This window comes from Strongylocentrotus purpuratus, unplaced genomic scaffold, assembly GCF_000002235.5.
Source record: "Strongylocentrotus purpuratus isolate Spur 01 unplaced genomic scaffold, Spur_5.0 spur5_contig_859, whole genome shotgun sequence".
Classification (NCBI taxonomy): Eukaryota; Metazoa; Echinodermata; class Echinoidea; order Camarodonta; family Strongylocentrotidae; genus Strongylocentrotus; species Strongylocentrotus purpuratus.
The window spans coordinates 130,458-202,546 of record NW_022145567.1 but is presented as its reverse complement, the minus strand read 5'-3'; the positions used below and the strand labels follow the sequence as shown (position 1 = coordinate 202,546).

Here is a 72,089-nt window from a genome sequence, read left to right as displayed (position 1 = left end):
TTAGTTTTCGTTTAAAAAAAGAAATACTAAATACAACTAGACTTTAATTCGTCACTTAGACGAATTAGGTGATACGTATGATAATGGTTTACATAACGAATAATGCATTACACGATATATTAATTTATAAAATGCTTCTCCCATTTATATGCTTCTCCCATTATGATCTATACATATGTCAAGATTAAATTGTGTCTCCTTGATCATCATGGATCTAGGGAAGATAGATTGAAACAATATATGACCTTTGAACCTGTGCAGTAACCAGTTACACATTTGACTCTAATTTACATCATGAAGAACACCTTTTGACGATTTTATCTTATTCAAAGAAATGAAAATGTAATTGATAAATGATTATCATCATTATGATAATGATGATCATGATGATCATGATCATGATCATGAGCGGGATCCTGACATCTTATTGAAAAAATGAGGGTTGATTTAGATAGCATATAGTCTCAGCTACAACATACTCAAAAATCAACAAAATCCAAGCAGAAATAACGGCGATATTGCTCGCAAAAGACAGGAATGTAGACTCCAGATTTGAGAAAAAGTCATCTCCCATAGGGATTACACGCAAAAAGTAATGGATTAAGTAAAAATAGGTAAAAGTAAAGTAAAAAGGGTTATTTATGACATTATTTGCGATTCTACGTGTTTAAATAATCAAAGGAGATGGTACAGTGAAAGTCAAAAGGAAAAAAAAGTGAAGCAAAAAATTGTTGGAGACACCCGGACTCGAACCAGGGATCTCGAGGTTGGAAGTCAAGTGCGTTACCGATATACCAAAACATCTCCCATAGCGATTACACGTAAACGGGGAATGGAATTCTCACATCCTACTTTGCAAGTGAAATATGAGCATGATCCCGGTATCTAATCGAAAAATAAAAAGCAAAAGTGTGATAGCTTATGGTCTCAGCTACAACATATTCGAAGCTCAGCGAAAACTAAGCTAAAACAACGGAGATTTCGCTCGCGAAAGACAGGAGTGTAGAATCCAGTTTTGAGAAAAAGTCATGTCCTATAGAGAATACACGCAAAATGTGAAAAATAGACATGCCTCCTTTAATCGCAAAAATACGCCATGATGCCTTTGTCAAAATGGAAAATCGTGATAACTATGTTTGTAGAAAATTGTCACAGCTAGAACATAGCCAAATTTGAAAGAAAATTAATAATATTACGAGAAATACACTAAATTTTCCATATATATGCTGACGTCAGGCGCGTACGCAGGGGGGGGGGGGTTTGGGGGGTTAAACCCCCCCCCCCTTTGGAAATTGTTGTGTGTAAACCCCCCTAAAAAAAACCTAAAACCATCCCCCTTTTGGATTTTTTTTTTTTTTTTTTTTTTTTTTTTTATTAAAAAAAAAAAAAAAAAAAAAAATTATTCCCATGGCCGACCTAAAAAAGGTGACCTTACCCCCCCCCCCCAACGGAGCAAAATGTCAAATTTCCAAATTTCGAGACCAAAAAAAAAAAAAAAAAGTGTCCTCTAACCCCCCCCCCCCCCCCCCCCCCCCCCCCGCTTTTTCAGCGGTCGGCTGAATCGTTGCGATTTTTTTGGGACCAAAAAAAAAAAAAAATGTGTCCTCTTACCCCCCCCCCCCCCCCCCCCCCCCCCCCCCCCCCCCCGCTTATTCAGCGGCTGGCTGAGTCGTTGCGAAATTTTCGGACCGATTTATAAATGTTAAAACCCCCCCCCTTGAAAAAATCCTGCGTACGCGCCTGGCTGACGTCATAATATGCAAATTAAAATTTTGAGTTTGGAGGCCATTATGATGACGTCATGAGTTAATTGAGGGTCAAATGAGACATAAAATCATATCTTAGACTCATAATCTATCTAAATATGAAAAAATATTGGGAGTTCCTGTCTATTCTGAAGAGTTACAAAGAATTTTGTATAGGCATGTTTTTGCTCATGTATTGTGGATAAAGATAACGCAGGTCCGCGCGCGCTGTCAACTTTGACGGACGCTCATTGCGCTATTAAAAGGTTAACAAGTCATCAAAATGCTTGGAAAAATGTGCCAAATATGATGATAGACAAAATTCGGCGATTTTATGTTGCAAAATGCTAGTACGCGCAAAAAACGCGCGCGCATGCGCGTGAGCATAATTTTTTGTCAAATGCTCCATATGGCCTAAAACGTATGCCAAAAAATTTGGGGATGATTTAGAGCATTTTAATTTTTTGCGCGCGCGTAAACGCGCGAACGAACGCGCACGCGCGCATTTGCGCACGTTTATTGACCTGAAATTGACCGGACGGATATTGATCTTAATCGTGATAATTATGAATGAGAAATACTTTTCCGTTATGAAGATATGATCATAAGTTGATTTCACAAAATGGCGCCTGGATGACGTCACGATGACTTTGAGTTTTTGAAAAGTCACGCAGTTCTAAGTTAGGCTAAGATCTATCATCATGGCAAGTTTCATGATAATGGCTTTAGCCATTCTTGAGATATCCTGCGAACAAAATTGAGGAAGAATAATAATAATTTCTTCTATACAGACACAAAATAAATACTAGACTTTAATTCGTCACTTAGACGAATTAGGTGATACGTATGATAATGGTCTACATAACGAATAATGCATTACACGATATATTATTTTGTAAAATGCTTCTCCAATTCATATGCTTCTCCCATTATGATCTAGTCATATGTCAAGATTAAATTGTGTCTCCTTGATCATCATGGATCTAGGGAAGATAGACTGAAACAATATATGACCTTTGACCCTGTGCAGTAACCAGTTACACATTTGACTCTAATTTACATCATGAAGAACACCTTTTGACGATTTTTATCTTATTCTAAGAAATGAAAATGTAACTGATAAATGATTATCATCATTATGATAATGATGATCATGATGATCATGATCATGATCATGAGCGCGATCATGACATCTTATTGAAAAAATGAGGGTTGATTTAGATAGCATATAGTCTCAGCTACAACATACTCAAAAATCAACAAAATCCAAGCCGAAATAACGGCGATATTGCTCGCAAAAGACAGGAATGTAGACTCCAGATTTTAGAAAAAGTCATCTCCCATAGGGATTACACGCAAAAAGTAATGGATTAAGTAAAAATAGGGTAATAATAAAGTAAAAAGCGTTATTTATGACATTATTTGCGAATCTACGTGTTTAAATAATCAAAGGAGATGGTACAGTGAAGGTCAAAAGGAAAAAAAAGTGAGAAAAAAAAAGTGTTGGAGACACCCGGACTCGAACCAGGGATCTCGAGGTTGGAAGTCAAGTGCGTTACCGATATACCAAAACATCTCCCATAGCGATTAAACGTAAACGGGAAATGGAATTCAGAAATCCTACTTTGCAAGTGAAATATGAGCATAATTCTGGCATCTAATCGAAAAATAAAGGAAAAACTTTTGATATCTCATTGTCTCAGCTACAACATATCCAAAGCTCAGCGAAAACAAAGCTAAAACAACGGAGATTTTGCTCGCGAAAGACAGGAGTGTAGAATCCAGTTTTGAGAAAAAGTCATGTCCCATAGAGAATACACGCAAAATGCGAAAAATTGACATGCCTCATTTAATCGCAAAAATACACCATGATACTTTTGTCAAAAATAAAAATTGTGAATACTACATTTGTAGAAAATTGTCTCAGCTAGAACATATCATAATTAAAAAGAAAATTGATCCATATTTACAGAGATACAATCAATTTTCCAAAAATATGCTGACGTCATAATATGCAAATTAAAATTTTGAGTTTGGAGGCCATTATGATGACGTCATGAGTTAATTGAGGATAAAATGAGACATGAAATCATATCTCCGACTCATAATCTATATAAATATGAAAAAATAATAGGAGTTTCTATCTATTCTAAAGAGTTACAATGAATTTTATATAGGCATGTTTTTGCCCATGTATTGTGGATAAAGATAACGCAAATCCGCGCGTGCTGTCAACTTTGACGGACGCTCATTGCGTTAATAAAAGGTGAACAAATTATCAAAATGCTTGGAAAAATGTACCGAATATGATGACAGAAAAAAATCGGCGATTCTATGTTGCAAAATGCCAGTACGCGCGAAAACGCGCGCGCATGCGCGTGTGCGTAATTTTTTTATCAAATGCTCCATATGGCCTGAAACGTATGCAAAAAAAAATTGGGATGATTTGGAGCATTTTAAATTTTTGCGCGCGCGTAAACGCGCGGACGAACGCGCACGCGCGCATTTGCGCACTTTTATTGACCTCAACTTGACCGGACGGATATTTATCTTAATCGTGATAATTATGAATGAGAAATACTTTTCCGTTATGAAGATATGATCATTAGTTGATTTTCACAAAATGGCGCCTGGATGACGTCACGATCATTTTGACTCTCCAAAAAGTCACGCAGTTCTAAGTTCGACTAAGATCTATCATCATGGCAAGTTTCATGATAATGGCTTTATTCAGTCTTGAGATATCTTGCGAACAAATTCGAGGAAGAATAATAAAAATAAATAATAATAATAAAGAAAAATCTTGACGAAATCAAAAGGTGATACGTAGACTTCGTTACGTATCACCTAACTAGACTTTAATTCGTCACTTAGACGAATTAGGTGATACGTATGATAATGGTCTACATAACGAATAATGCATTACACGATATATTATTTTGTAAACTGCTTCTCCCATTCATATGCTTCTCCCATTATGATCTATTCATATGTCAAGATTAAATTGTGTCTCCTTGATCATCATGGATCTAGGGAAGATAGATTGAAACAATGTATGACCTTCGACCCTGTGCAGTAACCAGTTACACATTTGACTCTAATTTACATCATGAAGAACACCTTTTGACGATTTTTATCTTATTCAAAGAAATGAAAATGTAATTGATAAATGATTATCATCATTATGATAATGATGATCATGATGATCATGATCATGATCATGAGCGCGATCATGACATCTTATTGAAAAAATGAGGGTTGATTTAGATAGCATATAGTCTCAGCTACAACATACTAAAAAATCAACAAAATCCAAGCCGAAATAACGGCGATATTGCTCGCAAAAGACGGGAATGTAGACTCCAGATTTTAGAAAAAGTCATCTCCCATAGGGATTACACGCAAAAAGTAATGGATTAAGTGAAAATAGGGTAATAATAAAGTAAAAAGGGTTATTTATGACATTATTTGCGAATCTACGTGTTTAAATAATCAAAGGAGATGGTACAGTGAAGGTCAAAAGGAAAAAAAAGTGAGAAAAAAAAAGTGTTGGAGACACCCGGACTCGAACCAGGGATCTCGAGGTTGGAAGTCAAGTGCGTTAACGATATACCAAAACATCTCCCATAGCGATTACACGTAAACGGGAAATGGAATTCAGAAATCCTACTTTGCAAGTGAAATATGAGCATGATATCGGCATCTAATCGAAAAATAAAAGACACACTTTGATAGCTCATTGTCTCAGCTACAACATATCCAAAGCTCAGCAAAAACAAAGCTAAAACAACGGAGATTTTGCTCGCGAAAGACAGGAGTGTAGAATCCAGTTTTGAGAAAAAGTCATGTCCTATAGAGAATACACGCAAAATGCGTAAAATTGACATGCCTCCTTTAATCGCAAAAATACACCATGATACTTTTGTCAAAAATAAAAATTGTGAATACTACATTTGTAGAAAATTGTCTCAGCTAGAACATATCAAAATTAAAAAGAAAATTGATCAATATTTACAGAGATACAATCCATTTTCCAAAAATATGCTGACGTCATAATATGCAAATTGAAATTTTGAGTTTGGAGGCCATTATGATGACGTCATGAGTTAATTGAGGATAAAATGAGACATGAAATCAAATTTCCGACTCATAATCTATCCAAATATGAAAAAAATATTAGGAGTTTCTATCTATTCTAAAGAGTTACAATGAATTTTATATAGGCATGTTTTTGCCCATGTATTGTGGATAAAGATAACGCAAATCCGCGCGTGCTGTCAACTTTGACGGACGCTCATTGCGTTAATAAAAGGTGAACAACTTATCAAAATGCTTGGAAAAATGTACCGAATATGATGACAGAAAAAAATCGGCGATTCTAAGTTGCAAAATGCCAGTACGCGCGAAAACGCGCGCGCATGCGCGTGTGCGTAATTTTTTTTATCAAATGCTCCATATGGCCTGAAACGTATGCAAAAAAAATTTGGGATGATTTAGAGCATTTTAATTTTTTTCGCGCGCGTAAACGCGCGGACATAAGCGTACGCGCATTTTTGCGCGCATTTATTGACTTGAAATTGACCGGACGGATATTGAGTTTAATCATGATAAATATGAATGAAAAATGGCTTTCCTTTATGAAGATATGATCATAAGTTGATTTTCACAAAATGGCGCCTGGATGACGTCACGATGACCTTGACTGTCTGAAAAGTCACACAGTTCTAAGTTAGACTAAGATCTATCATCATTGAAAGTTTCATGATAATGGCTTTATTCAGTCTTGAGATATCTTGCGAACAAATTCGAGGAAGAATAATAAAAATAACTAGACTTTAATTCGTCACTTTGACGAATTAGGTGATACGTATGCTAATGGTTTACATAATAAAGAATGCATTATACGATATCATATTATTTTATGAAATGCTTCATCCATTAAGATCTATCCATATGTCAAGTTTAAATTGTGTCCCCTTGATCATTATAGATGTAGGGAAGATAGATTGAAAAAATATGACCATTGACCCTGCGCAGTAACCAGTTACACCTTTGATTCTAATTTATATCACGAAGAACACATTTTGACGATTTTATCTTATTCAAAGAAATGAAAATGTAATTGATAAATGATTATCATCATTATGATATTGATGATCATGATAATCATGATGAAGATCATGATCATGAGCGGGATCCTGACATCTTATTGAAAAAATGAGGGGTGATTTAGATAGCACATAGCACAAAATCCAAGCAGAAATAACAGCGATATTGCTCGCAAAAGACAGGAATGTAGAATCCAGATTTGAGAAAAAATTATCTCCCACAGGGATTACACGCAAAAAGTAATGGATTAAGTGAAAAAAGGGAAACACTAAAGTAAATAGGGTTGTTTATTACATTATTTGCGATTCTACGTGTTTAAATAATCAAAGGAGATGGTACAGTGAAAGGTCAAAAGGAAAAAAAAAGGTGGAGAAAAAATTGTTGGAGACACCCGGACTCGAACCCGGGATCTCAAGGTCGGAAGTCAAGTGCGTTACCCATATACCAAAACATTTCTCATAGCGATTACACGTAAACGAAAATGGAATTCTAAAATCCCACTTTGCAAGTAAAATATGAGCATGATCCCGGCATATGATCGAAAAATGAAGTCACATTGGAGATAGCTCATTGTCTCAGCTACAACATATCCGAAGCTCACGGAAAACAAAGTTAAAAAAACGGAGATGTTGCTCGCGAAAGACGGAAATGTAGAATGCAGTTTTGAGAAATAGTCATGTCCCATAGACAATACACGCAAAATTTGAAAAATTGACATGCCTCCTTTAATTGCAAAAATACGCCATGATACCTTTGTCAAACTGGACAATTATGTACACTGCATTTGTAGAAAATTGTCTCAGCTAGAACATATCAAAATTTGAAAGAAAAAAAAGCAATATTTACAGAGATACAATCAATTTTCCAAAAATATGCATCCGTCATAATATGCAAATTTAAATTTCGAGTTCGGAGGCCATTATGATGACATTATGAGTTAATTGAGAGTCAAATGAGACATGAAATCATATTTCCATTTCATAATCTATCCACATATGAAAGAATATTGGGAGTTTCTATCTATTCTGAAGAGTTACAATGAATTTTGTATAGGCATTTTTTTGCCCATGTATTGTGGATAAAGATCACGCAAATCCGCGCGTGCTGTCAACTTTGACGGACGCTCATTGCGTTATTAAAAGGTGAACAAATTATCAAAATGCTTGGAAAAATGTACAAAATACGATGACGGAGAAAATATTGGGATTTTATGTTGCAAAATGCTAGTACGCGCAAAAAACGCGCGCGCATGCGCGTGAGCGAGATTTTTTGTCAAATGCTCTATATGGCCTTAAACGTATGCAAAAAAAATTTGGGATGATTTAGAGCATTTTAAATTTTTAAGCGCGCGTAAACGCGCGCACCTACGCGTACGCGCATTTTTACGCGCATATATTGTCCTCAAATTGACCGGGCGGATATTGACTTTGATCATGACAAATATGAATGAGAAATGGCTTTCCGTTATGAAGATATGATCATAAGTTGATTTTAACAAAATGGCGTCTAGATGACGTCACGATAATTTTGAGTCTTTGAAAAGTCACGCAGTTCTAAGTTAGACTAAGATCTATCATCATTGAAAGTTTCATGGCAATGGCTTTATTCAGTCTTGAGATATCCTGCGAACAAAATCGAGGAAGAATAATAATAAATAATAACTAGACTTTAATTCGTCACTTAGACGAATTAGGTGATACGTATGATAATGGTCTACATAACGAAAAATGCATTACATGATATATTATTTTGTAAAATGCTTCTCCCATTCATATGCTTCTCCCATTATGATCTATTCATATGTCAAGATTAAATTGTGTCTCCTTGATCATCATGGATCTAGGGAAGATAGATTGAAACAATATATGACCTTTGACCCTGTGCAGTACACATTTGACTCTAATTTACATCATGAAGAACACCTTTTGACGATTTGTATCTTATTCAAAGAAATGAAAATGTAATTGATAAATGATTATCATCATTATGATAATGATGATCATGATGATCATGATCATGATCATGAGCGCGATCATGACATCTTATTGAAAAAATGAGGGTTGATTTAGATAGCATTTAGTCTCAGCTACAACATACTCAAAAATCAACAAAATCCGAGCCGAAATAACGGCGATATTGCTCGCAAAAGACAGGAATGTAGACTCCAGATTTTAGAAAAAGTCATCTCCCATAGGGATTACACGCAAAAAGTAATGGATTAAGTGAAAATAGGGTAATAATAAAGTAAAAAGGGTTATTTATGACATTATTTGCGAATCTACGTGTTTAAATAATCAAAGGAGATGGTACAGTGAAGGTCAAAAGGAAAAAAAAGTGAAAAAAAAGTGTTGGAGACACCCGGACTCGAACCAGGGATCTCGAGGTTGGAAGTCAAGTGCGTTACCGATATACCAAAACATCTCCCATAGCGATTACACGTAAACGGGAAATGGAATTCAGAAATCCTACTTTGCAAGTGAAAAATGAGCATAATCCCGGCATCTAATCGAAAAATAAAAGGCACACTTTTGATAGCTCATTGTCTCAGCTACAACATATCCAAAGCTCAGCGAAAACAAAGCTAAAACAACGGAGATTTTGCTCGCGAAAGACAGGAGTGTAGAATCCAGTTTTGAGAAAAAGTCATGTCCCATAGAGAATACACGCAAAATGCGAAAAATTGACATGACTCCTTTAATCGCAAAAATACACCATGATACTTTTGTCAAAAATAAAAATTGTAATCACTACATTTGTAGAAAATTGTCTCAGCTAGAACATATCAAAATTAAAAAGAAAATTGATCCATATTTACAGAGATACAATCAATTTTCCAAAAATATGCTGACGTCATAATATGCAAATTGAAATTTTGAGTTGGGAGGCCATTATGATGACGTCATGAGTTAATTGAGGATAAAATGAGACATGAAATCATATCTCCGACTCATAATCTATCCAAATATGAAAAAATATTATGAGTTTCTATCTATTCTAAAGAGTTACAATGAATTTTATATAGGCATGTTTTTGCCCATGTATTGTGGATAAAGCTAACGCAAATCTGCGCGTGCTGTCAACTTTGACGGACGCTCATTGCGTTAATAAAAAGTGAACAAATTATCAAAATGCTTGGAAAAATGTACCGAATATGATGACAGAAAAAAATCGGCGATTCTAAGTTGCAAAATGCAATTACGCGCGAAAACGCGCGCGCATGCGCGTGTGCTTAATTTTTTTATCAAATGCTTCATATGGCCTGAAACGTATGCAAAAAAAATTTGGGATGATTTGGAGCCTTTTAAATTTTTGCGCGCGCGTAAACGCGCGGACGAACGCGCACGCGCGCATTTTCGCACTTTTATTGACCTCAACTTGACTGGACGGATATTAATCTTAATTGTGATAATTATGAATGAGAAATTCTTTTCCGTTATGAAGATATGATCATTAGTTGATTTTCACAAAATGGCGCCTGGATGACGTCACGATAATTTTGACTCTCTAAAAAGTCACGCAGTTCTAAGTTAGACTAAGATCTATCATCATGGCAAGTTTCATGATAATGGCTTTATTCAGTCTTGAGATATCCTGCGAACAAATTCGAGGAAGAATAATAATAAATAACTAGACTTTAATTCGTCACTTAGACGAATTAGGTGATACGTATGATAATGGTTTACATAACGAATAAGGCATTACACGATATATTATTTTGTAAAATGCTTCTCCCATTTATATGCTTCTCCCATTATGATCTATTCATATGTCAAGATTAAATTGTGTCTCCTTGATCATCATGGATCTAGGGAAGATAGATTGAAACAATATATGACCTTTGACCCTGTGCAGTAACCAGTTACACATTTGACTCTAATTTACATCATGAAGAACACCTTTTGACGATTTTATCTTATTCAAAGAAATGAAAATGTAATTGATAAATAATAATGAAGATGATCATGATCATGAGCGTGATCCTGATATCTTATTGAAAAAATGAGGGGTGATTTAGATAGCATATAGTCTCAGCTACAACATCCTCAAATATCAACAAAATCCAAGCAGGAATAACGGCGATATTGCTCGCAAAAGACAGAAATGTAGAATCCAGATTTGAGGAAAAGTCATCTCCCATAGGGATTAGACACAAAAAGTAATCGTTTAAGTGAAAATAGGGTAATAATAAAGCAAATAGTTTATTCGCAGATGTACATGCTTAATAATCAAAGGAGATGGTACAGTGAAAGGTCAAAAAGAAAAAAAAAAGTAAAGGAAAAAAAGTGGTTGGAGACGCCCAGACTCGAACCAGGGACCTCGAGGATAGAATTCAAGTGCGTTAACGATATACCAAAACAATTCACATAGCGATTACACGTAAACGGAAAATGGGATTCTCAAATCCCACTTTGCAAGTGCAATATGAGCATGATCCCGGCATCTGATCAAAAAATAAAAGACACATTTGAGATAGCTTATTGTCTCCGCCACAACATACTCGAAGCTCAGCGTAAACAAAGATAAAACAACAGAGGTATTGCTCGCGAAAGAGGGAAATGTAGAATCCAGTTTTGAGAAATAGTCATGTCCCATAGACAATACACGCAAAATGTGAAAAACTGACATGCCTCCTTTAATCGCAAAAATACGCCATGATACCTTTGTCAAACTGGAAAGGTGTGGTCACTGCATTTGTAGAAAATTATCTCAGCTAGAAAATATCGAAATTAAAGAGAAAAACAATCTATATTTACAGAAATACAATCAATTTCCCAAAAATATGCAAACGTCATAATATGCAAATTTAAATTTTGAGTTTGGAGGCCATTATGATGACATTATGACTTAATTGAGGGTCAAATGAGACATGAAATCATATCTCCATTTCATAATCTATCCAAATATGAAACAATATTAGGAGTTTCTATCTATTCTAAAGAGTTAAAATGAAATTTATATAGGCATGTTTTTGCCCATGTATTGTGGATAAAGATAACGCAAATCCGCGTGTGCTGTCAACTTTGAAGGACGCTCATTGCGTTAATAAAAGGTGAACAAATTATCAATATGCTTGGAAAAATGTGCCACATATGATGACAGAGAAAATTCGGCGATTCTACGATGCAAAATGCCAGTACGCGCGGAAACGCGCACGCATGCGCGTGTGCGCGATTTTTTTTGCGAAATGCTTTAAATGGCCTGAAACGTATGCAAACAAAATTTGGGATGATTCGGAGCATTTTAAATTTTTGCGCGCGCGTAAACGCGCGGACGAACGCGCACGCGCGCATTTGCGCACTTTTATTGACCTCAACTTGACCGGACGGATATTGATCTTAATCATGATAATTATGAATAGGAAATAACTTTCCGTTACGAAGATATGATCATAAGTTGATTTTCGCAAAATGGCGCATTGATGACGTCACGATCAATTTGACTCTCTAAAAAGTCATGCAGTTCTAAGTTAGACTAAGATCTATCATCATGGCAAGTTTCATGATAATGGCTTTATTCAGTCTTGAGATATCCTGCGAACAAATTCGAGGAAGAATAATAATAAATAAATAAATAATAATAAAAATCTTGACGAAATCAAAAGGTGATACGTCTACGTACGTATCACCTAATAATAAATAAATAAATAATAAAAATCTTGACGAAATCAAAAGGTGATACGTCTACGTACGTATCACCTAATAAATAAATAAATAATAAAAATCTTGACGAAATCAAAAGGTGATACGTAGACTTCGTTACGTATCACCTAAATAATAATAATAACTAGACTTTAATTCGTCACTTAGACGAATTAGGTGATACGTATGATAGTGGTTTACATAGCGAATAATGCATTACACGATATATTATTTTGTAAAATGCTTCTCCCATTTATATGCTTCTCCCATTATGATCTATTCATATGTCAAGATTAAATTGTGTCTCCTTGATCATCATGGATCTAGGGAAGATAGATTGAAACAATATATGACCTTTGACCCTGTGCAGTAACCAGTTACACATTTGACTCTAATTTACATCATGAAGAACACCTTTTGACGATTTTTATCTTATTCAAAGAAATGAAAATGTAATTGATAAATGATTATCATCATTATGATAATGATAATCATGATGATCATGATCATGATCATAAGCGCGATCATGACATCTTATTGAAAAAAAGAGGGTTGATTTAGATAGCATATAGTCTCAGCTACAACATACTCAAAAATCAACAAAATCCAAGCCGAAATAACGGCGATATTGCTCGCAAAAGACAGGAATGTAGAATCCAGATTTGAAAAAAAAAGTCATCTCCCATAGGGATTACACGCAAAAAGTAATGGATTAAGTGAAAATAGGGTAATAATAAAGTAAAAAGGGTTATTTATGACATTATTTGCGAATCTACGTGTTTAAATAATCAAAGGAGATGGTACAGTGAAGGTCAAAAGGAAAAAAAAAGTGAGAAAAAAAAGTGTTGGAGACACCCGGAATCTCGAGGTTGGAAGTCAAGTGCGTTACCGATATACCAAAACATCTGCCATAGCGATTAATTACACGTAAACGGGAAATGGAATTCAGAAATCCTACTTTGCAAGTGAAATATGAGCATAATCCCGGCATCTGATCGAAATATAAAAGGCACACGTGTGATAGCTTATTGTCTCAGCTACAACATATTCGAAGCTCAGCGAAAACAAAGCTAAAATATGGGAGATTTCGCTCGCAAAAGACAGGAGTGTAGAATCCAGTTTTGAGAAAAAGTCATGTCCCATAGAGAATACACGCAAAATGTGAAAAATTGACATGCCTCCTTTAATCGCAAAAGTACGCCTTGATGCCTTAGTCAAAATAAAAAATTGTGGCAACTATACTTGTAGCAAATTGTCTCAGCTAGAACATATCAAAATTTAAAAGAAAATTGATCAATATTTACAGAGATACAATTAATTTTCCAAAAATATGCTGACGTCATAATATGCAAATTGAAATTTTGAGTTTGGAGGCCATTATGATGACATCATGAGTTAATTGAGGGTCAAATGAGACATGAAATCATATCTCCAACTCATAATCTATCTAAATATGAAAACATATTGGGAGTTCCCATCCATTCTGAACAGTTACAATGAATTTTGTATAGGCATGTTTTTGTCAATGTATGGTGGATAAAGATAACGCAGATCTGCGCGTGCTGTCAACTTTGACGGACGCTCATTGCGTTATTAAAAGGTGAACAAGTTATCAAAATGCTTGGAAAAATGTATCAAATATAATGACAGAAAAAATTCGGCGATTCTATATTGCAAAATGCCAGTACGCGCGAAAATGTGCGCGCATGCGCGTGTGCGTAATTTTTTTATCAAATGCTCCATATGGCCTGAAACGGATGTAAAAAAAAATTGGGATGATTTGGAGCATTTTAATTTTTTTCGCGCGCGTAAACGCGCGGACATAAGCGTACGCGCATTTTTGCGCGGATTTATTGACTTGAAATTGACCGGACGGATATTGAGTTTAATCATGATAAATATGAATGAAAAATGGCTTTCCTTTATGAAGATATGATCATAAGTTGATTTTCACAAAATGGCGCCTGGATGACGTCACGATGACCTTGACTGTCTGAAAAGTCACACAGTTCTAAGTTAGACTAAGATCTATCATCATTGAAAGTTTCATGATAATGGCTTTATTCAGTCTTGAGATATCCTGCGAACAAATTCGAGGAAGAATAATAAAAATAAACTAGACTTTAATTCGTCACTTAGACGAATTAGGTGATACGTATGATAATGGTTTACATAACGAATAATGCATTACACGATATATTATTTTGTAAAATGCTTCTCCCATTCATATGCTTCTCCCATTATGATCTATTCATATGTCAAGATTAAATTGTGTCTCCTTGATCATCATGGATCTAGGGAAGATAGATTGAAACAATATATGACCTTTGACCCTGTGCAGTAACCAGTTACGCATTTGACTCTAATTTACATCATGAAGAACACCTTTTGACGATTTTTATCTTATTCAAAGAAATGAAAATGTAATTGATAAATGATTATCATCAATATGATAATGATGATCATGATGATGATGATCATGATCATAAGCGCGATCATGACATCTTATTGAAAAAATGAGGGTTGATTTAGATAGCATATAGTCTCAGCTACAACATACTCAAAAATCAACAAAATCCAAGCCGAAATAACGGCGATATTGCTCGCAAAAGACAGGAATGTAGACTCCAGATTTTAGAAAAAGTCATCTCCCATAGGAATTACACGCAAAAAGTAATGGATTAAGTGAAAATAGGGTAATAATAAAGTAAAAAGGGTTATTTATGACATTATTTGCGAATCTACGTGTTTAAATAATCAAAGGAGATGGTACAGTGAAGGTCAAAAGGAAAAAAAAAGTGAACAAAAAAGTGTTGGAGACACCCGGACTCGAACCAGGGATCTCGAGGTTGGAAGTCAAGTGCGTTACCGATATACCAAAACATCTCCCATAGCGATTACACGTAAACGGGAAATGGAATTCAGAAATTCTACTTTGCAAGTAAAATATGAGCATGATCCCGGCATCTAATCGAAAAATAAAAGACACACTTTTGATAGCTCATTGTCTCAGCTACAACATATCCAAAGCTCAGCGAAAACAAAGCTAAAACAACGGAGATTTTGCTCGCGAAAGACAGGAGTGTAGAATCCAGTTTTGAGAAAAAGTCATGTCCCATAGAGAATACACGCAAAATGCGAAAAATTGACATGCCTCCTTTAATCGCAAAAATACACCATGATACTTTTGTCAAAAATAAAAATTGTGAAAAATACATTTGTAGAAAATTATCTCAGCTAGAACATATCAAAATTAAAAAGAAAATTGATCAATATTTACAGAGATACAATCAATTTTCCAAAAATATGCTGACGTGATAATATGCAAATTGAAATTTTGAGTTTGGAGGCCATTATGATGACGTCATGAGTTAATTGAGGATAAAATGAGACATGAAATCATATTTCCGACTCATAATCTATCCAAATATGAAAAAATATTAGGAGTTTCTATCTATTCTAAAGAGTTACAATGAATTTTATATAGGCATGTTTTTGCCCATGTTTTGTGGATAAAGATCACGCAAATCCGCGCGTGCTGTCAACTTTCACGAACGCTCATTGCGTTAATAAAAGGTGAACAAATTATCAAAATGCTTGGAAAAATGTACCAAATATGATGACAGAAAAAAATCGGCGATTCTACGTTGCAAAATGCTAGTACGCGCAAAAAACGCGCGCGCATGCGCGTGAGCGCGGTTTTTTGTCAAATGCTCTATATGGCCTTAAACGTATGCAAAAAAAATTTGGGATGATTTGGAGCATTTTAATTTTTTGAGCGCGCATAAACGCGCGCACCTACGCGTACGCGCATTTTTACGCGCATATATTGACCTCAAATTGACCGGACGGATATTGACCTTGATCATGACAAATATGAATGAGAAATGGCTTTCCGTTATGAAGATATGATCATAAGTTGATTTTAACAAAATGGCGTCTAGATGACGTCACGATAATTTTGAGTCTTTGAAAAGTCACGCAGTTCTAAGTTAGACAAAGATCTATCATCATTGAAAGTTTCATGATAATGGCTTTATTCAGTCTTGAGATATCCTGCGAACAAAATCGAGGAAGAATAATAGGAATAATAATAAAAATCTTGACGAAATCAATAGGTGATACGTAGACTTCGTTACGTATCACCTAATAATAATAATAATAACTAGACTTTAATTCGTCACTTAGACGAATTAGGTGATACGTATGATAATGGTTTACATAACGAATAATGCATTACACGATATATTATTTTGTAAAATGCTTCTCCCATTCATATGCTTCTCCCATTATGATCTATTCATATGTCAAGATTAAATTGTGTCTCCTTGATCATCATGGATCTAGGGAAGATAGATTGAAACAATATATGACCTTTGACCCTGTGCAGTAACAAGTTACACATTTGACTCTAATTTACATCATGAAGAACACCTTTTGACGATTTTATCTTATTCAAAGAAATGAAAATGTAATTGATAAATGATTAGCATCATTATGATAATGATGATCGTGATGATCATGATTATGATCATGAGCGCGATCATGACATCTTATTGAAAAAATGAGGGTTGATTTAGATAGCATATAGTCTCAGCTACAACATACTCAAAAATCAACAAAATCCAAGCCGAAATAACGGCGATATTGCTCGCAAAAGACAGGAATGTAGACTCCAGATTTTAGAAAAAGTCATCTCCAATAGGGATTACACGCAAAAAGTAATGGATTAAGTGAAAATAGGGTAATAATAAAGTAAAAAGGGTTATTTATGACATTATTTGCAAATCTACGTGTTTAAATAATCAAAGGAGATGGTACAGTGAAGGTCAAAAGGAAAAAAAAGTGAAGAAAAAAAAGTGTTGGAGACACCCGGACTCGAACCAGGGATCTCGAGGTTGGAAGTCAAGTGCGTTACCGATATACCAAAACATCTCCCATAGCGATTACACGTAAACGGGAAATGGAATTCAGAAATCCTACTTTGCAAGTGAAATATGAGCATGATCCCGGCATCTAATCGAAAAATAAAAGGCACACTTTTGATAGCTCATTGTCTCAGCTAAAACATATCCAAAGCTCAGCGAAAACAAAGCTAAAACAACGGAGATTTTGCTCGCGAAAGACAGGAGTGTAGAATCCAGTTTTGAGAAAAAGTCATGTCCCTCAGAGAATACACGCAAAATGCGAAAAATTGACATGCCTCCTTTAATCGCAAAAATACACCATGATACTTTTGTCAAAAATAACAATTGTGAAAACTACATTTGTAGAAAATTTTCTCAGCTAGAACATATTAAAATTAAAAAGAAAATTCATCCATATTTACAGAGATACAATCAATTTTCCAAAAATATGCTGACGTCATAATATGCAAATTGAAATTTTGAGTTTGGAGGCCATTATGATGACGTCATGAGTTAATTGAGGATAAAATGAGACATGAAATCATATCTCCGACTCATAATCTATCCAAATATGAAAAAATATTAGAAGTTTCTATCTATTCTAAAGAGTTACAATGAATTTTATATAGGCATGTTTTTGCCCATGTATTGTGGATAAAGATAACGCAAATCCGCGCGTGCTGTCAACTTTGACGGACGCTCATTGCGTTAATAAAAGGTGAACAAATTATCAAAATGCTTGGAAAAATGTACCAAATATGATGACAGAACAAAATCGGCGATTCTATGTTGCAAAATGCCAGTACGCGCGAAAACGCGCGCGAATGCGCGTTTGCGTAATTTTTTTATCAAATGCTCCATATGGCCTGAAACGTATGCAAAAAAAATTTGGGATGATTTGGAGCATTTTAAATTTTTGCGCGCGCGTAAACGCGCCGACGAACGCGCACGCGCGCATTTGCGCACTTTTATTGACCTCAACTTGACCGGACGGACATTTATCTTAATCGTGATAATTATGAATGAGAAATACTTTTCCGTTATGAAGATATGATCATTAGTTGATTTTCACAAAATGGCGCCTGGATGACGTCACGATAATTTTGACTCTCTAAAAAGTCACGCAGTTCTAAGTTAGACTAAGATCTATCATCATGGCAAGTTTCATGATAATGGCTTTATTCAGTCTTGAGATATCCTGCGAACAAATTCGAGGAAGAATAATAATAAATAATAATAAATAAATAAATAATAAAAATCTTGACGAAATCAAAAGGTGATACGTCTACGTACGTATCACCTAATAATAAAGAAAAATCTTGACGAAATCAAAAGGTGATACGTTGACTTCGTTACGTATCACCTAATAAAGAAAAATCTTGACGAAATCAAAAGGTGATACGTTGACTTCGTTACGTATCACCTAACTAGACTTTAATTCGTCACTTAGACGAATTAGGTGATACGTATGATAATGGTCTACATAACGAATAATGCATTACACGAAACGTATGCAAAATTAATTTTAAACGAATCGGAGCATTATACAATTTTGATGGGCGCGTACGTGCGCGTCGAGGTGCGCGCGCGGAATTTGTTGACATTTGTAGTTGACCTTTGACCTGAAGTTGATGTATACTAAATATGGTTTATTTTTGATGACTCGTTATCGAGATATGATAATGACCTGATTTTTACAAAATGGCGCCTGGATGACGTCACGGTGATCTAATGACCTTGAAAAAGTTGATTTGACTTGAAATCATAGGGCTTGATATCTGACAGAAATTTGAAGGAAATTGACCATGTCGATTTCGAGTGAACGTGCGTACAAAAAAGTGTACGGAAGAAATAAAAATAAAGAATAAAGAAAATTCTAGCGAAATCAATAGGTGATCTGTCATCGACAGACCACCTAATAAAGAATAAAGAAAATTCTAGCGAAATCAATAGGTGATCTGTCATCGACAGACCACGTAATAAATAAATAAAGAAAGAAAGAAAATTCCAGCGAAATCAATAGGTGATCTGTCATCGACAGACCACCTAATAAAGAAATAAAGAAAGAATAAAGAATAAAGAAAGAAAATTCTAGCGAAATCAATAGGTGTTCTGTCATCGACAGACCACCTAATAAAGAATGCATTACACGATATCATATTATTTTATGAAATGCTTCATCCATTAAGATCTATCCATATGTCAAGTTTAAATTGTGTCCCCTTGATCATTATGGATCTAGGGAAGATAGATTGAAAAAATATGACCATTGACCCTGCGCAGTAACCAGTTACACCTTTGATTCTAATTTATATCATGAAGAACACATTTTGACGATCTTATCTTATTCAAAGAAATGAAAATGTAATTGATAAATGATTATCATCAGTATGATAATGATGATCATGATAATCATGATGAAGATCATGATCATGAGCGGGATCCTGACATCTTATTGAAAAAATGAGGGATGATTTAGATAGCACATAGTCTTAGCTATAGCATACTCAAAAATCAACAAAATCCAAGCAGAAATAACGGCGATATTGCTCGCAAAAGACAGGAATGTAGAATCCAGATTTGAGAAAAAATTATCTCCCACAGGGATTACACGCAAAAAGTAAAGGATCAAGTGAAAATAGGGTAATAATAAAGTAAAAAGGGTTGTTTATTACATTATTTGCAAATCTACGTGTTTTAATAATCAAAGGAGATGGTACAGTGAAAGGTCAAAAGGAAAAAAAAAGTGAAAAAAAATATTGTTGGAGACACCCGGACTCGAACCCGGGATCTCAAAGTTGGAAGTCAAGTGCGTTACCGATATACCAAAACATCTCCGGTAGCGATTACACGTAAACGGGAAATGGAATTCAGAAATCCTACTTTGCAAGTGAAATATGAGCATGATCCCGGCATCTAATCGAAAAATAAAAGGCACACTTTGATAGCTCATTGTCCCAGCTACAACATATCCAAAGCTCAGCGAAAACGAAGCTAAAACAACGGAGATTTTGCTCGCGAAAGACAGAAGTGTAGAATCCAGTTTTGAGAAAAAGTCATGTCCCATAGAGAATACACGCAAAATGCGAAAAATTGACATGCCTCCTTTAATCGCAAAAATACACCATGATACTTTTGTCAAAAATAAAAATTGTGAATACTACATTTGTAGAAAATTGTCTCAGCTAGAACATATCAAAATTAAAAAGAAAATTGATCCATATTAACAGAGATACAATCAATTTTCCAAAAATATGCTGACGTCATAATATGCAAATTGAAATTTTGAGTTTGGAGGCCATTATGATGACGTCATGAGTTAATCGAGGATAAAATGAGACATGAAATCATATCTCCGACTCATAATCTATCCAAATATGACAAAATATTAGGAGTTTCTATCTATTCTAAAGAGTTACAATGAATTTTATATAGGCATGTTTTTGCCCATGTATTGTGGATAAAGATAACGCAAATCCGCGCGTGCTGTCAACTTTGACGGACGCTCATTGCGTTAATAAAAGGTGAACAAATTATCAAAATGCTTGGAAAAATGTACCGAATATGATGACAGAAAAAAAATCGGCGATTCTATGTTGCAAAATGCCAGTACGCGCGAAAACGCGCGCGCATGCGCGTGTGCGTAATTTTTTTATCAAATGCTCCATATGGCCTGAAACGTATGCCAAACAAAATTTGGGATGATTTGGAGCATTTTAAATTTTTGCGCGCGCGCGCATTTGCGCTTTTTTATTGACCTCAACTTGACCGGACGGATATTTATCTTAATCGTGATAATTATGAATGAGAAATACTTTTCCGTTATGAAGATATGATCATTAGTTGATTTTCACAAAATGGCGCTTGGATGACGTCACGATAATTTTGACTCTCTAAAAAGTCACGCAGTTCTAACTTAGACTGAGATCTATCATCATGGCAAGTTTCATGATAATGGCTTTATTCGGTCTTGAGATATCCTGCGAACAAATTCGAGGAAGAATAATAATAAATAATAATAAATAAATAACTAGACTTTAATTCGTCACTTTGACGAATTAGGTGATACGTGCTATTTTGTTATCATGAAAGTGTGCCGATGATGATCTAATGATAATGATCATAAATACGATAAAGACCATCATTAAGAGTGGTATAGCGCCCCCTTCAGGTATTCGATAGAGATTTGTAGAATCAGGATTTCAGAAAAAGTCGCCTAACACGCTAACTAAGAAAATTCTGACATGTCGCCTTTAATCGAAATTTTCACTATGATGATGTCATCGAAATGATGAATGATGTACGTCTCTATTGTAGATAATTTATTAGCTACACCGTATCAGAATTTGGGAGAACATAGAGTACAAATAAGCTAGATAGTGCTCAAAGATCAATGTCATGAAGATTCATGATTTGAACGAAATTCACCTTCCTTAGGCATAACACGCAAATTAAGAAAATTCTGAAATGTGGCCTTTAATTGAATGTTGTACTATGATGACGTCAATGAAATAAAAAGTAGTGTGTATTTACCTTGAAGGCAATTGCCTCAACTACAAGATACCGAAATTTGGAAGAAAATCAGTCAATATTATGAGAAATACACTAAATTTTCCATAAATATAATGACGTCATAATATGCAATTTTGTATTTTGACTTTCAAGGCCATTATGATGACGTCAAGATGTATTTAATGGCCTAATAAGATATGAAATCATATCTCCGACTCATACTGTATCTAAATATGAAACAATATTGGCAGTCCTTATTCATCCCGATGTACTTTTTATAGGCATGTTTTTGCCCATATATGCTATGTAATACATGAGCTCGCACGCACGGATATTTATCTTCAACGGACGCTCATTCCGTTATTAATAGTGATAAAAAGATGAACATGGTATCAAATTAAATAAAGATAACGCGCGTGCTGTCAACTTTGACGGACGCTCATTGCGTTATTAAAAGGTGAACAAGTTATCAAAATGCTTGGAAAAATGTACCAAATATGATGACAGAAAAAAATCGGCGATTCTATGTTGCAAAATGCCAGTACGCGCGAAAACGCGCGCGCATGCGCGTGTGCGTAATTTTTTATCAAATGCTCCATATGGCCTGAAACGTATGCAAAAAAAAAATTAAGACGATTTTGAGCAATTTAAAATTTTACGCGCGCGTTAACGCGCGCACAAACGCGTACGCGCATTTTTGCGTGCATTTATTGACCTGGAATTGACCGGACGGATACTGATCTTAATCCTGATAATTATAAATGAGAATTTCCTTTCCGTTATGAAGATATGATCATAAGTTGATTTTCACAAAATGGCGCTTAGATGACGTCACGATGACATTGAGTCATTGAAAAGTCATGCAGTTCTAAGTTAGACTAAGATCTATCATCATGGCAAGTTTCATGATAATGGCTTTATTCATTCTTGAGATATCTTGCGAACAAATTCGAGGAAGAATAATAAAAATAAACTAGACTTTAATTCGTCACTTAGACGAATTAGGTGATACGTATGATAGTGGTTTACATAGCGAATAATGCATTACACGATATATTATTTTGTAAAATGCTTCTCCCATTTATATGCTTCTCCCATTATGATCTATTCATATGTCAAGATTAAATTGTGTCTCCTTGATCATCATGGATCTAGGGAAGATAGATTGAATCAATATATGACCTTTGACCCTGTGCAGTAACCAGTTACACATTTGACTCTAATTTACATCATGAAGAACACCTTTTGACGATTTTTATCTTATTCAAAGAAATGAAAATGTAATTGATAAATGATTATCATCATTATGATAATGATGATCATGATGATCATGATCATGATCATAAGCGCGATCATGACATCTTATTGAAAAAAAAGAGGGTTGATTTAGATAGCATATAGTCTCAGCTACAACATACTCAAAAATCAACAAAATCCAAGCCGAAATAACGGCGATATTGCTCGCAAAAGACAGGAATGTAGAATCCAGATTTGAAAAAAAAAAGTCATCTCCCATAGGGATTACACGCAAAAAGTAATGGATTAAGTGAAAATAGGGTAATAATAAAGTAAAAAGGGTTATTTATGACATTATTTGCGAATCTACGTGTTTAAATAATCAAAGGAGATGGTACAGTGAAGGTCAAAAGGAAAAAAAAAGTGAAAAAAAAAGTGTTGGAGACACCCGGAATCGAACCAGGGATCTCGAGGTTGGAAGTCAAGTGCGTTACCGATATACCAAAACATCTCCCATAGCGATTAATTACACGTAAACGGGAAATGGAATTCAGAAATCCTACTTTGCAAGTGAAATATGAGCATAATCCCGGCATCTGATCGAAATATAAAAGGCACACGTGTGATAGCTTATTGTCTCAGCTACAACATATTCGAAGCTCAGCGAAAACAAAGCTAAAATATGGGAGATTTCGCTCGCAAAAGACAGGAGTGTAGAATCCAGTTTTGAGAAAAAGTCATGTCCCATAGAGAATACACGCAAAATGTGAAAAATTGACATGCCTCCTTTAATCGCAAAAGTACGCCTTGATGCCTTAGTCAAAATGAAAAATTGAGGCAACTATACTTGTAGCAAATTGTCTCAGCTAGAACATATCAAAATTTAAAAGAAAATTGATCAATATTTACAGAGATACAATTAATTTTCCAAAAATATGCTGACGTCATAATATGCAAATTGAAATTTTGAGTTTGGAGGCCATTATGATGACATCATGAGTTAATTGAGGGTCAAATGAGACATGAAATCATATCTCCAACTCATAATCTATCTAAATATGAAAACATATTGGGAGTTCCCATCCATTCTGAACAGTTACAATGAATTTTGTATAGGCATGTTTTTGCCAATGTATGGTGGATAAAGATAACGCAGATCTGCGCGTGCTATCAACTTTGACGGACGCTCATTGCGTTATTAAAAGGTGAACAAGTTATCAAAATGCTTGGAAAAATGTATCAAATATAATGACAGAAAAAATTCGGCGATTCTATATTGCAAAATGCCAGTACGCGCGAAAATGCGCGCGCAGGCGCGTGTGCGTAATTTTTTTATCAAATGCTCCATATGGCCTGAAACGGATGTAAAAAAAAATTGGGATGATTTGGAGCATTTTAATTTTTTTCGCGCGCGTAAACGCGCGGACATAAGCGTACGCGCATTTTTGCGCGCATTTATTGACTTGAAATTGACCGGACGGATATTGAGTTTAATCATGATAAATATGAATGAAAAATGGCTTTCCTTTATGAAGATATGATCATAAGTTGATTTTCACAAAATGGCGCCTGGATGACGTCACGATGACCTTGACTGTCTGAAAAGTCACACAGTTCTAAGTTAGACTAAGATCTATCATCATTGAAAGTTTCATGATAATGGCTTTATTCAGTCTTGAGATATCCTGCGAACAAATTCGAGGAAGAATAATAAAAATAAATAATAATAATAATAATAAAGAAAAATCTTGACGAAATCAAAAGGTGATACGTTGACTTCGTTACGTATCACCTAATAAAGAAAAATCTTGACGAAATCAAAAGGTGATACGTTGACTTCGTTACGTATCACCTAATAATAATAATAATAATAATAAAGAAAAATCTTGACGAAATCAAAAGGTGATACGTAGACTTCGTTACGTATCACCTAATAAAAATCTTGACGAAATCAAAAGGTGATACGTCTACGTACGTATCACCTAATAAAAATCTTGACGAAATCAAAAGGTGATACGTCTACGTACGTATCACCTAATAAAGAAAATCTTGACGAAATCAATAGGTGATACGTAACGAAGTCTACTTTATCTTAGGCTTTGGACAATCGAATCCTCTTTAACGTTCTTTCACAGAAACGCATATTAAATGTAATGCATACGTTTGAATGGGTGGTCGGCGAGCTTGCTCCCACGACGGTTTCATGAAACGCTACCTTGGCGATTATAATAAAAAAGAACAACTTATAAAAGAAAAGGGTTATCTTAGGGAGAAAGCAGATTTGTCGGACAGATAACTCATAATGATTGTGATATTTCAATTTTCAAAATTGATTTTTATTTTTAGGTGATACGTAGACTTCGTTACGTATCACCTAATAAATAATAAATAAATAAATAAATAAATAATAAAAATCTTGACGAAATCAAAAGGTGATACGTAGACTTCGTTACGTATCACCTAAAAATGAAAATCAATTTTGAAAATTGAAATATCACAATCATTATGAGTTATCTGTCCGACAAATCTGCTTTCTCCCTAAGATAACCCTTTTCTTTTATAAGTTGTTCTTTTTTATTATAATCGCCAAGGTAGCGTTTCATGAAACCGTCGTGGGAGCAAGCTCGCCGACCACCCATTCAAACGTATGCATTACATTTAATATGCGTTTCTGTGAAAGAACGTTAAAGAGGATTCGATTGTCCAAAGCCTAAGATAAAGCCTAAAACTAAAGATACGGCCGGCTGTCGACACCTGACTACCACTGGTCGGGAGTTGGCTTTCAGTGGTCTCTGGAACATTTTGGTCCATTGGAGGTTTACTCTGCTGCATCGAAAACCTTTTGCAGACTAAAATGATCGTGGATAGGCTATTTTTTGTCTTTCAAGGGTAGGCAACAGTTCTCAGACTGATTGACGACAGAATCCCCGTGGTTGTCGACTATTACCGGGCGATAGTAGGTTGAGAAAAAGTCGGCAGTTGATCTGCGAATGATGTACGATCAGATACCGATTAGACACTAAACACTTGTCGAACATAAATAACCAGAAAGAAATCTAATGTTAAATTTTGAAAGTTAAATTCATACTGCTGTTTTTACAAATTCAATTTCTTTGATACTTTTCCATTGAAAGAAAAGAGGAAGAATAAAACAGAAGAAAGGGAACTAAATTGCTTATACTGTTTCTTGATCTTATTCGATCATGTTATTCTGTCATTTTCTTTATGTGAAAATAACCCAGTTTTATTTCCTGTTGAAGTAGCCTAGTAAAAGCACGAAACGTCACCTCAAAAGTGAGATAAAGTCTGATCTATTCATTGATACATGTTACGTATGCTGCTGTTTTTTTTATATGGATTCGGAAAACAGTCCCTCCATTTCTTAATAAGTATCTTCGAAGGCCATTCAGTAACCGAACAGTTACTAATAAACCATTCGTAAATATTTCCAGCTTTAAAACCTCACATTTTCAAGAAAGATAAATCGGGATAAATCAATGTTTCACATACTTTAACAATAACAACACTTGGTGAGGTTATGAATAATTTAGTTGTAAACTGTATGTAAAAAGACGATAAGGTGAAAGCCTTGCGCACCTTTCAATTATTTTAGCATCTAGGTTATTAAATTTGTATATCTGTATATCGATCGTTTGAATAACGTACCATAGCCCTTTGCATGTGTAATTCGACACGTTCTTTGATTCGTGTGTCACGAGCGGGGGGGGGGGAGGAGCATGCAATTGATGTTTTCTCTTGAAATTCAAATGGTTAATCCAAAAAAAAATGCTGAGCATAAGGTAATTCATTTCCCGCAAAAGTTTAATTGCAATTCCCAAACAACTTTGTTAAAATTTTCGACCGCATTGGTCTTCTGACCTTTATCATTTCTCATTTTGCCAATTAAAGTTCAATATAATGGAAAGGAATTGTAATTAACCCGTTCCTAACACCTGTAAATGTTACAATGGCGTTTATTAACAGACATTGAATATTGTGTTTTAAAACTTGACGGAGTGGGATTTTGCCATGCTTTATGAAAACGATTTTATTGATTTGGCATTTGTACTCATTTCCGGGGCCAGTTAGGTGTAAATTCAACTCACAAAAAGAAAACACTAATTGTAAACCAAATGTTAATTAAGGAGTTGTTTTTTATTGTTTTGGAGTTGCATTTACCCGCAACATTTTTTGCTAGAGGCCCCTGATTAATTACCTGACTACAAAATGATTTCAAAGCGGTCCCGAAGGAAAAGTTCCTAAGATATTTATTGTGCAACAAATGGGTCGGATAATTACATTGAGCTGCATTTGCACACGGAAATTGCCGAATTGGTGGTTATATCACCCTTTTTCAAAGATCATTGCTTCTACTCTATGTCGTCGGAGGAACCACGGCCGTAGTACTGAAAAAAATTAGTCCATGACCTTCATAGGCGTATCCAAGCATCGGTTGAGGGGGCGGGGGAGGGGAATTGATCCGATGGTCATCTATATAATCTTTTTTTTTTCGGGCCGAATCATACTCATATTGTTTGTACTCTATCTGTGCAGTGAGTTTATTTCACTACGTATCGTTAAGGTCGATATTTTTTCTAAGAGATGTGTTCCTTAATATCCAAGCATTATCTATATATTGATCTCTATTCTCTATGTTTATAGAGGTTCCAGATTTCTATCTCAATTCATGTCGAGGGCTCTAATATTGCCGCTTTCTTCCAGTGCAGGCAATTATAATTAGACGAGATTATGCTTAATGCAACCAATAATCTCAGTTCAGTCATGTTGATGTATTTAATAAAGGAGAAATGTCAGTTGATACACTGTTAAAGGGAAAACAACATGAGTTAGCTAACAAGAAATATAAGATTGTTTCAGACTATGTCGCATTTTAACCCAATAATCTGATAGGTCTAAACGAATAATCATTGGGGACACAAACCCATGTGAAGGTATGAGATAATATCTGTGATGAGTTCTGTTTGTGGTTATTTTTGTTCAGCTCACTGAGAAAGCTTGCGAGTTTGTTCATCAACATGAAAATGAGCAGAGTCTCCCTCAAGACGCTGATTGTGACGTAGGAATTCAGGATCAGAAACCGTAAGTTCTTTTAGTTTGCTATCAATCATCATCAAGTAAAACGGAGGCCTAGGTTGTGACATATTATCATTGGTTATTATAACTTGTATTCGCGTAATTACATTAGCATATTAGTTAATAAAACGGAAAGAGATTAAAGTGAGGGTAGGGTGAGTTAATAAAATTGTTATCGGCATTCTTAAGATGATAACGATAGAGAAGGAGAGAAAAGGGTAAAATACAAAGAAAGATGAAGAGAGTGAGAGAGAAAGAGCGGGAAAGTTGGAGAGGGAGAGAAGAAGAGAGAAAGAGAGAGAGAGATAAGGAAAGAGCGAGAGCGGAAGGGGGATAAGATGTCGAGTCGACTAGGATAACTATCATTTTATGAATAGAAAATAGAACGAATAATGATTAATATATTCATGCTTAGACATTTTATCACTTCTCCATGGACATCAGAAATGAAGAAAACAAATAAAAACCTTATGTGTAATTATTATGTATATTATTATATATTCATTGTACTTTACAACGCATGTCCCATATAAACTTCATTTTTAGCACAACAGTCAATTTCCATTATATTTTAATTCTACTCTCCTACTAGATGAAACTCGGTATGATCGACTCACTTCCCTATATGAGACTCCATTCTCTATTTGAAAACTATCCGCTCACTTGAAAGTTTGTTTATGGTTGCCCTTTTATTAAAGGTTTGGTTTCATAACGCTCACAAACTGTTGGCGTGGTTGGGTTGAAAAGCTTTGAATTTTGTCTTTGTTCCTTTACTATGCCTTTTTCTATTGATAAGACTGAATTCGCCTCTATCTGACCATTTAGAAATTACAATTTTATTTAATAATCTCACATTATCGCTATCGACAAAATGCATTGACTCGCTTTCAATAGTCAATGAGGTATCAATACGCAACAAGGGACTTAAAATGGACCCCCCCCCCCTTCTCCCCCGAAGATGGTGTCAGACTCAAATGAGATCATGTAATTGTATTGCCTATTTTCAATCGCGTATCATTCCATTGATTTGACATTCATTTAGATTCGAACAAGTATAAATTAACTTGACATACAGGGTTCAACAAGTTTAAGTGATATTTTGTATAATATCACTTCGATTACAGCAATATAAATATGTCTTTTTGTTTAGGGTTGATGGACCCAGGATACCGCTGATCTCATCACTGCAAAGGATGCCATCACAACATACATCCGTTGTCTCGAATACTGAACACAAGAAAGCACAAGAAGAGCATACATATAGACGAAGCAGTGTTCCGTTTAGTACGCCTTCATCACTGCGACCTGATCCGGCTATAGAGGAAGAAAATTCAGAGCTATCACCCGGCGCTTTGGTGTTCCACGTTACCGACACATCTGCTGATGACAAGTACATCCTATTGGAAGAATGCTCATCTCCACTGCAGCCAGCGGAAATCAAGGAAATTTTAGAGCTTGATACGAATGATGATTGGGATGCAATGTATGACACACTACAGAAAGAAATGCCTCCGAGTGACGCCAATGCCAAACTAGAGCTACCATTCAACCCTGACATAGACAAGATTGATGAGGAAGGATACACGCAGCTTTACAAGGCAGCTTTAGAAGGTCATCTCGAAGATGTTGATGATCTCATTTCACGGGGAGCCAATCCAAATAAACCAAGTAAAGGTGGACTCCGTCCTTTTCATGCAGCGGCTCAAGAAGGACATGCTCACATCGTTGACTTCCTCATCCTTCAAGGAGCGGACGTAAATGAAGAAGATGAAAAAGGAAAAACCCCTCTCATTGGTGCAGCTATTCGAGGTCACATGAAAGTCATGGAATATCTCATTCAGCATGGGTCTGATGTGAACAAGGCAGATGCCGAGGGTTGGACTCCATCTCATGGTGCTGTTCAAGGGGGCCATCTAGAAGCCGTCAAATACCTCGTGGCTGAAGGAGCAAAGCAGAACAGCTATGATGGATTAACCACGCTCTTTGCAGCTGCACATTTGGGTCATTCAGACATCGTGGAATACTTCATTTCTAAAGGAGCTGATATAAATGAAACAGATGACAAAGGAAGGATTCCTCTCCACGCTGCAGCTTCTGGAGGCCACGTGAAAGTCATGGAATATCTCATTCAGAAAGGATCTGATGTGAACAAGGCAGATGCCGAGGGTTGGACTCCATTCAATGCTGCTGTTCAGTATGGCCATCTAGAAGCCGTCAAATATCTCATGACTCAAGGAGCGAAGAAGGACGGCTATGATGGAATGACCCCTCTCTATGTCGCCGCACGATTGGGTCATTTGCACATCGTGGATTACTTCTTTTCCAACGGAGCTGATGTGAATGAGGTAACTGACAAAGGGAATATTCCTCTCCATGGTGCAGCTGATCGAGGCCACTTGAAAGTCATGGAATATCTCATTCAGAAAGGGTCTGATGTGAACAAGGCAGATGCCGAGGGTTGGACTCCATTCAATGCTGCTGTTCAGTATGGCCATCTAGAAGCTGTCAAATATCTCATGACTCAAGGAGCGAAGCAGAACCGTTACGATGGGATGACCCCAGTCTACGCTGCAGCGTATTTTGGTCGTTTAGACATTATCAAATTCTTCATATCCGAAGGAGCTAATGTGAACGAAGAAAATGACAAAGGGAATATTCCTCTCCATGGTGCAGCTACTCAAAGCCACTTAAAAGTCATGGAATATCTCATTCGGCAAGGATCTGATGTGAACAAAGGTGACATCAAGGGCTGGACGCCATTCAATGCTGCAGTTCAATATGGCAATGTAGAAGCAGTCAAATACCTCATGACTAAAGGAACGAAGCAGAACAGATATGATGGAATGACCCCTCTCTATGCCGCCGCACGATTTGGTCATTTGCACATCGTCAAACTCTTCATTTCCAAAGGAGCTGATGTGAACGAAGAAACTGACACAGGGATGTGTCCTCTTCATGCTGCAGCTAATGAAGGCCACTTGGAAGTCATGGAATATCTCATTCAGCAAGGATCTAATGTTAACGAAGGTTACGTCAAGGGTTCGACTCCATTCAATGCTGCTGTAAAATATGGCAATGTAAAAGCAGTCAAATATCTTATTGCTGAAGGAGCGAAGCAGAACAGATATGCTAAGATGACCCCGTTGTATGCAGCAGCAGTATTTGGCCATCTCGATCTTGTCAAATTCTTCACTTCCAAAGGAGCTGATGTGAACGAAGAAGATGACAAAGGGAAGATTCCTCTCCACGGTGCAGCTAATCGACGCCAAATGAAAGTCATGGAATATCTCATTCAGCAAGGATCTGATGTGAACAAGAAAGATGCCGATGGGTGGACTCCATTCAATGCTGCCGTTCAGTATGGCCATCTAGACGCTGTCAAATATCTCATGACTAAAGGAGCGAGGCAGAACAGATATGCTAGTATGACCCCGTTGTATGCCGCAGCAGTATTTGGCCATCTCGATCTTGTCAGATACTTCATTTCAAAAGGAGCTGATGTAAACCAAAAAGATAACAAAGGGATGGTCCCTCTTTATGGTGCAACTCTTAAAGGCAACATAGAAATCATGGAATATCTTATTCAGAACGGATCTGATGTGAACAAGAAAAATAACGCCGGGATGACTCCGTTCAATGCTGCTGTTGAATGTGGCCATCTAGAAGCCGTCAAATATCTCATGACTCAAGGAGCGAAGAAGGACTGCTATGATGGAATGACCCCTCTCTATGCCGCCGCACGATTGGGTCATTTGCACATCGTGGATTACTTCTTTTCCAACGGAGCTGATGTGAATGAGGTAACTGACAAAGGGGATATTCCTCTCCATGGTGCAGCTGATCGAGGCCACTTGAAAGTCATGGAATATCTCATTCAGAAAGGGTCTGATGTGAACAAGGCAGATGCCGAGGGTTGGACTCCATTCAATGCTGCTGTTCAGTATGGCCATCTAGAAGCTGTCAAATATCTCATGACTCAAGGAGCGAAGCAGAACCGTTACGATGGGATGACGCCAGTCTACGCTGCAGCGTATTTTGGTCATTTAGACATTATCAAATTCTTCATATCCGAAGGAGCTAATGTGAACGAAGAAAATGACAAAGGGAATATTCCTCTCCATGGTGCAGCTACTCAAAGCCACTTAAAAGTCATGGAATATCTCATTCGGCAAGGATCTGATGTAAACAAAAGTGACGTCAAGGGCTGGACGCCATTCAATGCTGCAGTTCAATATGGCAATGTAGAAGCAGTCAAATACCTCATGACTAAAGGAACGAAGCAGAACAGATATGATGGAATGACCCCTCTCTATGCCGCCGCACAATTTGGTCATTTGCACATCGTCAAACTCTTCATTTCCAAAGGAGCTGATGTGAACGAAGAAACTGACAAAGTGATGTGTCCTCTTCATGCTGCAGCTAAGAAAGGCCACTTGGAAGTCATGGAATATCTCATTCAGCAAGGATCTAATGTTAACAAAGGTTACGTCAAGGGTTCGACTCCATTCAATGCTGCTGTAAAATATGGCAATGTAAAAGCAGTCAAATATCTCATTGCTGAAGGAGCGAAGCAGAACAGATATGCTAAGATGACCCCGTTGTATACAGCAGCAGTATTTGGCCATCTCGATCTTGTCAAATTCTTCACTTCCGAAGGAGCTGATGTGAACGAAGAAGATGACAAAGGGAAGATTCCTCTCCACGGTGCAGCTAATCGAGGCCGAATGAAAGTCATGGAATATCTCATTCAGCAAGGATCTGATGTGAACAAGAAAGATGCCGATGGGTGGACTCCATTCAATGCTGCCGTTCAGTATGGCCATCTAGACGCTGTCAAATATCTCATGACTAAAGGAGCGAAGCAGAACAGATATGCTAGTATGACCCCGTTGTATGCCGCAGCAGTATTTGGCCATCTCGATCTTGTCAGATACTTCATTTCAAAAGGAGCTGATGTAAACCAAAAAGATAACAAAGGGATGGTCCCTCTTTATGGTGCAGCTCTTAAAGGCAACATAGAAATCATGGAATATCTTATTCAGAACGGATCTGATGTGAACAAGAAAAATAACGCCGGGATGACTCCGTTCAATGCTGCTGTTGAATGTGGCCATCTAGAAGCCGTCAAATATCTCATGACTCAAGGAGCGAAGAAGGACGGCTATGATGGAATGACCCCTCTCTATGTCGCCGCACGATTGGGTCATTTGCACATCGTGGATTACTTCTTTTCCAACGGAGCTGATGTGAATGAGGTAACTGACAAAGGGAATATTCCTCTCCATGGTGCAGCTGATCGAGGCCACTTGAAAGTCATGGAATATCTCATTCAGAAAGGGTCTGATGTGAACAAAGCAGATGCCGAGGGTTGGACTCCATTCAATGCTGCTGTTCAGTATGGCCATCTAGAAGCTGTCAAATATCTCATGACTCAAGGAGCGAAGCAGAACCGTTACGATGGGATGACGCCAGTCTACGCTGCAGCGTATTTTGGTCATTTAGACATTATCAAATTCTTCATATCCGAAGGAGCTAATGTGAACGAAGAAAATGACAAAGGGAATATTCCTCTCCATGGTGCAGCTACTCAAAGCCACTTAAAAGTCATGGAATATCTCATTCGGCAAGGATCTGATGTGAACAAAGGTGACATCAAGGGCTGGACGCCATTCAATGCTGCAGTTCAATATGGCAATGTAGAAGCAGTCAAATACCTCATGACTGAAGGAACGAAGCAGAACAGATATGATGGAATAACCCCACTTTATACTGCAGCAGTACTTGGTTATTTAGACATCGTCAAATACCTCATATCCAATGCAGCTGATGTGAACGAAGAAAATGACAAAGGGGAGATTCCTCTTCACGCTGCAGCTATTCAAGGCCAAACGAAAGTCATGGAATATCTCATTCAGCAAGGATCTGATGTGAACAAAAAAGATAACACCGGGATGACTCCATTTAATGCTGCCGTTCAACATGGCCGTCTAGAATCCGTCAAATGCCTCATGACTGTAGTAACAAAGCAGAACAGATATGATGGTATGGCCCCACTTTATACTGCAGCAGTACTTGGTTATTTAGACATCGTCAAATACCTCATATCCAATGCAGCTGATGTGAACGAAGAAAATGACAAAGGGGAGATTCCTCTTCACGCTGCAGCTATTCAAGGCCAAACGAAAGTCATGGAATATCTCATTCAGCAAGGATCTGATGTGAACAAAAAAGATAACACCGGGATGACTCCATTTAATGTTGCCGTTCAAAATGGCCATCTAGAAGCTGTTAAATATCTCATGACCAAAGGAGCAGTGCAGAACATATGTGATGGAATGACACCACTCTATAAAGCAGCAGTACTTGGTCATTTACATATCGTTGAATTCTTCATATCCAAAGGAGCTGATGTGAACAAAGAAGTTGACAAAGGGATGATTCCTCTCCATGGTGCAGCTTCTGGTGGCCACTTAGAAGTCATTGAATATCTAATTCAGCACGGTTCCGATGTCAACAAGACGGATTGCACAGGTGGGACACCATTCAATGCTGCAGTCAGAAACGGCCATTTAGAAGTTGTCAAATTTCTTTTTGCAAAAAGAGTTCAGGGTACCAGGTTTAAAGGATTGACCCCGCTTTACATCGCGACACAGTATGACCATGTTGACGTGGTAAAATTCCTTGTCCTCAATGGATATGATGCGACCGAAAGAAATGAATGCGGCAAGTCCCCTCTTCATGCAGCATGTTACAATGGCAACGTGGATATCGTGAAATTTCTCGTTCACCACAACGCTAATGTCAATGAACAGGATCATGATGGATGGACACCACTAGAAGCCGCTGCACAAGAAGGACACCAGGACATAGTCGAGTACCTTACATTGAATGGAGCATATATGAATCTGAAGGATATGGATGGTTTGACGCCGCTGCAGGCAGCAGTGAACGCAGGTCATCTGAATGCAATAGAAGGCATCTTATCCTGTAGAGGTGACCCTGATGAAGAAGAAACAGGCGATCCCCGAACCAGTGGCTACCAGAATCTCATCAGCAGAGGAAATGTGACTGTATCACTGAAGGATGCAGACACGCAGTCACGTACAGGAGAGTTAGCTTCTCAGGTAGACAATGCAGAGGATGGGAATGAATGCACCCTAGCTGATAATGCGAAGAGAGGAGCCGATGAACTCTCCTTGAAGAATCTTCTCACAAGGACCCATGATAATGAAAAGAGTGGCAATGAAGAACGCAGTCCTTTCAATCATGCTAAGCTGAAATATCCTGACAGAGATGAAGAAGATCCAATGCTAGATCAGATGGAAGCAATGAAGAGCCATGTGACAATAAATGGCACAGACTGTTCTTCCCCGCATGGACCCCAGAAGTGGCAATACAGCGGATTCGATCCACCCGTTCTACAAACCATGGAGACTGACCATCGTCCGTCTGAAGAACCGGAATCCAGATGTCATTCACTAATTGACGAAAACAGGGAAATGAGAGTGAGTGGTTATTACATGTTTAAGTTGTATCTGAACAGAGCATATATTTGATTGAAACTTTGGATAGAAATAATGGCAAATCATATATGTTTGGAAGCAACCATTCAGCCCATTCTAATGTCATCATAGAGATGAAAGACAAAGATTCGTAGAAAGCAAAAATTATGACCTTTTGTACATAGCCCTATCGTAAAGATTCCGTAGTATATTTTGCTTCCAACACACCTATGCATGAAAAAATGACTCAAATTCTAAAAATAGAGAATGGAAAATTACATGCAATACTATTACACACATTGGTCAGTTATTTATGTTGAGAGAAACAATAACGTGTTCATTCAATGCATGTATTTTAAAGTTTGTCGTACTAATTCCTCCTAGAGCATCCGTGCGTACCAAAACGAATTGTTGCCATTATGTCTCCTTAGTTCCTATCCTTTCATAGCGCACTAATATGACATTTTCTATGATGTAATTGATTTTCCCCGTCAGGAATCTCCTTCACCGATGGAAGCTGTAAATGATCTACCAATCAACGTAACTTCAACGGATTTAGAGAGGTACTAGTCACTTTCCGTTTCTTTTATATGAGTAAACCTCATTATTCGTAGAACGAGATATATTTAGTTCATATATTTCGCTCCAAAATTACTTGCATCATTAATAACAACAGTTTTCTTCATGTTTATTGAATATTCTGTATTATTTTGTATATTCTTCATAATGTACATGAATAACCATTTACAAAAGAAAAGCAGTATAAACGTAAACTGTGTGACATTACCTATCAGCAGGATTGGAGCACTTTTGGATTCATTACCTGCCTGGACTTGATCTTTTAAGAAGCAAGAGAACAGCGAAACGAGACCTCATGCGGTACCCAGAGTTCTGTTAAGGTCGCTATTTTAATTCTAGGTATTTTTTCCTTAAAGATAATACAAAGTTTTGGTATGAGGTCATGACTTTGGTTCAAATGAACATATTGGGAGCATATGCGATCCTACAATGTTCAGTGATCGTTGTCGCGGTTGAAATCGAGTTTAAAGTTATGAAATTGTAAATAATAAAGTCTTTATGTTGTATAGCTCCCTTTCAAGGTCAAGATATTAATTAAGCTATAAAACAATGTTTCTTGACTAAAATCAACCGATTAGCTATTCCCGTTTGGAAATTATAGATCACAACTACATATTCTGAGATTTTCATGGTCACAGCTATCATTATACGGCCGTAGGCGCTTTTTGAAATTTATCAAAATTTACCGGGAGCATCGGTAAATTTTTATTTTCAATTTTTCTCGAAAGCAGAGGTGTTTTAGGGGCTAAATTTTCTAGTGCTTATAAAACATCCACAGGGGCATCCAAATATATCAAAATTGCAAAGAATTACTATCCACCCAATTTTTAAAATTTCCAAAATCTTTGTATTACCTTTAAACGTCTATTTGTAAACATTCATACATGCATTTGCATATTACAGAGATTTTTTTTTTTTTTAATGGGCAAAAAATGTAATCATCTAGGTTAACCTTACTAGGGACCCAATTCGATTGGCTTATTTTGGTCATTCCTGACATCACCTAACTCTAACTTCTACAATTAATTCAAAAGCTTCCCTACACACCCACCAGCTGTCGTTCACCAAAAGTTGTATGACGGAAACCCTGTCTCCACCCAAGGAATCTCCTCAATCCAAGTTGGGAAAATCGGGGTGAGAGAATACTGCCTCAATTTATCATTGCTAAGTAACTTGCTGTTGAAGTTATGATGTAGTATAACAAGCTTATGCTAAAAATGAATTATAGTTCTGCATCTTATATGAGGATATCTTTTATAATTAAAGGATACTACCAGAATATTTAAATTATGTTTGTGAGGAAAGGTCTCCACCCAGTGTTTCATGTCTTGTTCACATCAGATCCTTGCTGAATTAGATGTTCCATGACTATGTCAAATTTCAACAACGTTCTGTTTTAAATTCATACCCTTTTGATTGGGACCAAACTTCGTACAGCGGTTTACCGGTGTCCTTCAATCCCGGCGCTCTTACAAACTTTCCTGCAGATGATTATAGCTTTGGCCATCTTGCTAGCTGGAAGTCTGGTTCTTGTAGCAGGCAGTGATAGCATCGAACGGGTAACATTACAAGCAGGTAAATCTGGTGTGGTCTCATTCCTTCTCCCACGGTCACCTAGTGACACATCCCAGGTTGTTCCATATTACACACTTGGATTTCAATCCGAGCCTCGTCCATTCTGCATTAATGGACAGAATGATATCGCGGGCTTCAAAAACCCATCCCAGTTGCGAAGATTTACCACCTCAGTCACAGATTTAGACACCTCTCCTTTTGTGAATCTGATGATAAATAACGTTGATACTGTAGACGGGGACGGATACGTATTAAAGACAGTATATTTTGAAAACGTTTGGCATGAAACTATAAAGAAGGAGGTTGATGTACAAATCCCACCCGGACGAGCAAAATGCCATATCACTTTAAGTGGAAATGTTGATTATCCCTACGAAGTACACTGTCGAGCCAACACTGGAAGCGTTACAACCACACTCATGTTACCAGAATGATCAGAAGATTGATATCAGAGGTGATATTACAGATAATGGGTTAATTACCAGACGGATATTCTGGCTACACGATTACACTCATTTTTCTTGTTGCTCACATGATGTAACCTCGCATGTGAATGCAACAACGTGCAATGACTTCGAGTGGCCACCTATCAAAGGGACTACAAGGCAGATTGGTAATACTGTACCTACATCAGTTACCACTCCCACACTCCAGATAGAATCTCATACAGTGTCAGGGGCTTGTAGGCAGTCCATGCTTCCTTTTATGTGGCACTTCACATACCTGTTCATATACATCCTCGCTTTTGTTACAATATACTAAGCACAAAGTCTTCACACGTGATGTCACTTTCTTATTTCACAAAATAGTGTAATACTAACAACTAAATGTGAACATATATTATCTTTCGATTTCGAATTGCATTAATGTATACAATGTACTAATATTCATACATATGTGTCTTTATTTGAAAGAAAATGTCAAAATGGCCTTTTTTCAATTTGTCGTTATGTGTATGTATGCTTTGTTTAATAGTCTATGGTCTGCTTTATTTCAATAATTGATGGAACATATTTAATATAGATGACATTCTCTTTTATCAGCTTGTCGATTTGACATAGACCAGGCCTTTTAAGTACTGTAGATTACTATCACCCAGCCATGTCTGGCCCCAACTTTAGAATAAATTTGAACCATGGGGGTGTCATATGAATTACTCCGTGGATCGACATGTGCACGATGAACATTGCTCTAAAGATATATGGTACCTATGTTGCCAAGTATATTGTCTTCACCAATCATGCAAATGTTAATTTAGAGTGTGATTTCTGTTCAGATTTAATTTTCACCATTTTCAACTTGAACCTTGTGTTACTTTTAAAAATTAAACAAAATGGTATAGATTTAGTGAATGTAGGCTATATACAATTCTCAAAATTATAAATTATCTTAATGACGTCAGAGAGTTAACAAAATTGGATATAAGAAGTAAATATATCATTATATTGTAAATATCCTCTGTTTGAAACCAGAAAGTCAAACACATTAACACAGAAATAACGCCTGTCTGGCTTCAAATGGCGATATGTGGTTATTTATCGTTGTGTCACTTTAAGACTAAACAGTTGTTTTAATTTGCAAACACAATGTTTTTATAGCGCCTTGTGGTAACATGTTTTTTTTTTCTCATAAAGTTTACGTTTCTTTTCTTTAGTATACTTTTGTTTATATTCATATTACTAGTTTCTTCCATACCGCTGTTGAACACCATGTACTACATAATTTGTTTGGCTTAATCAATTATTTTAACAATGTAGTTAACATGTATGTCTACTTTTCCTAACGTAGTTTACATTAATATACATGTTATATAGAACGGCTTGAATTTATATTAATGCGTATATTATGTTTAACGCCATTCCCAACACGAGCCCTAAAAGATAGAGACATTGTACTTCATTGCAGAATATGATGTTATATATAAAGCAAGTTACTGCATGGAGTTATGCGTAGTGTATATCACATGTTAATGTGTCTTCATGATGTCTTTTTAAATAGAACAACATTATATATGTGGTTTTTAAACATGCTTTGCAGAAGTTTTTTTCAATGTCCGCCAAAGGCAGATTGAGTCTTCCTTCTGTTACACTCTCCTTGCCACATTTAGGCTGAGAGCTGACCCGATTCTGTTACTCAGTTATGTTATTATCTTGATTGCATTTAATGTATACCTTTACCTTACAGTAATGAATCCGGGGGTTGCATTCCCCTGTCCTGTTTATCTTGTACAATATGTACATTCTACTGTATGCGGCCTAAGCATACATAATGTTGCCAAAACTTTGATCCTGCTATCATCTTTTGAATATTTGTTATGTCATCTTTACTGGAATTTAAGTGCACTAATTTCAAATATCTATGTAAGCCGCAGTTTAAATGTCACGGCTTTATAATGAAACTCATTGTGGACTTACACTATATGACTTGCTTGTTATCATACATAGGAAAAATCAAACACGTATTTACGTATTGTTAATCATGCAATATGAAATGTGTAAGAAATATTGATAGTTATCAGTGGTAGTCGCTATAAATGCTGTATATTATTCGTCGATACATGTAGGGTCTATATCGTTTATGAATAATTTTACGATTTGTAAAGACATCGTTTCCAATATTTTGCCTACCGTTGGAGATTATCTTCTAAATAGAAATTTGATATTAAGTGTATTGCTGAGTATAGTATGCATTATTGTACATTTATCTATGAAAATCATAGAAAATCAATTGGCTAAGAATGTATTGTATAATAACCGAACCTCTCAACGTATTTTGAATGATGAATTACGAAAGTTCGAAGTCGTAGAAACGAAATGATTAATGTTGTATATGTATATCACTTATACTTTACTCAATATTATAATCATGATAATAAAGGCCTTGCTCTTTTGTATTTGGGGGTAGAGTGTATGCTTTAGATTGTGCACATATTCAAGTTATGTTTGACATACACACCGACATAATTGATCATATTGTCCGTTGATTTACAGTGTTTTTAATTATTTGTAATGAAACAATGTATTTCAAGTATTAAAAAAAAATTATTTATGGATAACACATTTTGGAATTATTATTAGGTAACTAACGGTCTAATGTTGCCATTTAAAAATAACAGAAACAAACTTTTGGAGATCCTTTTCTTTTGCTCTATATGTAAATGCTCGAAAAAGGACGATGTAGATTTTAAAAAACCATTAGACCAGCCATGAAGACGTGAGAAGCACTAAAACCAATTATTAAATAGTTAACAAATAAAATCATACATGAGGATTTAGGCTACGCAGCCTGTTTAATAGCGTCTGTGTACAGGTGCATTGGCTTCACTTTGCATTATTTGGGAATGGTAATATTCAGAGAGAGCCTATATTCACGCGTATGAATCATAAAATATGAAATTTGTACGAAATATTGAGAGTTATCAGTGGTAATAGCTAATGCTGTATAATATTCGTCGATACAGGTCTTTTTTTTATTGTTTGTGAATTTGTTACGATTTATAAGGACATCGGTTTTAATATTTTGTCTACAGTTGGAGCTTATCTTCTTAATATATATTGTATTGTTGAGTATAGTATGCATATTGTATAGTTATCTATGAAAATCGTAGTCAATTGATTGGCAAAGATTGTCCTGTATGATAACAGAACCTCTCTGCGTATTGTGAATAATGAATTATGAAAGTTCGAAGTCGTAGTAACGAAATGATTAATGTTGTATATGTATATTACTCATTATTTTACTCAATATTATAATCATAATAATAAACGCAAACTTATTGGTATTTTGTGATATAGTAAGTACATAGATTGTGCACATTTTGAAGTTATCTTTGACGATCATACCGACATACTCACGCATATAACGAAAGTATGTTGGTAACAAAGGGACTAATTTCCTATTAAAAAACTGTTATACACCAAAATATCAGCCATTTTGAGGAGAGAAAAACTAAAAACAATGATTGAATAATTAACACAATTATGTATGTAAATATTTTGATTCATGGCTATACAATATAAGATACCTATATAAAATTTACAGATATCCAAAAAAAGGTAACAATGGTACATGCATGTATAAAAGAAGTAAATTCCTAATGTATTTGATAATCTTGCAAACGAGAGAAATTTGTAAAATTATCTTCCTTTGTAAATACTGTTATAACTGTACCATATAACGTATACTTTTACTTAGTGTTTCAGTGTTCTTCTATTCATTTGTGAATAGTTATTTTTGTAAACAATAAATATATAAAATAGATGTATAGAATGTACATATAACTTTATTTTAGTTTTATATATGATCAGTATGCTTCCATGCTTCTCAGTGCGTTATGTTACTATTAATATATGTTAACGCCGTTTCAAAACAATAACAATAACCACATTCAATCAGCTGGTTATTATGCACTAACAATGTTATACTCTCATGAATTTCAATATTTATTTTGCACTTTGTTTTTTAAAAACTTGAAAGTGTTTGCGTTCTCGCTTTTCTCTGGAATAAAGAACTTGATGATTAAACCATGACATTGACACTATTACATACCCATACAGGAATATATATTGTTTAACAGTGTTGTGCTTTGTTGTAGTACACAAGGGCACACATATTAGAAGTGTAAATACAAAACATGAAAGAAAGGACAAGAGAAACAGATAACAACACAACGCATGCATGCAGTTACATCCAATGCAGTCTGTTTGATAGCGTCTTTGTAGAGGTTTATTTGTCTCACTTTGCATGATGAGGAAATGGTAATAGTAATAAAGAACTTCTTCACGTATTGTTCATCGTATGATATGAAATGTGGAAGGATTATAATAGTAATCTGTGGTATTTGTTATTAAACGCTGTTTATTATTTGTTAAGATATTGTTTATGAATTGTTTACATTAATCGATAATGCTTTGTAATAATATCGTTGCCCATATTCTACATACTTTGGTGCATATCTTCTGTATTGTTATGGATATAGTATAAACTGTTAGGTATGCACATTGTACAGTTATCTATCAAACTCATAGTCAATTAATTTTCGTAGATTTTTCTGTATAATAACAACCTGTCTGCGTACTTTGTGCAGTAAATGACAAAGGTTTGAAGTCGTAGTAACACCATTATCAATGTTGTATATGTTAATATCTCAATATTTTACTCAATATAATATAATCATGATAATAAAGGCCAACCTCTTTCGTATTTGGTGGTAGAGTATATGCTTAGATAGTGCACATAATTATTCAAGTTTTTTTTTACATGCACACCGACATACTTGCTCATATTGTCCATTAATTCGCAGTGTTTTTAACTTTATTTAATGGAACAATTTATTATTTAAAAAAATCATTTATAGATTGCACATTTTGAAACTTTATGAAAGTATGTTTTTAACAAACGGTATAATTTTGCTTTTCGAGAACAACGGAAACACTTTTAGAGATCCGTTTTTTTTTTGCTGTACACATTGATATTCGTAAAAGAACGATATAGAAAATACACGGAAGGAGTAGCCATGAAGAGGAAACACATACTAAAACAATATTGAAATGATTTACACAATTATGTTTGCACATATCATAATTAACGGCTATACAATAAATGTAACATAGGCCTATATCATGTATGAAATAACTGAATCCCTAATTTTTTTCATAATCATGCAAGCGCAAGAAATTCGAAAATCATATTCATTTTTATTACTATACAAAATACGTTTACTTAGTGATTCTCTGTTTTCTATTAAAATACGAATTTAAACATTAAATAGATGAAATAAATGTATAGACCGCATATGTAATCTCTAGTTTCCACTATAGAATGCTTCCATGCATTTCGGCGGGTTATGATACTATCAATATAATTTTGCTAAACTTACTTGAAAACAACAACTACAACAAAGAACCGTTTAGCTGGTTATTTTGCACTTACTATGCTAACCTCTCATGAATCGTAATAGTGTTGTACCATTTAATGCTTGAATATATGTGCTATATTGCATTTCTGAAATAAAGAACGTTTTTAAACCGTGAAAATGACATAATTATAAACCCATGAAGGAAGTAATATATTGTTTTACAGTGTCGTGTTTTGTTATACATATCAGAAGGGTATGTATAAAGCAAGAAAGAATGGACGAGCAAAGTAGATAAATCAAGGCATAAATGTAGATATATGCAATGCACTTTGTTTAAAAGCGTCTTTGTAGAAGTTTATTGGCCTCACTTTGCATGATGAAGCAACGATAATTCAACTTCTTCACGTATTGTTAATCATACGATAACACATGTGGAAGGATTATTAATAGTAATCAATGGTAGTTGCTAATGGTGTTTATTATTTGTTGATACATGTATATCGTTTATGCATTATTTACGATTTGTAATGAAATCGTTTCCAATATATTTTGCCTACTTTTGAGCTATCTTCTAAATTTAAAATTGATTTCCAGTGTATTGTGGCGCATAGTATGCACATTGTACAGTTATCTATAAAAATCATAGACAATTAATGTGCAAAGATTGTCAGGCTTGTATAACAACTGAACCCCTCTGCGTATTTTGGATAGTAAATTACGACAGTCGTAGCAACACAATTGTTAATGAATATCAGTCAGTAGTTCACATACAATTATAATTATTATAATTAAAAGGCCAACCTATTTGTTTTATGTGGTAGAGTATATGCTTAGATTGTGCATATTTTTCAGTTATCGTTGACATTCATGAAGAAATACTTGCTCATATTTCGAAAGTTTGTTGGTCGCAAAGGGTCTAATTTCGCTATTTAAGAATACAAGAAAAAGTTTTAGAGATCCGTTCATTCCGCTCTATATATTTATGTTCGTAAAATAATGATGTAAAAAAAAAAGACGAGCCATTGGGAGGAGAGACATACTAAAAACAATATTTAACACAATTATGTATGTACATATTCTGATTTATGGCTATACAATATATGTTAATTATATACATTTAACCACTGGCTTTTTATTGAATAATGGATGTGGCAGATCAAAATTAATGTTCGTATTTGCTTGCTTTGCTAATAAATACATAAAAGAAAATTATTTGTTCTCATAGTTTTTTATCATGCTATATATTGAATAGGACTTTCATCCGTAATGAATAATAATTTCCTAAACATGAAAGAGTGATGAATTCTGGTAAAAATAACAAATAATATATGCCAGTTACTCCTTTTTTGAACTATATACAGTGTATATCATCGTCGCAAATCCTCACGAACAAGGGTTTGAAATGCCCTATTAGTTTAAAAAGTTGGACTGAATTTCATATGTGAAGTCCCCTACACCTTTACATGTGTGCAACGGGAGGTTTTACTGTGATTTTCAAGCACGGTGTGCTCTTTTAATCATCACATTAATGATTTCAAAACGGTACCGCAAAATGTACAATTCTCGTTTGTTTAATCATGAACCTTCCAAACTAACTTCTAGACAGTTTATTTCGCAATGCAAGCACATGACCTGTTCTAAACTTTCATTATATTTCAATTTTTTTTTTTGCTTAAGTTAGCTTTTTGACATAACTATAACTAATTGGAGGTCTCATAAACCCTCGTAAATGTTACATAGAATTCCTACAGGTGCAACATTTTGGAATCGTGGGCTGTCGCTCTCGTTGGCCGTCTGTCATGTGATCTGTCGGTACCATGGTATGTCGGTCTCAAGGCCTATAGCCGTACATACGGAGAGGGAATAGGGAGGAAAGAGAGAGGGGGATGAAAAGGGTCTGTCGGCTCCATGGTCTGTCTGTCTCAAGGCCTATAGCCGTATACACGGAGAGGGAATAAAATGGAGGAAAGAGAGAGGGGGATGAAAAGGGTCTGTCGGTTCCATGGTCTATCTGTCTCAAGGCCTATAGCCGTATACACGGAGAGGGAATAATATGGAGGAAAGAGAGAGGGGGATGAAAAGGGTCTGTCGGTTCCATGATCTGTCTGTCTCAAGGCCTATAGCCGTACATACGGAGAGGGAATAGGGAGGAAAGAGAGAGGGGGATGAAAAGGGTCTGTCGGTTCCATGGTCTATCTGTCTCAAGGCCTATAGCCGTATATACGGAGAGGGAATAGGGAGGAAAGAAAGAGGGGGATGAAAAGGGTCTGTCGGTCCCATGGTATGTCAGTATCCTGATCTGCCGGTCTCAACTTTTGTTGGTCTCAAGGTTTGTCGGTCTCATGGTTATTCGGTCTTTGGGGTAGCCATATATATCGTAGCCATAAATACGGGGAACGAACTTGGATGAAAGAGATAGAAAGAGAGAGGGAGAGAGCGCGGGAATGAAGAGAGGTAGACAGGGAAACAAAGAAAAGAAGAGAGAAACAGTACGTGCTTGCCTGTGTGTGCGTGTGTGTGTGTGTGTGTGTGTGTGTGTGTGTGTGTGTGTGTCTGTCTGTCTGTCTGTCGGCGAGAGACAGACAAACAGACATAGAAAAAGAATAGAAGTGAAAAGAGCGTCCTCTTCTAAAGTTGCGAACTTAATAGTCATGTGTATAACCTATACCAGCTAATACTAGCCTAGGGAGGATTGATTTGCCAGGTAAGGAATTTAGTAGAAAGGAAGGAATGTGTAGACGTCACTCTGCCAGGTTAATTTCCATAAGTCTTTGTCCAAAGTTATTAGAGCCGAAATATTAACAGCGACTGATTGATTTCTAAGCTCAGGGCATATGTGAAGAAAAAAAATGGAATTAGTTTCCTTTTCCTACTGATCTTATATATTTGTGCATCGTCTCTCTTTTTTCCCTCTTTTTTCCCCCTTCTTTTTTCCCTTTTTGCTTTCTGTTTAATATTTGCTCGTGTCATTCGTCGTATTTTGAACTTCAGACGTTCCAATGAAAATCCGGGGTCAAATGAAGCACATTCTTTTATTCAAATAATATCCGATAATAGAGAGTATCGTCTTTAGTAAAGCCCCCCCCCCCCCCATCTCCCCCTCAAAAGCAATAACAAAATATCATTAAAAGTGTTCTAGATAGCCTACCCCCTGGACATCCACCCCCCCCCCCCGAATAACCACCCACAGTCAACTACCCCCTAGGACGACTACCCCCGGACAACTGCCCCCAGACAACTACCCCGGACAACTACCCTCAGACAACTACCCCCGGACAACTACATCCGGACAACTTCCCCCAGACAACTACCCCTTACGACAACCATCCCCTAGGACAACTAAACCCGGACAACTATCCTAGGGGTAGTTATCTGGGGGTTGTTGTCCGGGGAGAGGGAGGTGGAGAGGAGAGGCGGAGGGATTAGGATTGACCTAATACCTGACTCGTCTAATTCAGGACCTACCCGACTATCATTTTTAGACGCTCAATGAGAAATCCCTCATTTAAACGAGGATATTTTTTTATTTTGGGAGCATGTGATATGATAAGCGTTTTATATTTTACTGGGGAAAAGCTTTTTAAATTAATGTTTTTATATAAAATTCTTAATAAAATATTAAAACAGGGACTTTTAAAGAGGTCTCTGGTTGAAATCTGTTCGCAAGATTCTTCATTTCAATTGATGCATGTTTAATTCCGCATAAGGAGTCTTTTGCGTATTTTGCATGTTGAGCGTGATCACATCAAAATGGTTCTAGTACGTGCTTTTGACCGATAGTTTAACAAATGTTCAATCTTTATTAATTATTTGTCCAAATGATGCACGGGACTTGTCATTATTCAAAACTTACCTGCCCCTGTCGGTCATCTGAATATGGTATCGCTGCAACTGCTGTTTATAATCTACTTGGTCTAGTGGTTAAGGCAATGACGTTCTTAGCCAGGGACCTGGATTCGATTCTGCAGAAACATTTTATCAACCTTTCCAAAGGGATAATAGAGCTACGCACCATTATTCTCTCATTTCAATTCCTCACAAGTTGGTTGCATTAAACTCATTTATTTCATTTAATTGTGAATGATTATTCCGACTTATACATGTATTCAAGCTCGAAGCTAGGATTCAAATGAGGCACGCGGATCGTCATTGGTATAAACCCACCTGACCCTGGCACATTATTAATACAGGTTGAAAATTGTTAAACTGTCCGTCTATTGAACCTGGTCTCGCAGAAACTATTCACCCGTCTATATAATATATAGCACAAGCCTTTGACATTTTTAACAAATAAATATATTTATATATAATTATAATAAAAACTAAAATTTTCATAGCGCTGGTATATGCATACAGTTTCTAAGCGTTTAACAAAACGAATGAAAATTACGTTTAATCTAAATATGTAATAACGCCAACAAGAAACGTGAAGAAAAAGACTTCACCTTTCAGTAACAATCATCTCGTACAAGAGCCACTTTTCATTAATTCTTTTTCCAAGAAAAGATGATACTGGATGTTTTTACGCCAGCATAGGCTACGAGTTATACATATCGTAAACAAGAACACGAAATGACAATAGAAATAATAAAAATTGATTTTTATAGCGCATATCACCACAAACATACTATATTTCGTATCTAAATTCTAAAATTCGTCGATAATGAACACTATAATCCTAATGAATATCATGTTAATGACATCGACGGTGATGGCGTCACTGTGTTCTTTTAGCCCTGATCTGAGCCATCTATACACAGAGTTTGGGCAATCCGGTTTGAGTGGGACTCAAAATGGTGACCACTGCTTTGTTGGGCAAGCACAAAACAAACGAATATACGCCATGTTGTGAACCAGTGAAAGCGAGTTTGCCAAACTATATGTAAAGATAACTCTGGCCCTCATGATTGCTTGATCGCTGAGCTGGTAACATTCCGCTCCTGAGTGGCTTTTTATAATTTGTTTGTTTTATCAAAATAATGACATCATCACTAAGCCATTATGTGTACATCTGTGCAGGCGCGGATCCAGGATTTCTTAGGGGGGGGGGGGGGGGGGGGGGGTAAACGCACAAAAAATCCGCATCACCCCATTCTTACATGCTAGCCCCGCTGAACGTTTCTCTAAGTAGGTGGGTGGGGGTGGGGTGGTATTTACGATCAGGTAGAGCGTACAATTAATTACGGTCAGATGAACATAGCCTATTTTTATAACTTATTTGTGACACTGGCAGGGCACAAAATGGTGTGGGGTCTAGGGGGCGGAGCCCAGAGGCTTAGGGGTTTTATACATCATATTACCGTCATATGAGCATATTTTGATACCTTATTTGTGACACTGGCAGGTCACGAATTGGTTTGGGGTCCAGGGGGCGGTGTCCCTAGATGACCAGGTGTTTTATACATCAAATTACCGTCAAATGAGCATATTTTGATACTTTATTTGTGACATTGGCAGGTCACGAATTTGCGTGGGGTCCAGGGGGCGTAGCCCCCGGAAGCTCAGGGGTTTTAGGCAATGAATTACGGTCAGATGATCATATTTTTATACCTTATTTGTGACACTGGCAGGACACAAATTGGCGTGGGGTTCAGGGGCGGAGCCCCCGGAATCTTAGGGTTTTAGGCATTTCATAACGGTCAGACAAGCATGCAGGGGCCTGCCTTAGTGCCCCTGGTGGGTTCGAGGGGCGGAGCCCCGGAAGCTCAGGGGTTTTAGGCATTTAATTACGGTCAGATGAACATATTTGTATACCTTATTTGTGACACTGGCAGGACACTAATTGGCTTGATGTTCAGGGGGCGGAGACCCTAGAAGCTCAGGGGTTTTAAGCATTAAATTACCGTCAGATGAGCATCCAGGTGCCCGCCTTAGGGTCCTAGGTGAAATCCAGGGGGCAAAGCCTCCGGAAGCACAGGGGTTTTATGCACTTATTCACGGTTAGATGAGCAAATTTTGACACCTCATTATTTTGTGAGAAAGGCAGGTTACTATTTTTTCTTTCTTTCTTTACGGATTTGCCATTTTCCAACAAACGCATACAAAAGTATAAATTTACTAAAGATTGAGGAATAATTTCAGAAAATTCAGAAAATCAGAAAACATTTGTAAATAACCGGTATGGAATTAGAAATAAACCACGTTTGTATTATATTTGGGGGCATCTGTCTCCCCCCCCCATCCTCCCCGATCTACACCTTGTTGGCTGGAAAAATCGCAACTGATCCCCCTACCTTTCTTCTTTCTCTTTTTTGCTTTCCCTTTATCTTCTCTTTTCCTTTCCCTTCTCTTCCTTCTCTCTGTTTTAAGTTTGACGGGGGGAGGCAAGGGCCTTTCGCCCCCCCCTCCGATCCACACGTTTTTGGCGGGATGAATCGCAACTGTTCCCACTTCTTTTCAACCTTTTCTTTTCTTCTTCCTGTTTTTCTTCCCTTTTAGCTCTCCTCTTTCCTTTTCCCTTCCTACCCCCCTTTTTGGGGCAGGGGTGGGAGGGGGAGGCAAGGGCAACTTGGTGGCGTGAAAATTACAATTGATATCCCCCTTCTTTTCTTTTCTTCTTCCTCTTTTTTCCATCCCTTTATCTGCTCTTCTCCTTTTTTTTTTTTTTATATATCCCTTTCCTTCCTTCTCTCTTTTTTTTTTTGACGGGGGGGGGGGGGGGTAGGTAACAAGGCCTTTTCGCCCCCCCCCCCCTCCTACCGATCTCCTTATTTTCCCCCTTTTTCTTTTTTTTTCTTCCTCTTCTTTCTTTCCCTTTCTCTCCTCTTTCCCTTTCCCTTCTCTCTTTCTCTCTGTCTTTTTATATTTTTTTTGCGGGGGGGGGCAGGGCCCGCTGCCCCCCCCCCCTGGATCCGCGCCTGCATCTGTGTCACAATTAACAGATCATCATAGAGGGCTGTAATTCTGCTCACATGGGCCTCCCTTTGTCAGAAATGTTAGAGCAAATTGCAAAGAAGGTTAAACCCTTTTTCAGGAACGGGCACTTCTCTTGAGGCAAGTCTCTATCTAATAACATACTAGCACATACGCAAACAAACAGAAACGTATGCACACAATCGAGCCCTCCAAACTCTTCCCCTATCTCTCCTTCTCTTTCTTTCCACTTCTCACTTCGTATGTATGGATAGAAATCATCACACACGAGAACGACAGTCTACTACCTGACAACGTAATAGGCCGACAGCCCACTACATCGACAGACTTCTATCTCTCTCTCTCTCTCTCTCCATTGACCCTCATTCTCCCTTATCTTTCTCTGTCGCTCTTCTGTCTCTCTTTTTTCCTCTCTCTCTCTCTCTCTCTCTATCTCCTTCTCTCCAATCTTTATTTCTCACCTCTTATGTCTATCTTTTTGCTCTAACTCATTTCTCTTTCTATCTATTCTTTCTTCGAACCTTAACAAAAAAGGGTGTATGTGTTGATATCTAAAGATCATTATTGGTGGTACATCTGACTTATGTAATAATAATCCCCTACTTGATCAAGTTCAAGTTCGTTTATTCATTTCATTTTCATAAAAAAAACAGTAAATGCAAATAAACATACAAGTATATACCGTACATACAACAAATGTTCAGTTAATGCAATAGTTTCAAATGGAATGGGAGAACAAAGGAAAAGCCCATCGTGGCCTTGTATAAAAAGTTCCCCGAATATTATAATTCATAGTATGTATATAACTGAGCATATATTTGTTAAAGATATCACAAAATACAGCGATAAACACATTATAAAAACATAAAAACTACAAAATATGTATGAAATAATAAAAAATTGAAGGGGGGCAAAAAAGGTTTAGAAGATAAAATGTAACGGTACTCAGAATAAAAGGTCAGTTTCATTAGTTTTTTAAACATTGGACTGTTTTTATATAGGCGAATGACTTGAGGTAGAGTGTTCCATATGTTTGGCAAAGTATTTCTCACAGATTTTTCAGAGAATGAACTTTCGTTCCAATTCAGCCAACATTAACTTTTCTTGTCTAACTTGGCTCGCCGCGTTGACACGTATTGGACACGAACTTACTTTTGACATCTAATAAACTCATTCGAAGTACTGCTTCTTTACACAAAGTCATAAACTTGAGGCTGGCTTATCGAAGTAATATTTATCATGTATCTAACACGCCTTCCGACACTAAGTCCATAAAAAACAGCATAATAATTGCCCAATTAACTTAAAGTCATATCTTGGTTTATCATGAGTATAAACCTGCCTTCTTGTTGTCTTCTATGTTGCTCTGTAACACTTTACATCATAAATCCACTGGTTCATTCCCACTGCTCCTACAATTAACAGGTCAATATGATCTAGGACCATTTTATTGTACCTCCTATCCGTTTAGCTGAAGTTCGAATACTCTCATCGTTAATTCCATAATGTCAGATTATATTTCTCATCCTACTACTTCTACCCTACCCCTCCTCCTCCATATCTCCTGCTAGTCAGGTCAATGTATCGATTCTTCCCTCAAAGCCCGAGAAACAATATGTTTTTTTCCACATATTAAATGCACATCTTTACATAATGTACACCTTTACCTAATAACGTGCAATCAGTCTCAAAAGAATACAGCTATCATCAAAAGAGGCTATTGTATGGTATCTGAAACAAGATAAGTGAAGAACTGTATATCATTACAAAATAAATATGAGTTTCGCGCTTTAGTATCTCGGAATTTAGGGAACCAATAACGGGTGTAAGAACCTGTTTATGAATAGCAGTCTTAGGTTTGGAACAAAAAACAGTTCTCTTTGCGAAATGTTCCATTTCTCATAAGTTTCATCAGCCATTTAGTTGAATATTGCCCCTAATATAGCATGAAATGGGACAAAGACAAATAATAACATTAGCAACAGTACATCGTTTGAGAGAAATCTCTTAACTTTCGATCACCCTATATACTGAAATCCTCAATAAGATGTATCCTGCGCTTTGATTGGGATTTTGTTCCCCGTTTGAGGGATAAATGAATACAAAACAGCTTTAAGGAAGTACTATCTTTTCTTTCTCTCTCTCTCTCTCTCTCTCTCTTTTATTTTCTCTCTCTTATATCTTCCTCTTCCTTTCTCTCTATCTGTATCTCTCGTTATTTCTCACTGCCTCTGTCTCTATGCCCCCCCCCCCCTCTCTCTCTCTCTCTCCATATATATATATATATATGTCTCTCCGGCTTGGGGTGAGTTTCTGGGGTGAAGGGGGGGGGGGGAGGGGCTGCAAGGGATCGGGGTATGGTGTACTAACGTTATGTTGAAATTCTTGGGGCCTTTTAGTATAGTTGTGCATTGTGTCGATGTCATGCTATGTTTCTTTTGATGTTTTTTTATACATGATTTTATTGTAAACGCATTATGTAAAATCCCACAATGAATTTCCATGTCATTATTGGACGAAATAAAATTGAATTGAATTGAATTGATGTTCACAATTTCGAAATTCTTTAGCTTAACTATAGCGTCGTTTGCTTTTTAAACTAATATCCCTGGTAAGTGAAAAACAATTTGGTTTATTTATTTTACCTGACTGCTAGAAAAACAGGTGTATGATTGTAAATAAACAATCAGTCCTCTACGAGGGACTTGGTAATACAAATCTATGCCTTATAAAAGGTACGAGCTCATGGGATCGCACAGGAACAACATTTTCTGTTAATATTACCTTTACATTAGTACAAGATCTGATGAAAAAAAGATATAAATTAAAAAATGTGAATGTAAATATCATTGTTTGTGAAAATGGAGAAGATTTATGCTTCGTATTGATGACGACGAATTTTTGTAACTATAAACTGCCCATATGGATACTTTTATAATTACTGTTATATTGCGTGAGGTCGTAAGATTTCTTTAACTCGTTTAATTTATTTTACCCTTAAAAGAGACTGCTGTGGTAACCGTTGCAATGGTCTGGGAATAATGGTTAGTGGATCTGAAAATCTATATTAAAAACCTGACCGATAAAATTCCTATTTTATAACAGAAAGCCATTAGAATAATTCATAACAAATCTAAATCACGCAGCTAAACTTTACGAATCTAAAATTCGAAATTTCCAGTACCCAATTTCATGATTGTATTGTACTTTTTAATAAGCAGGTTTCATAAGCAAGTAATATATCCGTACATAATAATATTACAATACCCAACCAGACAATCCAATCGTTTCCACCTTCCCCTAACTCGTATTCTTCCTGAAACTCATCCCAAAATATAGGAACACACAATAGCAACGAAATGATAAACTCTCTAATTGTAAATTGTTGCGAAACCAGGTTGCTCTCTCTCTCTCTCTCTCTCTCTCTCTCGATCTTTTTCGATATTTTTCTCTTTCTCTGTCGCTCCCCAATATCTACAGTACTCTTTTCAGATAGCAAGCTCGTGCAAAATGTATAATTTGCATCACAAATAGTCTTTCCGACTGACTGAGCAATAAATATGTTTTGAAATATATGCTGACATGGCCATGACGATGACTGTGCAAAGCATTTCATGTGCAATGTTATGATTTGGGGTGCGCCAAGAGATAATAGGCACACACACACACATACACACACGCACATACACACACACACACTATACACCACCTGTATGTACTATTAGATTTGCGCACCCCTGTCGTTATAAGTCATTGTATCTTATCTCTTAATGTTACATGGGACTTGGATTATGGATAACAACATATTTTTGCACACGGAATTCTGTATTGCGATTTATTTCTGGGGAAGGTGTTTTCAAAGCACTGCGTGTTTCGACATAGTGCCAATACCATATTCGCCGTTTAATGGACACTTATTGAACCCTCCTGTTTCTGATCGTGCAAAATAACAGTATTTCACCGTCATTTTGTTTCTTAATGATACGTTCAACAACAAACATTTCAAGTGAGTTGTTACTTTGACTGAAATTTGGATAAGATACATGTGAATCCTCAGTAGCTGAGATGCATTTACATTAACACATTCAACACTGCTGATGAGGGTTTCGAAAACTACATGGGGTATGGACTATGTTGCGTGTTAACTAGTAATCCCACATAATTCCCTTTTTTAATTAAACTACTAAAAAGCAGTATCCCTCCAGACAAGAAAACACTTAATTAATGATCACATCCAGACAAATTGATTATGGTTAAAAACTGGTTCTATATTCTATAATTTCACATAAAATACAATGATTACAGAATTATCAGAAACCTCTTCTGTCTATCTCAACAGTGACAGACAATTAAACTATCACTAGGCCCTTGGTAGTTACTATTAATAATCAAACATAGATAACTTCCAACAGCACATTAATGTAAAGGAGACTCAACTTAGTCACTATGGTATTAATGATTACCGCTGAATACAAGTCTCGAAATATCAGGAGTCTAGCTGTTCAGTACAACTTAAAACAGTACTAAAACAAGTCAGTTAAATATCATTCCCACTGCATGAATAATAACAGTCAAGAAAATACTACTCAAATCTAAGCTAGACAGCGTTTAGATTTACTTACATAGGCACGAAATATTGTGGTTCAAGAAACCGCTAAACAAATCTCTACTTGTGTATGTGTACGGAATGCACAACACGAGAATACAACAATATATCGGTGGATCTAGACTATAGCAGATCTAGATCAGTAGACCAGGCATAGGCCTAGAACTAGTGCAATTATAAACATGTAAAATATGTGTTAGTAAGCGTACGCACTCAACAACAGGCACTCAGTCAGTCAAAATAAGGCCTCACAATGATAAACAATGCAAAGCATAAATCACAATATAATTAACGTTACGTGAGTCATTGGAGTTGAATTCAAAGTAGATCTTCTTCAAGTTCTAGGTAGATGTAGAAACTAGCTAGTCGAAAACAGTGGTCGACGAGCTGGTTGTCGATCGCGTAGGATATGCTGACGATGATCGACGCTAGGTGAATACCACGATGATGAAGACGATGTTGAAGACAACGATGATGACAACAATGATGAAGACGACGCTGGTGAAGACAGCGATGATGAAGTCGACGATGAAGACGACGCTGGTGAAGACAGCGATGATGAAGACAACGGTGATGAAGACAACGATGATGAATCAGTTAACAGATGAATACAATGATGATGCAGTCAATGTCAATAGATCAACTTCAGTGACTTGCGATGCAGGTCGAAGAATCAAATGTCGAGACAATATATATGAAGTCGATGATAAAAGGTTGTCAAACAATAATGCAGGTGAGAAAAACGTTAGATCATATTAAATGTTCTATTCTCACTGCTGGTGAATTAAAGTGTCGTCAATGTTGAACATCGAGAGAGTCAAAATATATCTTGCAAAACGTACAAGATGTAAATAGGTGAGCACGTCCACCGGGAATGGTCCGGGGACGTAGCAGTTCAATCCTCGTTGGATACAATTTTCTAGGTACAAATATCAACACAATAATAGCATGTGTGTATACCAATATTAAAACAGCTCACTGATTCCCGCACAGGAAAAACAGAAGAGCGCCGATCAACTACAGCGCGATTGGTTCAAAACAAGCGCACATGTATGATAATAAGGCACGTGATCTAAATACTTATGAATAAATACGCGTACATCTATGTTAATTCATCATGTGATGAAAATACTAATGAATAAACATCGTTATATAATAAATCGAGTTAAAACCAGTTCTGAGGACATGGCGTAATACCAAATCCTCGAACTCTCAATGACTTCTAAAGCGGCCATTTTGGATTAAAAACACATTGGCCCGAATTCACAAAGGAGGTTTAGATTTAACCCAGGCTAAATCGCGTCATAATACGTCATAACCCCGAGCTTTAGACCATGGGTCATTATTTTGGTATTCACAAAGGAAGTTTAGATTTAACCCAGGCTAAATCGCGTCATATTACGTCATAATTTTAGCCTGCTCAGAAGGGTGGTTTAAACAGCGGGCTAAATCTAACCCACGGTTTAACCCACGGTTTAACGCGTCATATGACGTCATACCAGCGAGCTTTGGCTTTTTAGCGCAGACGACCGTACAAATTTTGTTGACAAATTTGTGGTGAAACAAAGTGAAGAGACCTTCACAAAGTTGCTGTTTTTTCAACTTTGATAGTCTACATTGTAAGTATTTTTAGTTATTCACAACATATGTGTACCATATTCTCAGTTCTGCTACAATGGAAGCCCCATTGAACATGTTTTATGTGCGTAAAAAGTGCACGAATAATAATCTTCATCGTAAGTTGCACAGCCTTTGCGAACATTGTCGCAGAACCTAACGCAGCTCGGACCCATGCGTGTGTATTTGTGTTGTGTTGTTTATGTAATCCTGCGAGGCAAGGCAATTTCGCAATAACTGCGAATGAGCCAGCTAACAATACGAAATTAGTTATAACATCACACAATTGTGTGATTCGGGAAGAAAAATATGTTAATCATGACATTTGAGACATTCCTGGCCTCGGGGGGGGGGGGGGGTAGCGACAGTTCCATTTGTATTTTCTGCTTTGCTGATGATGCTGCTTCTCATCTGACTAACGGAGGAGAACGAAAAATGCCGAAATGAAAATGAAAATTCTTCCACGCTGATGGATTTTACTAGTCTAGTCTAGATCTAGGCCTACTATACAGAGGCCTGGTCTAGACCTAGATCTAGACTAGTCTCTAGTACTGACACCCAGTACTGACTGAATAAGACCTGAGCTTGAGCTCGAAGTCGGTGGCAGTGAGACACGCAAACACGACGTGGGCCTAGGCTAGATGATACTAGATCTAGGCCTAGATCTATCTAGATCTAGATTCTAGTCCTCAGTCTCAAGAAATTAGTCAAAGCACGCCAAACCACGGCATGAATTTATTAAAAGTATTTTGTAAATATAATTGTAAAAAGGTCTAGATCTAGAAATAGGTCTAACGTTAGAATCTAGACCTAGTCTAGATCTAGACCCTCTATTCTAACTTAGACCTATAGACCTAGATCTAGATCTAGATTTAGAAATTGAAATGGAATAAAATATTTTTCAAAATAGACTAGATCTAACGTACGTTAGACCTAGGTCTAGGGTCTAGACCTAGATCTAGTCTAGGTCTAGTCTAGGTCTAGTCTAGTACTCTAGACTTTCTAGATCTAGAACTAGTAGACCTAGGCCGTAGGGTCTACCGGTATAGACCTCAGGCTCTAGATAGATCTAGAATCTAGTCTAGATCTATGTGGTCTAGGGCTAGGCCTAGAGTCGGTAGCCTAGACCTTTCTAAACCTACTTTTCATGAATTCATGCCAAGCCCGCGCCGATGGTTTGTTGTGTTGTGTCTTGAGAAGTTGAGTGTTTGTGTGTCTCACCGTCACTGAGTTCGAGCACAAGTCTGAGCTGAATGAGAGGTACTTTGTCTTTACTTTAGGCCCATCTAGATCTAGATCTAGACTAGACTCTAGTACTGACTGTCGAATGTCTCTACACTCGACTCCTACAAATTTATACTAGGCATCATGATCATGTCTAGGCCTAGAGTCTACATCAATACATTGTTGTACTTGAATTTTGAAGCAAGTTTAAAATCTGTGCAAGCAAATAGCCAATAAATCAATGTGTGTTCTTCCTATACATGTAATCTTAGTCAAATTCAACCTTTCACATGGGACATCTAATGCTAATTTACATGTACATGTATCTAATTTCACATTTTATCAAGCATGAGTAGATTTTTAACAAAACATGACAGGAATTGGCCCCTACGTTCTTATGGAGGTTCAGTGACATCATCTTTCCTAATTACCCAATAGGGCCTAGTATGAATCAATAGCACTCATTTCTTTAATGCAATCAAAGTATCGTTAATATTTTTTTTAGAGTTTGCAAAAGCTATTCAAAATCAGATTGTCTACAATACAAAGAATGCACAACATGTAATATCATAGGATTTATTTGATAAACAATGAATGATATTTTTTCATTTCATGTTCTAATTTTAATTCACTTTTTTCTATTTCGTTGTGACAGAGACAGCATGGCTGAATATATTCACCATCTCCGCCAGCTTGATCAGAACAGAGAGTTGATAGGCAGACCTCAGAGAGGCCTTCGTGACCCATGAACCCTTTTGAAGTGTATGATGATGAGTCATTTCGGACCAGGTACTGGTTTTCCAAAGAGACAGCGCTCTACCTCATCAACTTGGTGGATGAAGAGCTGAGGAGGACGACAGACAGAAACGACCCAATACCTATACAGGTAGTGACAGCACTACGATTCTATGCTGTTGGTGAATAATTTACCTTATTTAGTATTTAGTAAATTTCTATTTAATCTGGGCTGAGCGAAAAAGTAAAAGGGTAAAATTGCGGTTACCATGTTTTGAGGGAGGTTTTTTCATAAACCGGGAGATTCTACATCAAAGCGGGAGGAAGGGCGTGGTGGCGTGAGACTCCCTCTAAATGCAAGAGGGTTGACAGCCCTGATTTAATAAAAAATCTATTCTACAATTTTAAGGACATTAAACATTTCTCAGTTTGAGAATTTGATCTGGCCATGTAACTTGTAAGAAATTGTACTAGTTGATATTTCACTAAAAGGATTTTTTTTTTACAGGGTCATTCCAAAAGATGCATGGTGATGAGGCACAACTTTCACAGTCTTCTGTATGCAGAGTCATCAAAGACGTGTCAGAAGCGTTTGCAAGAAGAAGGAAACAATTCATGAAGTTCCCAACATCAAGAGAAGAAGTAGAAGCAACACAGCAGCAGTTCTACCAATACTGTAGGTTGCCAGGTTGCCAGGTGCAATTGATAGGACTCATGTCTACATCAGGAGTCCTGGTGGAGATCAAGCCCTGTATTTTATTAATAGGAAGAACAGATACTCTATTAATGAAATGAAAATTTTCCCTTTTTTTGGAGATGCTCCCCATTTACTTTTAATCCGATTAATTAAATGACCGATATGGAATTGTTTCACCCTTTAGTTTCTCTGAACGAAACGTACACCCATGCAGTACTGTGGTCTGAAACAATTAGACCGTATGATTTGAAATCTAATGGTTGATATAGTTCCTCCCAAAAACATTTTGCAAAAGGCACCAACCACTTTGAAAGGGAAATCGTCATCATCTTCATCATCATCAACATCATCACTGAAATTGTTATTTGACTGCTTCATCACCATCACCACCGACAACATTGCTGTCATCATTATCATCACTGACATCATCATCGACTTCAACATTGTCTTCGTCAATAACCTTGAATACTTGTTTTGATTATCCATATTAAATCATCAATATTTAAATATAAATTTCTCTTGTTTGATGGTGTGGTTTTTCTCGTGAAATCATTAAGTTAGGAGGTAAACGTTTTACAAGTGAATGACCTACTTTGTTTATCTTGTTTAATTATTAATATACCATTTGCTGTTATCTATTACTTATAATTACCCAGTACACACCATGAATTAAAATGGATTCGGTATGTTTCGCTAAATCCAAACACCCACACAGAGAGAGCAAAAGATAAAGAGAGAGATGAAGAAAGAAGGAGAAAGGGTATGTGTGAGAGAGAGAGGTGGAGAAAAAAGAGAAAGAAAAGGGATACGAGAGGGATTTAAAAAAAGATTTAAAAAAGAGCTTCTAAGGAAATAAAAAGATATTTGAGAGAGGTGGAGTGGAGAGCTGGTGAAAAAAGAGAGACAACAAACAAAAACAAGGAAGGTGAAAGAGTGAGAAGTAGAGGCGAAATTTACAAAAAAATTCTTTTCTTTTTGTTTAAATCACTATTCCCTTGAGAAATTCAATAAAGCAGAAAAATTAAGAAGAAAAAATGAACGCCCCCTAAGAAAAGAATTAATACAGCAAATAAACAAATTCAGAAAAAATTAATGCCCCCCCCCCTAAGAAAACAATGCCCCCTCCCCCCTAAGAAAAATTAAAAACAAAATTACCCCCACCCCCAGTAAAGCCCCACCCCCTAAGGAAACAATTAATGCCCCCTCCCCCCTATGAAAAATTAAGAACAAAATTAACCCCCCCCCTCAAAAAAAAAAACCCATCCCCTAAGAAAACAATTAATGTCCCCCCCCCCCCCCCCACCCACCCCCCCCCCCGAATTAGGCCTAATAATTCTTTATCACATGTCAAGACTGCCTTGTTTTTGCTGTCCTCCTATTTTATATGACCAGTAAGCCCGGTTTTTTTTCTCAATACATCTATGCATTTTATGCATTAATGCCAGTATTTTCTATCAGATAGTATTTATCGTAACCTTTCAGCCCTTTCTTTCTACATCATCAACACATTCTGGACTAAACGTATCGATCGCTTTCGCTGCCTCTACGGATTCTACGCTATATATAATACGAGTCTACTCTTACTTCGGATTGATTAATTGATAAACTAAAGTGTGACCTACGCTCTAAAATCATCATAACAATCAACGAAAATGTGATCATATAGCTCTAAAATGAACACTACATCATAGAAAATTTTCACTCTGGTATAAGGGTCGTTTACAAGTTTTTTGTGGACTCTTCCACGAAAACTGTCGATGTTTAGTGTGTTGTGATGCCCAGCTGATCATAATTATGTCGGACGATTATAGGCCATAAATTAACAACGATAGTGAGGAATTATGCGAAATTCGGTAATATTTTGAGGACATCTGTCAAAGAACTGTTTTAGTATGTGAATAGTGGTTTAAAGTCTTATATCAACTTAGAATCGGTCGGTTTTCAGTCTCTACTTGTAGGCGAAGAGTAATAGCCCAAATACAACTGAATCTGGACTTAGCAGACGACGGTGAACTAGGTGGAGTAACCAAGTGTACTGAGCGCGCATGCTCAGTTCAATGCTTCAATTCTGCGCATGCTCAGTTTATTTTTTTGCTCTCTTAGGCATGCTTAAACCGTGGGTTAAACCGTGGGTTAGATTTAGACCATGGGTTATTTAACCCACGCTTTGTGAATACCGAGCGAGGTTTAAACCGTGGGTTAGATTTAGCCTGGGCTAAATAACCCAGGGTTAGATTTAGCCTGGGTTAAATCTAAACCTCCTTTGTGAATTCGGGCCAATATGTATACCAGTGAATTATAAATGAATGCACTGTAACATTTGTCGCTACATTAACCCCCCTACTAGACCCGAGCTTGCGTAAGCTCCGAGGGGCGAAAATACACAATTAAAAATATAAAGGAAACATATGTACAAAATACATTAATATACATGAAAATAACCACTATTTATGCGACACGTTCAATGTAGTGAACCTGAACGTACCTTTGCGGCCAGTGGACGTGGCGGCCTGAACGTGTGACACGCGCAGCAGGTTGCGATTTCACCAGAGCAGGAGCAGGCGTAGGAGCAGGTGCAGGAGCAGGCGCAGAGGTTGCGCGAAGTGCTGTGCGCAGAGGGGAGGAGACAGTAGGCTCTCCCTCTAGAGGCACGTCAGCCGCGGTAGTCCTAGCCGAAACGCTTTCCAAAAATGCGGGTTTCAGTCGATCAATGCTTACAGAAACATGCTTGCCCTTTTGCTCAATAACGAAAAACTTCGGGTTTCGTTTGAGAACCTTGAACGGACCCAAATACGGAGGCTGTAATGGCTTACGGACAGCATCGATACGCAAGAAAATATGCGTACAAGTATCGAGAGACCTATGTACAAAACTGGTCTGTGGTGACCTACGTGTCGCTGTAGGCGCTAAAACAGACATATGGTCCTTCAAGCGTTGGACGTAGTCCGCGGGGTCAACAGTATCGTGTCGTGTAGGCACTATCAGCTGGCCTGGAAGACGCAACGCCGTCCCGTAGACAAGTTCGGCAGCTGAAGCTCCTATGTCTTCCTTAATAGCTGCGCGGATACCCAACATGACCAAAGGAAGGTATTCTTGCCAACGGTTCGGCTCGGGTTGAGATTTGAGAGAAGCCTTCAGTTGCCGATGGAACCGTTCCACCATACCGTTGGCCTGCGGGTGGTAGGCCGTGGTGGCTATGGTCCGACAACCTAGCAAATTAGCTAATGCAGTGAAAAGCGCAGATTGAAACTGACGACCTCGATCATGCGTAATCGTGGCTGGAGCTCCAAAGCGAGCTACCCAGTTCTCCACTAGAGCTATGGCTACTGTCTCGGCAGTGGCATCCGCTATCGGGATCGCTTCGGGCCAACGGGTGAACCTGTCGATACAAGTCAGCAGATAAATGTGCCCTTTCGAGGGCGGTAGTGGCCCAACAAGATCAATATGAACGTGTGCAAAACGGGCATCGGGGTTGGCAAAAGTGCCAAGCGGTGAGTGCGTATGACGTTGGATCTTTGCGCGCTGACATGGGATGCAAGTACGCGCCCATGTACAAATGTCCTTGTTCATACCCCGCCACACAAAACGGGCCGCTATAAGCTTTTGCGAAGCTTTAATGCCCGGATGCGCGAGATTGTGCAGATTGTCAAACAACGATCGACGGTGCGCTACCGATACATACGGCCGCGGATGCCCTGTGGACATGTCGCACCAAATGTGCGCGTCCCCTTCCGGAAGGAGGACCTTCTCAAATTTGAGCGAGGTTGACGTGTCTGAGCGCAGAGCAGCGAGCTCAACGTCATCGACTTGGTCGGTCGCGACTACACGCAGGTTAATCGAGTTCGGTAATTGCACTGAGTCAATCTCGGTGCGAGAAAGTGCATCAGCTACCTGATTATCAACGCCTCGAATATGGCGTATGTCGGAGGTAAACTGTGACACGTAATCGAGTTGCCGCGCTTCCCTAGGGGAATGTCGATCGGGCGATGTCTTGAGTGCGAAGGTAAGAGGCTTGTGGTCTGTAAAAACAAAAAAATCACGCCCCTCTAAGAAGTATCGGAAATGGCGTATTCCGAGGTAAATGGCTAGCAGCTCTCGACCAAAGGTACTATACCTAGTCTCGGGAGGCTTGAGGCGGCGAGAAAAGAACGCAAGCGGTCGCCACTCCCCTTCATGGAGTTGCTGTAACACACCACCTACGGCGAGATCGGAAGCGTCTACCGCGAGGCTTGTAGGTAGCTCAACAGACGGGTATGTAAGAATCGTGACGTTCGCGAGGTCCTCTTTGACAGCCGCGAAAGCAGAGTCGCACACAGGGGACCAATCTAACGCCTTTCGAGAGCACTTAGGTTGCTTGCGCAGCAAATCAGTCAAGGCGGCCAGCGAGGATGCGCACTTAGGCATAAATCGGCGGTAAAAATTAACCATGCCTAAGAACCGGCGCAGCTGGCGTAGCGAGGTAGGGCGCGGAAATTTGCGAATTACCGCGACCTTGTCATCCATCGGGGAGACGCCCTGGGCAGTCACATGGTGCCCTAGAAAGTCTAGTGCTTCGACTCCAAACTGGCATTTGTCAGGATGCACTACTACTCCATAATCACGGAGGCTTGTGAACAGCTGGCGCAAATGAGTCTCGTGCTGTTCGGGATTCTCGCTGGCAACAAGAATATCATCAAGATACACGAATACAAATGGCAGGTCACGGACGACCCTATCAATAAACCTTTGAAAGGTTTGCGCCGCGTTGCGTAGTCCGAATGGCATGCGTCGGAAATGGAATAACCCAAAGGGGGTTGTCAACGCGGTCTTCTTTACATCATCAGGGTGTACGGGGATCTGATGATATGCGCGCACTAAGTCAACTTTGGAAAATACGCACTTGTCTCGCAACTGTGCGGCAAAGTCGTGAAGGTGCGGAATGGGATAGCGATCCGGGACGGTCACGCGATTAAGAGCGCGGTAATCGCCACATGGTCGCCAACCGCCTGACTTCTTTGGCACCATGTGGAGCGGCGACGCCCATGAACTGTCTGAGGGCTCGACAATGCCCAAATCGAGTAACCGGCCAAACTCGTCTTTAGCGATCTTGTGTTTGTCCGGCGCTAAGCGTCGAGGTCGTGCCGAAACTGGTGGGCCGGTTGTGAGTATTCTATGTGTGACGTCATGTTTCAACGGACAGTTCTTAAACATGGGCCGAGTTACTTCCGTGAACTCGGCAAGTAAGCGTTTGTAGACAGAATCGGAGTCTACTTGCACTATTGTGAGATTCAGCGACGGTAAGTCGGAGGCGATGCCATGTACGGACAGACTAGTGGTGGCATCCCAAAGTCGGTTGGTGCGCAAATCCACTAGTAAGCCGTAATGCCTCAAAAAATCTGCGCCGAGGATAGGCTGCGAAACATCGGCCAATATGAATGACCACTTAAACGAACGCCGCAGCCCAATACACACTGTGAGCTCACGCTGCCCATATGTGCATATGCGCGTCTTGTTTGCAGCCTGCAAAACGAGTGGCATAAGGTGCCTCTTATCAGCGGTGTTGGCAGGAATTACGCTTACCGCGGCACCCGTATCGACCAAAAATCGTGTCCCAGAATCTCTATCTGTGACATAGAACAAGCGACCGTCACGAAGAGGGCCAGTGAGGGGTGTCGCGCCCACCTCCTGGCCTAGATGTTTTCCGCCGGCTTGCTATATGTGCATGGCGGGCGGCACTGGTGAGCCTTGTCACCCCACTTCTCATGATACCAGCAAACTTCAGAAGTGCTCGCTGATTTATAGCGGGATGAGTCGCGCTTCCTGTTGCTGCTCATGCTTCTCATGCTGCTGCTTCGGCTCCGCATGCAACCGATAGTGGCGGTCAATTCCTTGACCAATTTCGTGAGCGCAGCAACTTGGTGCTGAAGAGTATTGGGTTCAGTCATGACGCCGCGCCACGCCCACTGTTCACACAACTAAATTCAATGTATCAGTAAGAAATGTGATTATCTAATGGTAAAAAAAAATATTAATAAGCAAAGGTAATCTAACTAAATGTTTCTTATCTCAGGGGGATCACGTCGGGGTCACCAATTTCGAAAACTACATGGGGTATGGACTATGTTGCGTGTTAACTAGTAATCCCACATAATTCCCTTTTTTAATTAAACTACTAAAAAGCAGTATCCCTCCAGACAAGAAAACACTTAATAAATGATCACATCCAGACAAATTGATTATGGTTAAAAACTGGTTCTATATTCTATAATTTCACATAAAATACAATGATTACAGAATTATCAGAAACCTCTTCTGTCTATCTCAACAGTGACAGACAATTAAACTATCACTAGGCCCTTGGTAGTTACTATTAATAATCAAACATAGATAACTTCCAACAGCACATTAATGTAAAGGAGACTCAACTTAGTCACTATGGTATTAATGATTACCGCTGAATACAAGTCTCGAAATATCAGGAGTCTAGCTGTTCAGTACAACTTAAAACAGTACTAAAACAAGTCAGTTAAATATCATTCCCACTGCATGAATAATAACAGTCAAGAAAATACTACTCAAATCTAAGCTAGACAGCGTTTAGATTTACTTACATAGGCACGAAATATTGTGGTTCAAGAAACCGCTAAACAAATCTCTACTTGTGTATGTGTACGGAATGCACAACACGAGAATACAACAATATATCGGTGGATCTAGACTATAGCAGATCTAGATCAGTAGACCAGGCATAGGCCTAGAACTAGTGCAATTATAAACATGTAAAATATGTGTTAGTAAGCGTACGCACTCAACAACAGGCACTCAGTCAGTCAAAATAAGGCCTCACAATGATAAACAATGCAAAGCATAAATCACAATATAATTAACGTTACGTGAGTCATTGGAGTTGAATTCAAAGTAGATCTTCTTCAAGTTCTAGGTAGATGTAGAAACTAGCTAGTCGAAAACAGTGGTCGACGAGCTGGTTGTCGATCGCGTAGGATATGCTGACGATGATCGACGCTAGGTGAATACCACGATGATGAAGACGATGTTGAAGACAACGATGATGACAACAATGATGAAGACGACGCTGGTGAAGACAGCGATGATGAAGTCGACGATGAAGACGACGCTGGTGAAGACAGCGATGATGAAGACAACGGTGATGAAGACAACGATGATGAATCAGTTAACAGATGAATACAATGATGATGCAGTCAATGTCAATAGATCAACTTCAGTGACTTGCGATGCAGGTCGAAGAATCAAATGTCGAGACAATATATATGAAGTCGATGATAAAAGGTTGTCAAACAATAATGCAGGTGAGAAAAACGTTAGATCATATTAAATGTTCTATTCTCACTGCTGGTGAATTAAAGTGTCGTCAATGTTGAACATCGAGAGAGTCAAAATATATCTTGCAAAACGTACAAGATGTAAATAGGTGAGCACGTCCACCGGGAATGATCCGGGGACGTAGCAGTTCAATCCTCGTTGGATACAATTTTCTAGGTACAAATATCAACACAATAATAGCATGTGTGTATACCAATATTAAAACAGCTCACTGATTCCCGCACAGGAAAAACAGAAGAGCGCCGATCAACTACAGCGCGATTGGTTCAAAACAAGCGCACATGTATGATAATAAGGCACGTGATCTAAATACTTATGAATAAATACGCGTACATCTATGTTAATTCATCATGTGATGAAAATACTAATGAATAAACATCGTTATATAATAAATCGAGTTAAAACCAGTTCTGAGGACATGGCGTAATACCAAATCCTCGAACTCTCAATGACTTCTAAAGCGGCCATTTTGGATTAAAAACACAATATGTATACCAGTGAATTATAAATGAATGCACTGTAACATTTGTCGCTACAAGGGGAAAGACTGTACGCCTCGTGCGTTTCGTCGTTTGTTTTGGACACATCACAGAATCAAGCAAACGGTAAGCTTTCTACTGAAAGTTCTCGTAATAAAATCAAACATAACAATGATTATTTTAAGAAATGAGTAGTATAACTAACTAGATTTCTAAGTGTGAATTGTAATCCCATTGTGTGTCGGATTCGAAACAAGATTCTAATATTAAATTTGTTCAACCAATTAGATTATATAATATCATTATATGTGAAAATTCCATTTGACATGTTCACTTGCCCACATTCTTAAGATAAGGGTATATCTTCAAAAGAACGTACGGGCTACCATGACAAATTTAGTTTCAAACAAAAACAATTGTTTCTCGATACCGAACTCTTTGACAATAACCGTCACAAGAAGTCTTAATAATCATTTTTTTTATGGAACTGGTTACAACAAGGAGTCATTTAATTTGGGTTCATCATCAAAAGATCCTTGGTTATGGAGAAAACGATCATGATATAACGTTAAAGGGCAAGTCCACCCCAAATATAACTTAATTTCAATAGAAGCAGACAAATCAGACAAACCAACCAAAAAGAGTTTGAGCAAATTCGGATAACTTATAAGCAAATTGTGAACTTTTAATGACATGAGAAACTTGTTAATTTCAAGACAAATTGGCAAGTCAGTCAAAAGTCTGTTACGTCATTGCTTCACTTTCCACTAATTGTTTTCTTTATATTAAGAACATAAACTTCCAATTTTCTCCCTAAAAATCTTATTTCCTCACACCAGCAAACAAATTGTATTGATGGCAATGTTTTTGTGTGGATGCACTTATATAGACATTTTTTTCCCCAGTTAAATCATGAAAAATGTGAATTTTGATAAACTATTATTAGTTTATATAAAAATTAGTGATTATGAATATACAATACTCAGAAAATAATATAAATTCTTTAAAGTTCATAAAATATTTGTTTAAATGTCATGCATGCAATATAATACAAAGCATATGACCTAGGCAAAGGCATTGGGAAATCAAGTTGTGTGGATCAGAAAGGAAATTAATTGGATAAAATATATAAATAAATTGATAAATAATGAGGCAATGACGTCACAAACTGGTAACCAAATTTGCAATTCGTGTAGTGTTTTTTAAGTTCCATAGTTTTCGTACTTTAACAACAATTCATAACTTTTTATTAGTTACCCAACTTTACTCTAATTTGTTTAACTCAGTTTCTCTTGTTTTTCTGCATCTATTAAAAGCAAATTATTTTGGGGGTGGACTTAGCCTTCAAGACAAGGAACACTAACCCACTTACTCGCTTTCGCTCTACATTGCTCTATTTCTCTGTCGCTGTTAAAGGTGAAGGAAATTCAAACAAAATTAATATCAGTCATTTGAAATCACGAAGAAAATCGCAGATCTGGTTCATCGTTTTTGTTTCGCCTGCGTAGCAAAAAGCGAAACGTAGGCGCCGCTTTTCGGTGAAGGCGGCGGCGGTGACGGCGTCAACAATAAAAAACTTAACATGAGGTTAGTAAAGTATAAGTTCTTAGGCAATGAAACTTAGACTATAGATTTATCAAGTCTCCCCAATCATGTGAGTAGAATTTCAGGTCACTAAGTTAAGGTCGAAGGTCATTTTAGGTCAACAGACTTAGACTTTGTTGTGGCATCAACATCAAGTTTTTTTGAAATCACGAAGAAAATCGCAGATCTGGTTCATCGTTTTTGTTTCGCCTGCGTAGCAAAAAGCGAAACGTAGGCGCCGCTTTTCGGTGAAGGCGGCGGCGGTGACGGCGTCAACAATAAAAAACTTAACATGAGGTTAGTAAAGTATAAGTTCTTAGGCAATGAAACTTAGACTATAGATTTATCAAGTCTCCCCAATCATGTGAGTAGAATTTCAGGTCACTAAGTTAAGGTCGAAGGTCATTTTAGGTCAACAGACTTAGACTTTGTTGTGGCATCAACATCAAGTTTTTTTGAAATCACGAAGAAAATCGCAGATCTGGTTCATCGTTTTTGTTTCGCCTGCGTAGCAAAAAGCGAAACGTAGGCGCCGCTTTTCGGTGAAGGCGGCGGCGGTGACGGCGTCAACAATCAAAAACTTAACATGAGGTTAGTAAAGTATAAGTTCTTAGGCAATGAAACTTAGACTATAGATTTATTAAGTCTCCCCAATCATGTGAGTAGAATTTCAGGTCACTAAGTTAAGGTCGAAGGTCATTTTAGGTCAACAGACTTAGACTTTGTTGTGGCATCAACATCAAGTTTTTTCATTTTTAGCATATTTACCCAAGGGTTATCGAGTATCACAAATCATATGACACAATTTCCAGGTCACAAGGTCAAAGATCATTTTAGGTCAGTAGACTTGAATTATGTTTTCACAACTTAATATGATAATAAATAAATCATTTTGTTTAAAACTAAGTTGTTCGTATTTCTTTCAAGTTATCAATCGTGGTACAATAACTAGTAAATAATTCTTCTGATCATTCTTAGTCAATATTCACTTCAAAATTATATTCAGAGGATTTCATTTGTTGAGACCTGCTAATGGACCACCATGCCTATAATTAATGTTCCAACCTCAATTATTTATCATATCGAATTGCGTAATGCAGGCGAGACCGGAGAGCGTTTCCCTTGTTTGATAAATCAAATTATAACAGGTCCTTTCATCACGATTCTACCGTTACTGGGTGCCGCCATTGTGTTGTCCTCGCCGGAGATTGTGACGTAAACGCGCTATGGATGTATGATTGGCCAACTATATCAATCACACTTACATGTATAATTATGATTGAATGTTTTATAACATTTTCATTTTTAAAAAATGTAAATAGGAAATTACATTATAAATAAATTATATTTGACATATTAAGAAAGTAGTAAAATAAATTGGACGGCTGAGTGAGTGCATGCTACAAGCTGCAGAGCTAGAGCGGAGTTTAGCGCAAATACCTCATAATGGCGGCTGCCATCTGAACTTATAGCAGACGATAACCGTCTTCTTATTTTGGAAGCTTTAGTGAATATACATACATGTGTACCCTACGAACCTGATTGTTGTATGCAAATGTGAGTTGAATGTCCTCTACATAGTGACGCAGGTCACAAAGAATGGTTCCATTCTTCTTTAAGCTCCTCAATATTTACATTACTCCCCCAGATAGCTAGCTCGGGCCGAATATATGATTTGCATCACAAATAGTTTTTCCGACTGACTGAGCAATAAATATGGATTGAAATATATGCTGCATGGCTATGACGATGACTTTACAAAGCATTTCATGTGAAAGGTTTCGTTTTGGGGATGCGCCAAGAGATAATATGACTTTTCAAGTTTCACCCTTTTGCGAAGATTAGTCAACTTTTTGTTATACGATCCCGTTTACGATTTATTACATCGTAACTGGGATCTGCAACACAAAACTTAGCAATTGACTGTACGATTGATTGATCAAACGTAAAATCAAATAATTGTATGCAAATCATGGTCAATTTCAAAATAGCAATAAATTGCTAGTTTATGTTTGTGTGACGGTGACTAAACGTTAAAGCACTATCGACTACTCTTCACTTTAGGTCTCAGGTAAATACCTTCTTTAAGATGAAATGTCTCCTTTAATAAGATCAAGGAAATGTTTAAAAATGATTACGAGGGCATGATTACGATATAGCATTCTGATCTTCTTCCTCCCTGATGCCATCATTCGGTGATACTTGGACAAAATATACAATGTCAACGAACAGACGGACACTGTGATTTTGTTTAATTTAAAGAATGTATATTTTAATATTTATTTTTTAACTATCGTCTGTTTTGCCCATTGACTAGACATTATCTAATTCATTAAAGTAGCCGCAGTGCAAGAAATGCCAAATTTTCATTTTGAATTACACATTCCTTCATACGAAACAAATTTGCTTAATTTTACGTTATTCTATACAAAAGAAAACTAAACTGACAACATTGTTTTTTTTGAGTTCTCAACACTAGGAAAATGAGACGATACGGTATGCGAGTAAAAAGGAAAAACATTGTGCCATAATAGCTAGTAGTTGGTTAATGAACAGCAACATCAATGATTCATTTTTCCCATTCACCTTTAAAAAAATGAATGTACATTGAAATAAAAACAATATTGTTTTTAAAAAATATGAAACCCATAATTTCACACTAGGCATACCCACATACACTTAAAAACGCGTCCATTTTATTTGTTATAACCCACCCTGGTGTAAAACAATGGGATTCAGAAAGAGATTGAACCACCCTGGAAATACAGAATTCCACCTACTAACTAAACGAACATATGAACATCCATACAATACGATCAATGTCCATGTTTTTACTTTTCACAATCCACAGTTTGTGTGATTTTGTGACCATGTGCAAAATGAATAGCATGCCAATACTAATAAAATGCTAAAAGTTGTTTCAGAATATAGCTCAGCAAGTTTAAAGGGTAATCCAACCCTTGTAATAAGTTCAATCGTATAAAAGCAGGGAAATAAGATAAATAAAATGTTGATATGTTCGAGATATCAGAAAAAGGCAAAATCGAGTCAGTAGGAGAAGAAATGGATACATGTACTTGTCGAATGCGCATTACTTAGTTCATTCAATGATGGTGGGAATTAAGACAATGAAGTATTATAGTTTAACACTCTTTATTTCAATTCAAAGTCTAAGGTT

The 72,089-nt window shown here is 37.3% G+C and overlaps 1 protein-coding gene and 1 long non-coding RNA gene across 2 annotated transcripts; both read left to right on the top strand.

Annotated features, from left to right (window-relative positions):
- Positions 1 to 29,747: 29,747 nt before the first annotated feature.
- Positions 29,748 to 36,314, top strand: LOC579040. The gene is made up of 2 exons (XM_030998318.1): positions 29,748 to 35,747; positions 36,240 to 36,314. The coding sequence occupies exons 1-2, from the start codon at positions 29,748 to 29,750 to the stop codon at positions 36,312 to 36,314; spliced, it is 6,075 nt and encodes a 2,024-aa protein (XP_030854178.1).
- Positions 36,315 to 56,486: 20,172 nt separating this feature from the next.
- LOC115929359 lies at positions 56,487 to 60,020 on the top strand. The gene is made up of 3 exons (XR_004066442.1): positions 56,487 to 56,853; positions 58,731 to 58,992; positions 59,319 to 60,020. It is a non-coding gene; the product is annotated as an uncharacterized LOC115929359 (long non-coding RNA).
- Positions 60,021 to 72,089: the final 12,069 nt, after the last annotated feature.

Bases quoted from the DNA above. Each gene is read 5' to 3' on its own strand.
- LOC579040 (XM_030998318.1), top strand. From the start codon at position 29,748: ATGCCTCCGAGTGACGCCAATGCCAAACTAGAGCTACCATTCAACCCT. The intron at 35,748-36,239 runs GTGAGTGGTTAT...TTTCCCCGTCAG, and splicing joins ACGAAAACAGGGAAATGAGA to GAATCTCCTTCACCGATGGA.